The following is a 59,199-nucleotide window of genomic DNA, read 5'->3' on the forward strand; positions in this document are numbered from 1 at the left end:
TGAAAACTTATTTAAATTGAACCACTGTAGACAGAAATCCAACCTTGACTGCTGCAAATTTTAATAGCTTGTTGTACATACATACTCATCTAATCTACACAATTCAGTGCTCTTTTCTTGATAAATTCATGCTTGTTGTTGTAACAGCAGGAATACAATGTGATAAAAATTTAAATTTTATTGCATTTACATTTGTAGGTAGATTATTTTTGCAAAAAAATGTTGATTTCCAACACATTGTATTTCTACTGTTACAACAACAAGCACAGATAGATCATTAGATTGATTAGTAGATAGATCAGTTATTAACCTACAATAATATGTCATTGCTCTGCACCTTAAAAGTTGTTTATATGCAACGGAATATTATCCTGAATTATTCATTTATCCAAGAACAAAAGCTTATTGATCTTCTTCTGTTTATATCTTGATTCAAATTTCACAGAAAATGAAGGGCTGAACAATCTCAAACTTGCCCTCTGACCCCCTGAAAGAATCGTTAGGCACAGTGAAGTGTGAAAGAGGATAAACACATCATGTTGCCAACATGTTGCCTACGTTGTCATTATAATAAACCTTGCGTAAGCTTTGTTACTGAGTATAGATAAAGTGATCTTGTCACGTTGTGGATGAGCCACTTGTAGTGAGTGAAGTGTGAACAGTTCATTGTATCAGCCCCTCTTCAGTTTATTCAGGCTTCTGCTTCCGTGGCAAACTGTGTGTGTGTGTGTGTGTGTGTGTGTGTGTGTGTGTGTGTGTGTGTGTGTGTGTGTGTGTGTGTGTGTGTGTGAAAAGCAGGTAGGTGGAAACCTGGAAAAGTGTGAGCCGAAAGTGGAGGCTGCACAGAGTAAACGGGCCTTTCAGAAGCAGCTTTTGTGAAAACTGCATGCCTGTTGGGATTCTTGATCCCATAAGAAATTTATGAGTTTGTGTGCTTGCATCTGTGTGAGAGCCAGCAAGGAAGCTTGTGTCTTCTGTGTCTCATCATAAGCTCATTATTTTTCTTCTCTCCAACTGATCTGCGACCTGTCATCACCTCTCCCAGCAAGTGTGCGTGTCTGAGCGCAGTAGTACTTCTGTCACTTTGTGCTTCCAGGGTCGCAACAGCAGTCATAAAAAAAAACCCAGGGACCAGAGGCTGCAAGATTAGGTGAGCTTAAAGCCACGTGCCTCTGGCTATTAGATCTGTCACTGCCTCTTTCCTTAAGAGCACTGTGGCAATTAATTTGCTTGCAGTCATCACTATAACAACAACTCATTTTATCCTAGCCCACTTTCAGAGGTATCCAAATTTTAAAACCTCTTGCCTCAGGCTTGTGACAGGGAGCACGGAGAGTTGAAAAATGTGACAAGTTATGAAGTATTCCACTTGTCCGGGGTCATTTAGAGAAATGACGTAAAGGTGGTGGTCTAATCACGGAAACAGTAAAAGCTTTCTAGGACATCAAGTGGGGTCCCAGTATTTAAAAGGATTCTTTCAGAGAAAGAGCTGAATATGAATGCAGCTGTGGCCTGTAACATGCATGTGCTTTGATGAATCATCCTGTTAAGGAAATGAACATGATTTTAACCTCTGCCCCTTCAGATGAACTGCTACTTAGAGGAAGTGGAGGACTGATTGATTTTCCTTCACATGTGAGTGAGCTACATGTGCCTATAAATGCAGAAGATTAGCTGAACATGTGAATGCCTGTGTTATTGAATAGAGTCACTCAAAAATATTGAACATGCACCTGTAACACACTGATGCTCATACAGTGCACACTTAATGAACACACCCTTCACTTGTGTGTTTTATAAAATTTTACGAGATTTTGTTTTTTTATTTATGTCCATGTTTTTGTTTATAATGCTGTGTATGAGTTTTTTCAGCATCAAAAGGCCACATCACCATATAGATTACAATGCTGTGCAGTTAGGTTACTGCAAATGCCAGTCACGCATTATCACATGAAATATGAAGTGCCAGTCATACATGTGTTACCATGCATCGCTTATCTTTTATAATAGTATGTGAAGGTAAGACCTACACATGAAATCCATCACTGTCATATCGGTTCATCATGTACATTACGCTCTTGGTCTCCTCATACCTCTTATATAAAATCAGATCCTGCTATATCATGTACGTGTTGCCAAATAGAACACATGCACTTTTTGAAGGTCTTAATAAAGGTGGCAAACACAGCAGTCAGAGAAAAAGCAGACACTTTTGGTGAACAACTCGAATGAAAGTTTCAGATTTTTACATTAAAAGTAAGTTTATTATTTTTAATGCTCTATCTATCTATCTATCTATCTATCTATCTATCTATCTATCTATCTATCTATCTATCTATCTATCTATCTATCTATCTCTATCTGTCTGTCTGTCTGTCTGTCTATCTGTCTGTCTGTCTGTCTGTCTGTCTATCTGTCTATCTATCTGTCTATCTATCTATAGATGGTGATCTAATCTACAGATAGATAGATAGAGCACTGAAACCTCCGCAGTTTCATTAGGTCTTTGGCTGTCGTGTATAACACAGCGTTGCCCAGATGTATGTGATCCAGTGTCCTACTAAACGAGGGACCGTGCATAATCAGCTGTGAAACTGATGTCTAAGGCCTGAAGTCACAAAATTTTTTGAGAACTAGAGTTCACCAAAATATTTACTCTATAAAACTGGAGCTGTTTGGCAAACTGTGTGGACAATTTAGTCTTAGTCTTTTAGTCCGCAGTTTCCCTTCATACTTGTGTTTCACAGCGGGAGGCATTCTGCTGGAGCTGTGCTCTCTGAATATATGGTGGGGGTTGGGGGGCAAGTAATGGTACAAAAATTAGGCTATGGAAATAGCTTTTTTCCATTGCAATACATTGAGAAAAGCAGATGAGGCTCCTTAATGTGGTGATATCAGCACTGTATGCATCTGAAAGTATTCACTGGTGGGAGAAGTGAATAGAAAGCAGCATTCAGGTCAGCAGGAAAGAGAATAAAGCAGTGACTTACCTGCCTTCCAACTCCCTCAGTTGCACAGAAGCAGGGAATACTCTGAAAGATTATCCTCAACCTTAACACTGTTTCACCTGCTGATCTTGAGGAAGTCTTAGTAGTGGACTGGGTGGAACATTTCTGCATGAAATCTAAAGTAAACCGTACAAATACTTGCGTTTAGACATGCCACTTCGCTGGAACAACTACATGTATGAAAATAATTATGCACTTCTATACAAACTGACCTATTCTGACAGTAAAAGGTATATAAATAATCTGAATCTGGGTTTGGGCACCTTCTTGTTGCCTGTTTTTTTTTAGTTTTTTCCCCAACCCAGAAAGGCCTTGGCGGAGGGTTGCGCTCTCCGAGTGTTTTTTCTAGTTCGCAGCTTTTTCCACCAATGATTTCTCTTTCTCGGCTATTTAGTGGGAGAAGGCAAATAAACCAAGCCGGGTCGGGAAATTCTTCCAGCATTTTCTCAGCCAGTGAAGAAGTTTACGAAATATAAGAAATGAACGACTTCAATTTGGCCCGAACGTTTTGATTGGTCAGAGTTTTTACAGATTTATAGTAAACTGAGGGGTCTAACTATACATCTTATGGTTCATGATTACAAAATGTGTAGACTAGCATCAGTACAAGGAACCACTTCACTCAGAGTAAAAAAAATGTCTGAGCAAGATTACTGACCCCAGCTTTAACTAATGAAGCAAAAAAAAAAAACTCGTGCTGTTGAGACTCTACCTAGAATTCTTCCAGAAAGAGGGAGAAAGCTTGCTTTGCTTTATGTTAAATCTAGTACCTATTAGATTTTAAACAATTCCAATTCCGGGATTATAAATGAAAAATCAAATGCATTTTCAATACGTACAGTACCAGTAAAACATTTAGACACATTCTCCCATTAGATTGAATAGGAAAATGTGTCCAAACTTTCAACTGGTAGTGTACTTTAATTTTAAGTTTGCTATAAAAAAAAAAAAGACTTGTTGCACGACATAGTAAATTTTACTAAAGCTGTTGTAACGCACAAAACCTCACAAATATGTTCCAGATTTTCTCTGCAGCCATTTATTCACACATGAATGGAACGTGTGAGGTTCATTCTTCAGCTTGCAGGAAGCAGACATGATACGAAAAGTTTGCTGCCAAAGTCAAGGTCTTGTTTACAGCACACAGACAATATTAGACAAGGCTTCCTACTCATCAGCAATGATGACTGCTTTTGTGTTGATATATACACAAGCAAGTGGAAAGCAATATAGGCCAACTGAAAAGAGAAGCCCAACAGCTGTTATAAGCTTTCACACCGGCACATAGTAAATGTTCTGGAAGATTGCCAGCTATATTCACAGACCTACAGGGTCTTACTCATCATTTTTAAGAGTTATTACGGGTTGGGAGGTGGTTGGGTAATCTTCGCAAGAGGTCTGGATCATATTTTGCTCACATTTGAGCTCTCACATGCACGCACAGATGCTCACGCATGCCTTTTGTAACATGCTTAGAAAATTTCATGAAAATGAGATGACTTACTGCTAAAGGATTTTGAATAGGTTTGCCTATTTTAAATTACATGTAGTTATATAACATTTAATAAGTCAGAAAGATATATTTTTCATTGTTTTATTGTTTTCATTTTGAGACAGTACAATGCAGTACGTTTCACCCTGATTCCGATCTTTCTGCTCACCCTGAGGCTGAATATAGGTTAGCATCCATGAGAGTGCCTTTGATCTTCTTATCCGTTTCTGTATAAGTGTACATTATTTCCCAAAACTATCACGGGGTGTGTGTCAGAAGACTTTGATTTCAGAAAAGCCTAGATTTGAGCTGATAAATCCACCAACCATTTATTTTTCTCTCTTGTTCTCTTTTCAGAGCGAAGGATGGGGTCACAAGTTGCCCTGCCGGCCTGGTTCTTCATTCTAAGCTTCACTAGTGGTGTGTTGAGTCTCAACCCCGATGACCCCAATGTCTGCAGCCACTGGGAGAGGTGAGGCTTTATCTTTTTGTGTTTTCCCAGAACTGACGTTGTAAGATACTGAATCTGTTTCGGTCTATGTGCTTGTAACCATAGAGCTAGATCTTCCATACAAAGTCCATACAAAAGTATCGATCTCACACTACTTAAGTCACAGCTCAAGAGCTGAGAGCTGGGAGGAGCTGCAGCTTCAAATGAAATATGCAGGCAGATTGATCAGTGTACTCTCATCCTAATCTATCATGGGGCCCACGGTGCCTGAATAATTATTAGCTGTGCTGGGCAGTGTCACTTATGAGAAATAAGCAGGAATAATTTCTGTCTTCAATGCAAAGGGGTGGAACAAAATTTGTGAAGATGTATTATGTGGATTATTGCCTGACCAAGGTGAGGGTACTTAGGAATTGTGGTTCCATCTTATTGGCATCAGAATTAATTCCCGATGTGGGTCCCTTTATGGTTTTAAGGTCTCTCAGGATTCCCAGGCTCATCTGACTGCATGCATCATAAACATTCACTTTCTTTACAAACTTAAGTAATTATATTAGTTTTATTTGCCATGAGTCCAAGCATCCCTAAAGCATCATAGGAAGATATGTGCAGGGTAATTTTGCTTGAGACTCTTTAAGACTATTTCTTAAGCGGAAGTCTATCAGTATGAAACTAAAATTATATTCTCTGCCAATTTTTTTTACCAGTATATTATAGACATTACATCATGTAATTATGAAACACAGGTTTGCTAGTAGTTTTTGTTGTTGTAGGGAGTAAAAGTTGAGACACTTTTCATTTCCCTAAATTCAGTTTAATTAAGTCTAGTCATTTCTAACATAAGAAACATGTCCCTTCAAACAAGGACCAGATAAAATGACGTTATAATGTATTTAAGTAGAGCTCCGGGATTCTGTGTGCTACTGATGTGTTTACATATTTGTCTTTCAGCTATGCAGTGACTGTCCAGGAATCATATGCACACCCATTTGACCAGATCTATTACACCAGATGCACAGACATTCTCAACTGGTTTAAATGCACAAGACACAGGTGTGTTTGGAAGGATGTTCATTTTGTTTTAAATTATTATTATTATTATAATTATTTTATTTTCCCTTAACTATCACCAAAATTAGAGCCAAGTCTGTATAAGCAGCAATAAATTGCTTTGTTACAGAGTAAAGAATCAGTACACAGTAATAATCTGATATTGCAGATATCGCTAGTTTTTAATAATTATTTTAAAGTTTAGAGCTAACATATATTCATATATGCATACGTCCCAACGACTGATTTCTGTGTGGTGGATGGGATTCTACTGAATTATTATTCTTTGTCTTTACTGGTTTATAGAAATTTGCCACTACCATGAAAATATGAAGTTACTTTAGCTTTCTGTATTCTTCCTGCCCTTCAGAGAAGGTCTCGCTTTACATCACATGGCGTCTGTGTGTGTCTAATTTTCCAGGATCAGCTATAAGACGGCTTACCGGCGGGGAGTAAGGACCATGTATAGGCGCCGCTCACAGTGTTGCCCTGGTTACTTTGAGAGCGGAGACTTGTGTGTTCGTGAGTGTCTTTTTTTTTTTTTTCTTATACTTCTTTGTCCTGACAGAGATGACATTTCAGGTTATGTCTGCAGACCTTCTGAGAAAGAAAAGTAAATATTAGGACTGATCTTTGCTGTGGGTGGCTTGCATATAAAGCCCACTGGGCCAACCCCCCACGCACCCACCCACATTCTTTCAGATCCTGTATATAATGAACACTCAATAACTCTAAACCACCACCTTCCTGGTTTGTCTACCACTGTGAATTTAAGTTTAAAGTGATTTAGCATGATTTACTAAGAACGTATTAAATATGGTATACTATTTTATACCACAGCCTTCTCCTTGCTTTACTCTTCCAGCAAGTACAGTTTAATTGAAGTTGTATAACAATGACAAAAATTAACGAGCCAAGGAGGTACTGGTTAGACTGTGGAGTTATATCACCCAATATAAAACTGCACCAGAATTCAATAACCTGAAAAGAGCAGAAGCCTTGAAAATTACACTGTAGCAACATGCTGATAACAATCCTTCACTGTCATTTTTATAGCTTCATTAATGATCATCAACTTCTATTTCTGCTTCCTCACATCAAACTGAATATTTCTGCATGTTGGTCAAATAAAGACAGTACATATTTTAGTAGCCTCAGAGAGCTGCGATTTTGATATCCATGCCTTACCTTATATTTTATTCTCTTTAGATAAGTTTCGAATTGCACTTTAATACTATCTTACATCTTTTGCTGCAGAAGGAGATTTCTGAAACAATGACTGCTGCCATGTGGGCTTGCTCTTTGACCACAGCTGAGCTTGTCCTTGTCAGGGCTTTAATCGCCTCAGGGTAGCCCTTCCCCAGGAAGTCAGCCAGCACAGAGTACAAGCCAGTGTGATTATATGGTGGTCTTAAGGAGTGAGGTGCAGAAGACTGATCAATAATGTATTCATTAACCATTTAACTGACGGTGGAGGAATTTGCTTATTAATAGGCTTTTCAGGGTGCTAAACAGGTGAATCTCTAAGTTGGGGGGGTGCCTCTAGAATTAGCCCTCCTGGGTATATTGTAGGTTTTGCTTTCATATTATTAACCAGGCAGCATTTTAACTCGGCGCCTTTCAGGTTAGGCAGGGAGTCAGAGTTGATAGAGGCCAACAGGACAATGTTTGCTTTCTGCTGCCTTTGCAAACTGTTCTCTTTTAATCCTTGCACACTCACTACCAGGATTAAAAGATTTGTACTCCCCGAGCAGTTTTGCACGCGGTGACAAAAGGGGACATTATAGAGTAAATCGACCCAAAATTAACTCAAGTCCTCTCTTTCAAGACTCTTGTTGTTTATCGAATGTAAAATACTCCCTCTATTGTGTCGGCTGTTTCATTAGAAGAACAGAGACGCTTAAAGAATGTGTGAGTTTTAGTCCTGCCTGTTTTTTTTTTTTTCTTCCTTCTTTTATTATTTTGTCATATGGCACAACAATAACACTCACATTAGCTCCAATGAGAGGCGGCTAAATGAATCTGGGGATGTTGAGACTGCAAATGCACCAAAATTGTAACAGAAACCCACAAACGGAAATTGCCTCTGACACGAGATCAGTACATTATCTTCTTGCATAGTCTTCTCTGTTTGTTATTTTTGCTTCATTCCATCCTCAGTAATTGATTGTTTAATTTGCTCAAGGCTCTCCACGATGCGTTGAACTTTGATCTGCTTCTCTGTAATTAGTGCTTGAAGTTTCCAACCAGAGGTCTTTATTATTTCTTTGACCTTTGATCTAATGTAAGTCATTACCTTAATATGTTACTAGCCTATGAAGAGGGTGTGAGGAACTCATTTCCCTCCTAATAAGCATGATTATTATGGTTGTGCAAGAAGAAGTGAGAGGACCTTGCTAATGACAAGAGCTTGTAATATCTTCAGAGGCTGACAGGCTCTGCAGGGCGACTAGTCCCTGTTTTTATAAAGCATTAAGGCCAGATGACTCCTGCATGACATCTGCTTGTCCGGTGTTTGTCTGTAGAATTAGTTTGGTTTTGATTAAGTTTCCCATTTGCATTTTGATGATCTGAAAGATGATGAGATTTTTCTTCAGAAAGGGATCCTGTGGCTTTGATTTCTTTTTCATTTTGGCTTTGTTGCATTTTTTTTCAATGCTTCAAAGACATAGTTATAAAATAAGTCATCCATGTGTTCGACAGAGGCTTGCAGGAGAAGCTTTGCAGGAAGGTGTTTGATATGTTCTGGAGGTGTGGATTTATTTAAACAGCAGCAACATTAAGATTTACTACATAACATTGCCACAGCAAAAAACAGCAAGAAACTAAATTCTTGTGGTTGTCAGTAACTAGTGCCCAAAAAAACAAGGAAGCACTAAAAACAGCTGGTTTATGAGCATTTTTAAACGACTCTAGTTTAACTGGGCACAAACATAAAATTTTATATTATGGCGTGGCCATCACCAATTAGCTTCATTGTTCCTTGTTCTGATAACACCTCTGCATAATGAGTTAGATTAGCCTTTTATCTAGATGAAAGACTTAATTTTCCAACAGATTCCTTAGACATGAGTTAGGCAGAGTGATTCATGAATTTCAATTAAAAATGAAAGACCTACCTCCTACTTTATTATGCCTTCCCTTCAGTACACCGGTTCAGATCTCAGGAGAAGGGTGCGCTTTATCCTTTCTCCCATATTCAAAACTTCATTTCCATATTTCTTTTTTTTTCTCTAAAGGATGTGACACATTTGCATTTTCCTGTTCTCGCTGATCAGAATTTGCTGATTGAAACTAAACGAAATCAACTCATCATGGTGACATTGAATTCGTCTCCTCTTCACTTTGAATACTCTGCATGCTGTGGACTCATTGATTACAAGTAGTCGATCTCACTACCTTCGTCAGCATAAATGTGGGAGCTCTTCTTCTCTCTCCATTTGTTGGCTTACTGTAATTAGACAGTTTCCTGCCAAAGCACTGACGCGCAAAAATCTGCCCTGAATTATCTTTCAATCTCTGGTTGAGCATTTTTTTGCCGTGGGAGCATTTTGCGATTATCCATGGATGTGCTTGGGATTCACTCCCCCTTCTTCTCTCTCGCTGCATCTCTCTCGCTGGTGGTGGATCCTAATCAAAGCTTGATTGAGTGATAATCAATAGTAGCTCTGTTCAGGCCTGCAGCCAGCCCCTGCTGACCTCTCCGCCTGCAGGATGGGTGCCATGATGTTGCACACAGAGCTGCAATATTAACAGACCTTCTGTTGTTCATCATGTAGATGCTGTCCCCTGTACCAAGACACATAAAAAAGAAGCAAACAACGAAGGCAACACTTGGATGAAGTGTTAGATGAGGTCTGATCAGTTAAGAGGACAGACTGTCTGCTCCGCTGCCCTTGGATTGTGTATCATCCCTCCACAGGCCATGTTAGTGAACTGCTGATTCCCATCAGGCGGGATTTCTCTCTTGTTATATTTGCCTGTCTGCCTCCTTCCCCAGATAAAAGCCTGCTTGTCTTAACCCTGCTGGCCAGATGACCTTGGCTTCTATATATTTATTCATGCTAAGTACCTATTTTTGTGCTATTGTTGCTGCATGGTTTGACAAAAAAAAAAAAAAAAGAGGAAAAAATAGCCCTCTATCCAAGTTTCTTTTTTGTCCAGCTCAAAAAAAACCCCTTTCAGTTCTTGTGAATGCTCCACCAGGAATACTAATGTCAGTCCGATCAATTTGGTGTTGTGTTGCTCAATATGAATGATCAAGAAAACTGCACACTTAGTAAACACTTCAGTGTACCTGCAATATTGGAGCTTCACGATGTGGCAGAGCATTAGAGGTGATTTACAGCGTCTTCCGTCATGGCTCAGCCTGCTGATGACAGCTCATTGTGGAAAGTAAAGCTGTGTGATATACCAAGATGTTAACCAAAGCTCGAGTCTCTTAAGAAATCATTTAGCCCAGTGTCAAGTACTGGAGATGGATGTTTAATATGTCTGCCAAAGCTAAGATCTAGCCCCATGATGAAGATATTGAGTGTTCAATTCTATTGGCTGTCTTCTTTCAGCTGTTGTCTTGGTGGTTTTAATTGCATTTATTGGTGGTTTAATGATCTTTTACATCCCACTTTGTGTGTTTATGTGAGTATGTAACACGATTATTAATTGTAGTAATGTGGTGAATCTCTGTTTCAGCTCTGTGTTCAGAGGAATGTGTCCATGGTCGCTGTGTGTCTCCTGATACATGTCAGTGTGAGCCTGGATGGGGAGGACTGGACTGCTCCAGTGGTGAGTGTGCTTTACCTCTAAATCTACAATAAGTCATTTAGACTCATTTATTCCTAAATTGCTCTCAAAGCCAGCAGGTCCATAAGACTTTGCTGTCAATCTGTATTGCCTCAATGTCAGTCTATCTCAAAGCTGCTCAGCTTTGTATCCTCTCTTCTTAGCAAACACAGTCAATGGAACAGGTAAGTCACAATGAATTCATTTTCATTTGCTGGAAGTGGAAGTGATTTGCTTGATGAATCTAGCGGATGGATGGATGGTTGCATCCCCCTTGTGTCTACCAAACTCTCTGTTATGGTCTTAATCATGATTAGACTGGTGGTGTCCATGACTTGTTTAGTGAAATGATGGATCAGTGCCAAGCTGAAACAAACCATTGTGCTGGCCTCTCTGTTTACTGGGGTTGCCTTGGCTCCCATATCTGAATGGACCGGTGGAGTGGGCCACTTCTATCCTGCAATCAACTAAATGCCAGAGCCTTACCGAGGCCAGGCTGGAGCAAAGAATATGCTCCTTTTTGTGAAATTTATGTCTGGATAGAAATATGCATACAAGAGGCTGTTATTTTTCAGACCAGAGATAGCAATACCTGGGACCTAGTCTCCATTTTCCACATCAACATTTCTGACCTGTAATTCGTAACTTCAACAGCTCACCCTGTGTAGCATTCAACTGCTGTTGCAAGTTGCATATTCAGAAATGAGTAATAGCATCTAAAATCATATCAGTACTGTTACTGTATAGATCTATGAGTTTTCATTAGTAAGAGAGCCATTCACTGATTAGCAACTGTGTGTAAATCAGCTGCTGTTGCTGCAGCGCCGGCAAGTTGGAGGTAGACTCATCGGTGTAAATGACAAGCCTGAGCTGTTTGCTGTTGCTCCCTCCTACAGACTGGTGAGGGTCCAACAAGGAGAATAAGAGGTTCAGGGCCCTCGGGAACTCTTGTCCCGCTCTTAGTAAGTTAGGAGTGCAGCCATGTGTGCCTTTCAGCCTGCAGGTGCTTAGCTAATCCACCTTGTTAAAACAGACTTGATGATTGAGACAGAGGCATTATTCATAACTTTGGATTTCCATATCAGGCATGATTCCAGGCTTTTTCATTTATGAGCTTTCATCTGTAGAAATTAGGAATGCGTGCCAATTTTTAAATTAAATCTGCCCTCTTTTTCCTTCGTGTAAATGTTTCAGCATGTTTTTTTTTTTTTTTGTCTGTCACTGTAAATTTTACTTTTACCAGCACAGATATTGTGGTTTAGTTAAAGTTCGTCCACCATCAATGCTTCAGTGTATTTGTTGTTTATTTGATCACTTTTGTGTTTCATTCGAGGTGTTTGTGTTCACCTAGAAAGCCAGTTCTGTGGTGCACAAGCTGGAGAGAGGGCAGAATGAGCTGGTCACATGACAAAGGATGTGCGAATGTGATAAAAAGTGTGTCGCCCAAGCTTTGAGAAAAAGAGCTGCCGTGGGGTGCTCTGTGGACTAAAGCTGAAGTGACAGTCTTTCAGCCAGTGATCTGGAGCTGGATCAAAGGCTTGGGCCTAGTTTCTGGAGCAGCACCCACCAGGAAGCAGTTTTGTATGTGGGTCAGGTGGTTAAAATAAAGAGTCGTAGTGTTTGTAGCCAAGACAAGCAAAGGCGATCAGGTGGGTTAGAATCAGTAAAATGTGTTGGTAAAGGAAGACGAGCGATATCACCAGCTTTTCCGCCTGCTGGTGTCCACCTGCTGTAGCCAGAAGACATTTCCTCCTGTTTTTTCGGCCAGAAGCAACAATCCCACTGAGACCAGATTTACCTTGTGACCCTGCCTGGAGTTCTGATGCGTCTCAGCCTCATCTCAAGGACATACTGGTGGATAGATAAAACTGCAAAACAGGATATTGACCGATGTTTGCGTATACTGTCTCGTTCTACATCTGTTCATACAAATCTGGAGCATTCCGAGTAGAGGTTGTGTTCCCTCCAAAGAGCGATGAATGATTAATTGTTGCTGTTGGTTGGTACAATCACTTTTCCATCTCTGTGTTGTGTTTGCAGAAAGTAATCACAAACATGTTTTCTTCAATAATATGTCATGAATTCAGTATTTGTTTCAGTTTAGCAGTTAGGCCAGTAAAAGAGTGCACTGTACCTATTAGTGTTAGTTTTTGTCTGTTTTTCTTTTGTGCATACTGTTTTGTCAGTAGGGTATATCTTTATAAACATGTTTTTTCTATGACTACACTCTATGCTATCAACAGAAATTGCCCACTGAAAACTAAAAAAAAGGATAAAAAACATATATTGAACCTAATAAACTAAAGATGGCAGCAATTTTAGCAAAAGCAGTTCAGTTAAATGGAACTCCGCTTATAGGACTCAACGGCACGTCTTTAGCAATTTTTGTCAGCTGACACACAGTGCGAGATTTTGCTATGTGGGGATGTTATTGGACACAAATTTACTATGTGCTGGTGAAAAGGAAGCTGCACAAAATGAGACTAAAATTCAATTTTTGTATGATATTATGAGTTATATTGAATGAAAACTGCGTAAAGTTTTCTCGTGATCTTATGAGTTTTTAGGGTAAAAAAGTAGACTTTTTTTCTGTATTTGCACAGAAATAACTAAGTCCCATTTCTTTCATCTCAGTGTACCCCTCAGTACTTGCTGGTTTAATCCTTGTGATGAGGCTGTCGACAAGGTCACTATATACTGCAGTAATAACAACTTTCAAATAAAGACTGCGATAAAGATAGATGTTACATTCAGGAGGCATATTTAGCTATGACTACCATCACTTGAAAAAAATATTAGGTGTAATGAAGCATTGATTCCATGCGCCTCAGTTGGATAATGATATGTTCCCACTGCTCAGGGGAAGAAATGTTCACAGATATGAAGCTTTTAGTGTTTCTTCATTTTGCTTACATAGACTTTGCTTTCCACTGTTGTGGTGGAAACATTCGCCCACTTGTGAAAAGATTTTAAAAATCAATGCTACAAAGATAACTGGCACTAAAAAGCATGATCACGTCTCCCCCATGCTGGCTTCCCTGCACTGGCTGCTTGTCAGTTTCAGAATTCATTCGACTGTATTGATTTTTCAAGCGTTAAACAGACTGGCAACAACATATGGATCAGACATGTTAGAACTATACACTCCATCGAGGACACTGAGATCTGCAGAGCAGCTCATCCTTGTGGTTCTTAGATCCAGACACAAATCCAAAGGTGACCAAGCTCTTTCAGTGCTGGCATTCTAACTGTGCATTGAGCTCCACATGCATCTCAGACTGGCCTCCAAAACTGGAAACTTTTAAATCACACCTTGATGGCTTTAAGTATATAACTAAATAATTTGATGCATTTTGGCTTTAAAATTTCTTAGAGTGTGTCTTTGTCAATTTAAGTGTTTTTCATGTATTTCAGTCATATTATTACTTTTAGTGTATTTCAGTTTTATACTTTTTTTTAGTCTTTTAATTTCTTTTAGTGTATCGTCACATTTGATTGGTTTTAGTTCATTTTTGTCATGACTAAGGACCAATGGAGGACTCAAAGGCTGATACAAGGTGACAATAGTTTAATGACAAAGGAAAAAAAAAACAATCCAAGTGATGAAGGTCAATGTGGGCTCACTACCAGAGTTGTTGTTCAATGATGTGTTTACTAAATGAGTGGCTGCAACACACATAGCCAGCAATGAGGGACAGGTGTACAATCCTGTCAGGGGCAGCTGCAGAGAAGTGAAGCAGGAACATAGTGCAGGGGATACTGGGGAGGCAGTTTTAGTCTTTTTATTTATTTAGCTGTCTTTTATTCTTTTAATTACTTTTATTGTATTTTTGTAGTTTAATTTTGTTTGAATTTTTATAGTGTATTCTACCTCTTATTTCTTTTACAATATCCTAATCTTTTAATTTCTTTTAGTTTTTTTTAGTTTATAGATTATTTTTAGTCTTTTAAACATAGTTTGGTCTTCTACTTTACTGTTTATATTTGTTTTTCCAGATTTTGGCCTTTTCTATATGTGCTGCACATTGATAACCACATGCTTGTTATAATGTGATGTGTATGTAAGGTGGATGGATTGGATAAAAACCTGAAAAATCCAAGGATCAGTAGACCTTTGTTAACCACAAAACATCCTTTGATTTTCTTGGAAGAAATTTATCACACTTAACAGCCAAATCTAATGTGATTGGTCAGCCATGGTCCATAAGTTAACATATTCCTCCTTGGTCACTGTCGTGGCTGCTGTACACATGATTAAATGATAAATGTGGCCTATGAATGCTTTTTACGGACTGTTGCACCAGATGAGATGCTACATGCTTCTTACTTTATGCTAATTGAAAAGTAAATCTGTAATGTTATTCATTTTTTTAAAGATTTAAATAAATTATTTGTTTTATTGTTTTTTAAAAATATGTGGTTGTTATCCAGATTGTCTAGGTCTAATGAAAAGGGCAGATAATGACTGAAGTTTAATTACCTTATTTTCTGTTGGATGACATTCCCCAAAACCATCAAAGAAACGCATAAAAGGGTAACTAGACAGAAAAATGTTTGTGAAACTTAATTTTTGGCTTGAAAACCACCCTTGTGAGGACTTTCTCTAGTGAATGTCAACAGTGTTTACATATTATTCTCAGAGGCACATCTGAGGCAGATGGTTTCTCTCCAGTCCCACAGCAGCAGGACACTGACATAAGTTGCTGTCAGACCCAGAGCCTCAGTCACATTGAACCTGACAGAGACACATGCAGATTTACTGTCACTTGACACATCAGTCTAAATGTCACTTAACTTTGCACTCAGAACTTCTCTCTTCATTAAGCTTACAGAGTGAATGCACCGTGTGTGTGTGTGTGTGTGTGTGTGCGTGTGTGTAGGAGTTTGTGTGCCACTCAGCAGTGTTAAAAGGAAGTCATGCCTCCATATATAACAAAAAAAAAAAAAAAACAAAATTGGAAAAGTGAGACTTCATCTCCACATCAGCTTTTGAAAAAGAAGTCTACATCGATTGAATTCCTCATTATACAAGCATGTTAAGAGACACTTTGGGGAGAACTATGAATATTCTAACTGCATGAGTCTGAAGGGGCTTCTTGCTGCTTGTAACAGTCGATCCCAACTGCCTCATTCATTTTGGTAGATCAAAGCACCCAGGAAATGGTATTTCTCTCAGGGAACAGAAAATGGACCAATCTATTGTGGCTTATGCCTCTGTGCATCTGTGTGTGTGTGTGTGTGTGTGTGTGTGTGTGTATGTGTATGTGTGTATATCAGCGAGCCTGGTCTCTGCTGTACAGACAGGGTTTTGTTTTGTTGTAAAGTACTGAGTTCCTCAGGATTTTCGCACCCAGTTTATGCTTTCCAAAGTAAGTCGCAATGTTACTTACTCCAGCTTCACACATGTTGCACCAGCCTTCTCTCCGCGTATAAATAAAACATTGCATCAACGTCATATCAGCTGCTACAATTATCAGTTAAAGTATGGAGTTTTTCACTGACAGTAACAGAGCCTTGCTTTTTAGTTTGGGTCTTCACTTTCTTTAAATCTTATGTGATTGTGAATGAACCCTGCTTCATCACTCTGTATTGCATCAGCAGTTGGTGTCAGAAATGAATGCGAAAAAAGCCGATTAATGTTAAATTAACCTTAAAGATTTAAAACTTAAACTTACTCTTGATTCTTTTTCCTAATCCTCACCAGGCAATATTATTACGGCAGGTGAGACAGGGCACCAACTCAAAGAAAACCTTCTTTGACGAGATGGCAAATTCTCCAAAATTTGAGAACAAGTTGGATTTCACACTTCAAGAACAACCCTGCAGCCAGAAAAGCTGTTTTCCACTCTGGTCCACAATCAACAACTGCCTGACAGAAGCTCAAGAAAAGCTCAACTCAATTGAATGACCTAAAATCTACACTAAACTAAGCTTAACAACATATTTATTTTAAGGTAACAAGGACGGCATCAAAACAGAGTGTTGCACCCAATCTTGTTTTTGTTGTATCAGTCTATAAGTGTCACCAGTACATGCTCTTCCAGACTGACAAGTAACTATCCAGTGGTTATCAAACAATTGTATCAATGGAGCACAGTGTAGGTATTTATGATGCATTGTAGTTATTTGAACAAGACACACATTCAACAACAGGGATAAGGAAAACGGCAGATGAAGTTAATGTGCTCTGTCCTTGTTGCTTAGGAACTCCTCCATTATGAAACTACCCCTTTCTTCATCTTCTCTGAGTCTTCATTTACTCTCATTCATTTGTCTGTTTTGGTTTCAGTGCTTAAAATCTACCTGGTTAAACAACACAGTTTCCCAGTCAGGCTTTTTAAAAAAAAAAAAAAAAAAAAAAATCATGCTTTGTGTTACTAAAGTACATACTTTGACAACACTATCAGTTTGTTAGTGCATGCCATTTTTGTTGCATAGGAAGCATGTCACCATAGTAACTAGAGGTAATTTTCCGTAAAGTTCAACAGGACCAGCAAATATATACTGGTCCATATGAGTTGGAACATTGAGCACAACACCTTCGAATGGTCACAATAACAACATCAGTCGAGTGTCTTGTCTGACAAAATCAAAGAAGAAGAAATAAAGCTAGGCCTCATCTTTGGATGTAAAATTGAGGTGGCAGTGTAAGCCAGCGAGATGATTATTGGTCCCTGTCTAATATTTTTTTATATAGCCAGCTGGCATCCATAAATCTCAATAACAACAGCTCTTATAAAAGACAGTTTGCATTGCAAATGCCTTTCATATTGAAATACAGAGATATTAGCTGTATTAAAGCTTTGAACAAAATGAGAAACTACTCATAACCAGGTCCATAGAGAACACAAACTGCCACACAGATCTGCTGCAGAAGTTTAAAATAAAGTTTTCAGTGATTCGATCAAAATAAAGTGATTCAAAGAAAGAAATTAAACAGAGTTTCAATCGCTGTATGCATTAACTGAATTACTCTTCTTGTCCATATGTCCCCTATAAAAGACATTTACATGTTCCAGAACAAACTTTTTTTTTTAAAAATTCAATACCTGGCATATTAATTCACACTTTCACATATGTAAGATTAAAGCCAGTGGATAATTTCCACCTTTTGTCACTAAGTATGTACATTGATCTAAAAACAGTAACATACAAGTAAGAATTAAATAGTTTTTTGTTTTGTTTTTTTTTTTTTTAATGCACGGGTCCTTGTTAATCCACTGATGCCATGGTCCCACACAGCAAACATTTTAAAACAAATAGTTATTTTATTTTTTTTAAAAACTTGGTAAATATGCCTCAGTATAGGAACTATTTAATACTGGCCCCAATGTACTTTTCATGCTAAACAACCGTTGTCAAGAAAAATGCAATGGAATCAGATTTTATTTACATAAACTCAATTGTGCTTTTGCTTTTCCGTTTCTTCTAATTTGTTCTCCCCCTCTTCCCATTCATCACATGTTTCATTTGGGCCAAAAATGTTTAAAAATTCACCCCAAAATCCAAGTCTCTCTTTCACCTGTCAAAAGCCAACTGATCTGAACCAGCTGATCTGAACGTGTTACTATGGTGACCCCCGTAAGAGAGTGATGTAACAGTGATTTAACTTGCCAAACTACGTGTACATATAAACAAAAATAATTCGAGCCAGTTGGCGTTAGACTTCTCACACACCATGCTATAATGACGCAATATATGGACAGCATAATATAATTGCATTACATGACGTGTTCTAGTGTGTTTTAGTTAATAAAGTGGGTTAACAAGGGGAAAGCAACATCGTGCCGATCAATTTTATGTAGAATCTGGCTCATTAACTCTTTATTGGGTCCTCCCTGAAATACCTGGAAATTTAAAAATGTTAACCATAGAGACGTGTTTTTTTCTGTTGGAAGATATTACAAGACTTTAAAACTTGGTTACGTTTTTCTAAACTCATAACAATATTACATTAATAAGGGATCATCACGAAAATGGTTTTCTGATTTTCATGTTGAAATCCAATCCCAGCGATTGTGAAGTAACTGGGGAGAAGCCTGATCTTTGAGGATTAGTGAGAAGAACTTCATGTAGTTTTATGATTTTAATGTAGTGGCATGAAGAGGCATATTGTATGTCCTGTTATGTGACCAGACTACAGGGTTCACATCATGCGTCATGCCTCTGATCTTTCCCTTCATTTCTCATAGTGACTTATGAGTTGTGTAAATCACTGTCGAGACTTCATCTGACTGATATCGAGTCCATCAGATGAGTTGTGGAACACACACAGTGCCTGACAGCACAGTTTACTACACACGCATGCACACACACTAATTCTTGTGATTAACTATGTGTTGATAAATAAAAAAAAATTCTCACAATCAAAATCTCTCAAAGAGATTCTGTCTAAAAGCCATTCATCATCTGTCTCTATGACACTTTCTGTACATATAAGCCCCATTGGTCAAGTGTGCAGACTGACTTTGCTCAGCTCTGAAGATTTTTTTTGCACCATCCCATTAAGCAGGATTTATTATGCCCTGGGAGCTCACTGCACCATTACCTTTTGGAGAATGGCTAAAATATGAGTGTGCACGAGTATGTGTATGTGTGCACATGCATGTGTGATGTTTTTGCATGTAACCTGAGCACAAAAAGCTGCTGGATACTGCATATCTTGGTGATAGTTAAGATGGTACGACATGTAGACATGCTGGTCATTATCACTATGGTTCTTGTCATTAGTCTGTGGAAGAGAGTTATGAGCTCCTGGAACACACTACTGAGCTCTGAAAGCCTGCTTAGATGGCTTGATTTAATAAGGACATTAAAAAACCTTATCTCTTGTCCTTAAGAGAAGGTCAGTGTGTCTAAAATAGCTGAAATGCTATGATAACAGTTTAGAGAGATAAGGTATCACCTGAATACTAATGTAGAACAAAGCTGTTTTAGGCTCATTTCACAGTCTATAAGTCACACCTGAATTGTATTTATGAAGGTTTTTTTCTTTTTTTTTTCACTGATCCAGTAGATTTTTATTAATCATTTCTTGTGATGACCTTTTCACAGTTGAGTTTATAGGAGACATAATTCAACACAGTATCATGGCAGTTTGTGAAACTATTACAAAACATAACCCAATGCTATTTGATTTGTGTTCTTGCACAGAACTTTTTTTTTTCAACTTCATGGATCTATAAAAGGCTTCATACAGGAGAACAGTCTCATGGCATTTTGTAAAACAGTCAGGAAAGGCTGCAGAAAAAGTCAATATCAGTGGCTGAGGAGTGTCATGGTGAAGTAATTCCCATGACTGCCATCCAGGTGATTTGAGTTTGTGTTCTGTGGAAACCAGTACAGCTATTTTCACTTTTTCTTTGGTTAGCTTTAAACACCCATACCATCTGGCATTAGAAATTAGTTGGCTAGGGTTAGGAGAACGGGCTTGTCATAAAAAGCTCTCTCGGGCTTCTAGTTCTTGTTATAAATGTATTCTCTCTAGCCCACAGGGGTTCAAGTTCTGCCTCATCTGCAAGCCACAAACAAGCTGCAGGCATGCAAGAAATATATCTTCCAAATTTCTCCTCCCACATAAAGAAGAATTTTATGCCCAAATAGAAAGATTTTTTCTCCTAACTGTGTTACAATTTACTGTGTGACAGGACTGCATAATTGCACACACCCTCCTTTTTAAATTCTCAACAGTTGTGTTAATGTTATTGAAAAAAAGAGAAAGTTTTGTGTGACAGATATTTTCCTTTTAATCTTTAATGTTATCATCATAAATGTGCAAGAAAATGGTCAACTGTTTTTGATCATACACCGCCTTTTTAACCTTGAATTGGCTCTGTGAAGTGCTTTACACAGACTCACCGTATATACCACTTCTTCTTGTTCTATATGTACAGTGCCTTTTTTCTGTCATACACACACTTACACACACATCAGAAACAGCTTGGGGTTTAGTGTCTTGCTCACGGCCACTTTGACTTATGAAGGGGTTGGAGATTCACCTTCTAGCAGCGTAGCCATGGCCACCTCTATAAAATCCTAAATTTGTGAGGCATAGCACTATTTTGTCTTGTTTTATACTTTATTTCTCCTGCAACCCTTCTCCGAGTGTTTCTACATGTCTCAGTAATTATTAAATAACTCCTCAGACAGAAGCTGTCATCCAGACTGCAACCCTCCGATTCTGCAAGTCTCAAGAAGCATTTCATTTGCAAAATATTAATAAAATACATCCTTCCAACTTTTAGGAATTTAAACTACTGACATCTTTTCCAGAATACTACCTTCAGATTACTGGGTTCTTTTAGGGATCACCACAGCTGTGCGGGTGCTGCGTTGCAGTGCCCTTGGTTTGCTTTGGGAGAGGGAGCATATTAGCAGTCTTTCTCAGATCCTCTGGTGCACCTGCAATCTCCTGATGTTTAACCCCGGACTTCATTGGAGTGTTGCAGTGATTACAGGCCGTCCTCAGGGACATCGATTGTCCTGCTCCTCCCAGGCAAGCCCCACACAATGCTGACGAATGAACTCGTGGCCCTGCCAAGTCCAATTAACTGTCAGTGCCGCATCGACGAGTTCCTCCGTTTGTTGAGAGTGAAGAAAAACAAACTTTTAATCAAATTTGCCTCCAGGCCCTGGGGTATTTGGGGTTGTATTTTGCATTCTGCTGTGTTCTTCCTCGCCTGCAGTTGTGCCGTCCTCTCAGAAGGTTATATTGCATGTTGTTTGTGTGAAATAGTCTGTTTCTTTTACCCTACTTTAATGACAACTTCATGTTTCCTGAGTCTGTAACTGATGAAAAGCAAGGTTATCAAGCGTACACACCTTCTAAGCAGAATGACAAAATTCTCCAAAGTCATGTAAAAAAAAACAAAAATATATTATTCCACTTTGACATAGATTTGTAAAATACTGTTTTGATCTGTGCAAAATACTCACAGTGTCAAGTATGTTCAGTTCAGAGTTTGCTGCATTTTGTCATGGGAAATGCCTTCTCAGTGGTGCCTGAGTGCATGTCAGTAAAGGGAATGTCCACAAGCCCCTTTGACTAGTTTATCAATACAAGCTCAGGCTTCAATTTGAAGAATAGTTGGTGCATTAACTTCCACACAAATACCCTCTGCTAATTCTACCAAGGTCAAGATAAACAACTCTTCTCTTCTCTGATTAGGGTAATGCAGACATTAAAAGCACTGAAATTCAATTAAATTGGTGGCTTTTACACAGAGGGGAAAAAAGAAAGAGACAAAACACATAGAGACGATAGCTAGGCTGTAGTAAGTGGAACAAAGAGATGTAGCCTGGGATCTAAACATTAAAAAAAGGGCATCTGGGTGATAAGGATCAAAGCTAATTTTAGTGGAAATATAATCATTACCAGACTCAAGCATTCATTCATGAGGATTTAGTCTGTGTCCTGCAGAAACTGATTCCAGATTAATTGAAAAGCTGAAATAGAGCAGCAAAAATAAATAAATAAATAAAAAGTTGGTGCCAGTGAAATCGCCACATAGCACCGATCAGTTCACACCTCGTTTACTCATCTAAAAATAGGTGTGAGCAGAAAAGAACTTCATGCTCTTCATTAAAACCTTTTAATTGACTTGAGATGGATAAGCGACAGAAAATGCTGACTCACTGGTTTGGGCATTCACATCTTCAAAGAGGTGAGTTACCCCCCAGCAAAAAGATTTGTAAAGAAACTCGACACCATGTGATTCTTTTAGCCAATCTCTTTAAACATTGGCTTTTACCATGTAATGATTCTGTATCTGACTTCCATTTGAGTCACAGGCATACTGTAGAATGAATGACAAAATTGCCCTCTGCAACAGAACAAAAAGGGGGTTAAGGTCCATGGATCAATATCAGCGGCCCTTCCACTGACTCTGAAATAATGTTCTGAAAGGGTTTTTTTTTCCCTTTTGTTTGTCCTGTTTAATCAAGTATGACCGATGATTAAATCTCACTAATTTTAAATAATTTAAGCTCTGCTCCCTGTCTGAAAGATAATACCATGCAGGCTGATGTGAAGCATTTTGGCCTCATTCTGACCAAACTCATTCCATATTTTTGATTCATGTCTTAGTTTCCTCTAAAACTACAGCATGTCTCCCTCTTTCGCTCACTTGCTCACACACAATGCTCCATAAGTTCCTGTTGTATACTTTTCACTCTACTTTGACTTTGAGAATCGGAGAGAATAATTCATGTTCCCTGTGAGTTTCAGAGCCTGGATAATAATGCTGCTTTCAGAGCCAGCAGTTCATTTGAGATGAACTCTCAGTTTTCTTTCTTTTTTTTTCTTTTCCCTTTCTTTTTCTTTCTTTCTTGAGAAATCTCCAAACATTTCATATTATCCCAGAGAGGTGATGGAGAAAAGAGGGGGAAAGTCTTGTTCTACAGCTTTTCCCTGTTAATAAAAGGCCATAGAAGATGTTTTCCTGTTTCTGTCCTGTCACAGGCAATGCTGGATGTTTTCAGAACACATTTCACTCAAACATTTCTTGGCAATCTTCAGAGTTAATCATTCCTTTGAAAGGACCAGAGGCAACAAAGTAGCTGCACAGCATGCCATTATGTTCTTTTTCTTATAGGCTTTATTGTGTCTGATAAAAACTGAATTCCTAGAATAATTTTCTTTGGTTTTCTTTATCCACAGAAAATTAGTCTGATGTATATCGCTCATCTCAGGCTGTTTTTGTGTTTTGTTTTTTTGTGCATGTCTTACAGTTTGTGTCCTCTCTGGTCTGGACCTGTGAACCCCCCTGCTTTGTTTACAACCATATTGTTCCATATTGCTCCACTTAATCCTCAAGCTGCTGTTTTGTTTTTTTTTACTTTCTCTACAGTGAGCACTAATAGTAAAACTTCCAATACTTCTATCATTAAGTTTCTTTTTGAAGCCACATGTTGGACCAATTTACCATTTGTATGTTTCTGAAATGTATTGAAAAACTTCTAAACTTGTCTTCAATATATTAAAAAAGAAACCCTCGCTAGATAACTTCATTTTGCCTGAATCAATAATTGTGTCCAGTTACTTTATGTGTCTAAAGTTTTAATTTTACTTTGTGAAAAGTGCTTTGTTCAATTATAGTTTTTGGTGATTTCCTTGAGAATGGGGTAATTTGGAGAAACTGGATGGACAAGTAAACTGAGGCCTTTGCAAGCTTCATAACTTTTCTTGTACAATAACTGTCAGTTTCTTGGCATTACTGGTGGTCAGGCAGGTAGAAACACACCCCAAGATTAATGGCTTCATGATGAGCATTTGCATAATGAGAGATCATTAAAAAGCAATTATCCTTGTGTTTCCTTGTGCGTATGTGTTACTACATTGTCGGGAATAATTTTATAGGCAGATTGATTGACTTTTGTCAAACTGAATTGTGTTTAGTGTTGACATTGAGTTCCATGTCCATATGCTGCGATGTGTCAGATATATTCCTGGTTTTTTATCTAAACATGCAAAAAGCATTGTGTGCTGCCCCACAGAAGAAAATGTCAAAGATATAAACAAGAAAAATAGCTTTCAATCATTTTTATTCATGGGACCATATCAGTCAGGTTTTAATGCTTTGACTCCTCTTTCTCTAATTTCTATGCACATCTTGCTTGATGTAATTAATATAATAATAAATCAGGCATGCACAACATTTTATTTCTAAGCATTTTTTTTAACACTTTGAAGAGTTTTTTTACCTGCTGGGTAAAAGGCAAAACAATGTCAGCCCAGATGCATGTATGCAAGTGTAGCTTTCACATAGTTACCCCTTAACTATGTATTTGTTTGTTGTAGCCCAGGATAAATATTTTTATACGGCACAAATTGAAGAATTTATGCCGTATTTTGTTTCAGATGTTGAAGTTATGATAGCTAAAAGCAAGTCAAAATATATTTTTAATTATGTATAGTAACAATCATTATTATATTTCAGATCCTTAGCAAATTATTTCTTTTAACAGAACATTGCATTTTTCATATTTTTTTCATGCTTTGAGCTTTTTAATAGTTGAAACCACTCTATTAAAGGTCAGGAAGTCTAATGTTGTCAATGAGTCTATATTTCTTTCAGTTTAGAGATAGGTCTTTATTCCCCACACTGAAGTGGAGATGGCTAAGACATCCTATATTGATGCACCGATCAGCATGTGCAACATTTAACTCAAAATATTGTCATATTAGGAGTTTTTGGGTTTTTTTTCCCTTTTTTTAAGGAACATTTGCGTTATGAGCAAATCATACTCACCAACAGTGGAAAGTCAAACTATTTTTCAGAACCTCCTCTTTCACTTAAATGCAGTACCAGTCAGAGTTTGGACACACTTTTCCATTAACTCTAATGGGAAAATATATCCAACCATTTGTTTATGTTTAAGATTAAAGGACTGCAAGTTAATATTTCACCAAAATCATGTACCAGTTTAGTGTTTTTGGCAGCATATTTTAGAGAATATGTTACTTGTGGTTGTGAAAGCAGCTGCATGTCAGTGACTGAGCCTTAACACGAAGTGATTTTACTACTCAAAGGCAACCAGGAAACGGGTTTTGTCATAGTGTGTTGTGTTGACATATAACAATGACACCATGTTAAGTAGCGTTGATGATGGAGACGATTTCTTGGTAAAAAAAAAAAAATTTAAAAATCCATTTTAGTTCACACTGTATAGTTATGCATTTTTACCACTTTTTTTTGTTAAACCTAAACAGGAATTGAGAAAAGTTATTTTAGTCAAGTGTCGTCCTGCCATCTCAGTAATATCTCAGAACGGCCCGTTTTGCTGCATCTGACCACTGCTCCTTGGTGTTTAGCCGCTCCTGAAAGTAAGAAATATTCTCTATGCAAGCTTTGTGGCTTGTAAAAAAAAAAAAAAAGCATTGGCAGCGACATCAACTCTGATGTGGAAACTGATGTTTTTCCCTATGCTGCTTGTAGATGTGGTTTCTTACAGGACAGAATTATGAATCATGTTTAAGTCAGAAGAATTATGGAAAATTAAAACCAAGTTAAATGTGCTTTAAAATGGATGCTGTTTTATTGTTAAAGAATTATCATTTATTTTTCAGGTTGCAGCTGAATTATGCTGAAAGATTAAACTCCAAGCAGTTTTATTTAAAGCCTGTAGGAAATTCATTTCTTTGTACTGATAAGATTTCATTTTGCTAACACTGTGTTTATGTTTGAGCAAAGATACAAGTTGGAATTGGTGTTAGTCTATAAAACTAATTTAAAACAATTCCATGTTCAAGTGCACATGTACATATGTTGAAGGAAATGTCTGGGAGGGGGCTATTTTGTGCATGTGATGTAGTTTTTTGAGAGGACTTCTGTTTCTGCCTCCTATCCTTTAGTATCATAACAACCTGGCTTAATCTTACATTAAGAAACAAAGCAATTTTTAATTCAACTGATCATTTAGTTGAGCAAACTTAATAAGCACCGATCTTGTTAACCTAGTAATTGTTTGAAATAATTTTCAAGCTAAACACTCTAAATCTTTTTCCTTTACTTTGCCTTGTCATTTAAATTTAAATGGTTATTTATTATTTAAGTAGTTTTTTATGCAAAACAAGCAGAAATTAAGATTTGGTCAGTATCTGTCAACCGAGTATTTTATTTTCTGGTGTTTTGACAAAGACTATCTAGAGAATCAATCAGTAATGAAATTTACAACTATCACAAAACAAAAGCACAGTTTTGCAGTTTTACTTTAGTGTTAGGTGCTTGTGATTTTTTTTCAGGCTTTTAGGAAGAACCACAGGTTAATAAAAATTCTGTGTTTGAAGTGGATTTAATAATGAATAAAACAATTGTAGATCAGAATTGATTTAAACAAGCCATTGAGAGTGCTGGGTGTTGATGATTTTTTGCATAATGGTCGGTTGTTTCAGACACACTGTGAAATTAAAACCCTTCTGTTGTGCAACACTGAATGTGTGACATAGTAGGGCTTGCCCTTACAGCTGCACGCTGTGGGATGTTACGTTGTTTCTATAGTGTGGCATGCTGTGTTAGTGGTTTTTATGGTGTTACTTGGCAATACACCCCTAGGACCTGCGCTAAAACTGCTATTTTCACAGCATCGCAGCATCATAGAAGGATAATTGATGTCGCGCAGCTTTGAAAAAGCTTGCACTCTATGATCCTAAGACCTGAAATCACACATGCCTGGCATTGCCACATGTGAAGCTAGCTCACTCAGTGTCATGTGACACACCTTTCACACACGAAACTGTTTAGTGTTTCAGAACAGGGTTGAATAGTGTCTTTGCTGCAGGATGATCACTGAAATCATCCGTTAGCCTCAGCGCAGGACTCAATGTCATGTACACAAATTTAAATCCTGCAACTTTCTCTTGTTTAGTGCCCCATTTTTTTCGACCACTTCTGCAAATTAAGCCAGGCACAAATCTGTAATAGTCCTCTTTCCACAGCACTGCATGTGAAGTGAAAGATATTGCTGGTGAAAGATAACAATTTCATTTTTCTGATGTCGAAAGAACTTCAGAGGCTCTAAGATGGGCTTCCATGCAGTCATGTGTTATCTCGTCTTGACTTGGTATTTCACTTCTTTTGTGACATGCACAGCTCCTCTACATGCAATGCAATCTACTTGGGAGTATTTTATAGGATTTGCACTTATTCACATCTTTATAACCGCACCTTCTGAGCAGAAACAAATGGATCTATGGCTTAGATTTTTCTCAGAGTAAGCGAATGTCCTTCCTCTAAATGCAGTTTAGTAAAAAATTGGGTTAGGGCTTCCCCATTTACTTGTAATAGTGGAAGATTGTCTATTTTCACTGAGTAGGAAAGCCAATTTAAGACAATCATTCAGAGGAAAGTCTTTGATTTAAAAGCAAGGTTGTTTGTTTTATTTTTTTGCTGAGAGAAGCATTTGCAGAATGCATTATGTATTATTTGTACACGTTTCTCTGCGTATGATTATTGTTTTGTTGTCGCAATTTACAAAGTGTTAAAGTCTTGTTTTTATATATTAGTAAATTATTAACTTTCTTTGAAATGTATAAAGCAGCTGGGTCTCATATGAATGCTCATCAGTCTCTATTCTGACTGCACCCCTTCACATTGACTGCTGTTGCCCCATGGCAGATTCGACTTCATCCTAATTAGAATTAATAATTGAAAATAGGAAATCAATATGTGCAAATTAGGAAGGGCTACACTCGGTTTTATCGGGGTGACATTGTTTTTGAATGGTCAAGTCAATGCCAGTGACTGTTTTGAGTTATGTCTGAGATGCAGTACAGTTACAGTTTAATGCATACTTCATCTACTCTATGTAGTTGTGTTGTATGAACACCCACCTCTGCTTTGATTGCTTTTTATTGCTTATGTCCTGTGGCACAGACAGCAGAGGGTTTGTTTTGTGTGGGACAGGGTGAAGGGTAAATTATTAATTTGAAGGAGCAGTGGGCTGTGTAACAGTTTGCTGATCCAAAAGGTTTCATGAGCCATGTCTGGTTCTGTTGAGCAAGTGACTGGTTTGCTGCACTGAGGCAAAGCCTCTCTCTTAGCCTGCTTGCACAACTGCTCAACTTTATTAGAAAAAAGGGGGCTGCCCTTTTAAGTAGCTTCACTTTTAAGTGCTTGTTTAGAATAAAGTGTGAGATGATCTGGCCTTGTATGTCTTCGTCAACCGATGGACCTGTTAACCCTGTTAGTCCTGCGCTTTGAGGAGGAGCTGCTGGCCCCTGCTGCACCTGCATCGATCCAGGTTCACATCCTGAGTAGGACTCAGACAAATTATCAGATCCTGCTTTGGATAAACAACTAAGCCAGACTTTTTAATCAGTAATGCATAGTCTCTAAAAGAATCAACTTATTCAGTCATTAGTTTTGCTGCTCCACGGAGGCAACAGTCAGATCTTGTTACTGCTTATCCACGTGCAAGGTGGTATCAGGAGTGAGCATATGGTGCATTATAGGAAAGATAACTGTTCTTAGAGTCACTGTGTTGTGTTGTTAGTTTGGTCCTCTGCTGCACATCCCCTGGGGAAATATGAACACACAGGGCCTCAGCTAAGATGAATTAGGGCAGGACAAAAGACACGCCCAACAGCAGAAGCTGGAGCATGTTGTTATTCCAATTCAGCAGAATGGCCCACATTAATTTTGGCAGCTTCTTCAGTATGTTTAGAATCCCATTTGTCAAGCTCCCGTGGATGTATCTTCAAGTTTTTACTTGTGTCTTGGTTTTTTGAGCGCTAATAAATAACTGCTGAAGAGATGTCAGCAGAACAGGGACAGGACAGTAGCGCTGGTCTTGTGGCATATTGGCAGCTTTTACAGCCTCGGTTTTAACAATGGCTGGAGACATTTATCATTCAGTGCAAATTTCTCACTTAACACACAATCATCACTTTCCCTCTAGACCCTGTCTGCTTTTCACTCTATTAGTCTGCGTCATTAAGTCAGGGAAGCTGCAGTGAATAGCTTAATGTGAGTCTTTTATTCAATAACTCGTGTTACAAATAGCAGAATTGTGGATCTTCTCATGTCACCCAAATTGTAGAGAAAGTGTTTCATTGTTCTTCCTTCAAAAAAAAAAAAAAAAAAGGTAATATTTTAATATCCACAAAAGCAGGTCTCTTTATGTCATTTTATTTTGTGGCCAGAAAGGACGTATAATTTAAAAATTCATGATTTTCATTGTCAAGGAGAAAAAAAAGACAGAACAAAGCTAGTGGTAAAAGTATGAATCAGACAATACTGAACCTGCAGCTTCTTATGAAGCAATGCAGGAGATTCATCAAGAAAAGTGAGTGATGCAGATTTGCTTTACTAGCTCTGCTGAAAGTCAGCATGGAGTGAAATGCTCTTAGCAGCCAGAGCATTGTGCCTTCATGTCTTTAGCTAAGTTATCCCTTAAGTGTCTACAGTTTGCTTTATGTGACAATGAGTGACTCTGGCCGTGGGGAGCGAAGTAGGGCTGTGTGCCAAATATTCTAATTTCAATAATGTGGTTTATCCACTTAGAGATGGGGAAATGGCACATAGCCGTCTGCACCAGCAGCCTCAAGTGACCAGCATTTATACGAGACGTGATTGGACTGTAATTGAAGTTTGCAATTGTTCTTTATTCAGTGGAATAAATTAAAAATAAAACTAAAGAATCGGGAAGACATTCTCTGTTTAAAGAGCTTGACTCACACCCCCATTTTGAATTTAGCTTTGAGAAGCTTATGGGTGCTTTCTGTGGCACACACTTCTCCTTATAGAGAACAGTGACAAACTTTTTGCTGTTGAGGCCAAGTTCAGGAGAATGCCTGGATAAAGTCAGCTGCTGAAAGCTGGCTGGTTTTAATCCTGTTGCAGCCAGCCTCTGATTATGCAGACTCTTGAACACACTTCAAAGTACAGCAACCACCATGATGGCTCTCTCAGTCTGTTCTTTGGACTTCACATTCAGAAGTTTACTACCTGCCTGTACATCTAATCGTGATCTGTTTTGTTCCACCCGAGAGGATTTAGCCGAGCATCTTGGGACTGAACCTTTCTCTGTGCGTGTGAGGTTATCCACATTCCAACTGTCATGCATTATGAGCACTGAGAGTTTAGGCTTGCAGGTGCATGTGTCCTTTAGTTAGGCACACTGACCCAGACCACACCAGTTAATGGGATGGATTGTAACTTCTCTAGGAACAGACTTGTGTGGGATTTGTTGACCACACACCACAATCCACAGGGGTCCTCATCACTGCACACAATTTAGTTGTACCCTCTAGAAACTCAAGCCTTTATGCCACATGTTACTTTCTTGTGCTGTTTCTCTCTGTTTTTGCCTGCAGCTCATTGTGAACTCTGACTCCTTAATCACAGTTAAATGCTGTCAGAGCTGGAAAGTGAGAGACTATTCGGTAAAGTTTGGGAACCTTTGTCTAGCAGAGAGGCAGCAAGATAATGGGCTTTGCCCTCAATGTGCTGAGGCTTCTAACAGCAAGCTAAAGAAGGTTTAAAACTTCCTAAGGCAACATTAGTTAGGATCCTCAGTGACAAAAAATGTCTGCAAATTAAGCACTTGATAGATTTTACTTTATTTCTTTTTGCCTTTGCAGTGCAAGTATTTTTTTGTTCTTTTTTACTGACATCCTGTTTTGAATTATACTTATCCGAGAATGAAATTCTCTTACTTCTAATGTGGTCCAGGTTTAAGTTAAAACCAGAGGTGATGATGCCTCTAGTTATGTGGATGCGGTCTATTTTCTGATGTGCTGAGTGGGCTCTGATGAGTGCTGAAAGACTGCTAAACCAAGTTGCAGCTAAACTGCTCATCCATTACTGCAGCCCGCCTGCACACCTCAGATTTAATGTGCCAGGGTCGTTTGCGTGGCAGCAGCTCAGCCTTCAGGGAACTCATTCATGGCAGACTGGAGGCCAGCAGCAGATTAGATCAAATCAGTGTGAGCCTTGTAATGCGGCCTCTAGTCTGTCCAACTGCAGAAGTAATACTGCACTAGCCCAGTGTTTAGAGACCCCCTTCAGAGCAGACCTGTCTGTATCAGCCAAGGGCTGATCATCTTCCTGCTGTGTGCCTGGAAAAACAGGCTTCAGTGCCGACCACAAAAGAGGCTTCATTAAGCTCCTACACTGGCTGATCACAGCTCTGGCAAACCGAGCATACAACAAGGGTGTAGTGTCTTTACATTTTTCGAACTGAATCTGCAATGATGTGAGAATCAATAGAGGAATATTCGTTGTTCTTGCTACGACGAGAGTCTGATCTCAAACTGTTCTTTGTGATGCTGCTGCTCATGTTACTGATGGATAGACATCAAGACTACAACAATCACTTAAATTGCCTCTCTGCTCAGAAGACCAATTACCCTGGTGAGAGTCAAGACTAGCTGCTATCCCATCTCAGAACTGATTGTTCGTCACATACAAGACAGTTGTTCATTTAACCTTGAAAATTAGCTGTTTGCTTGCAGTTATAGATTTTATTGAGTTTTGTAAACAGAGCAATTCCTTGACATATGAGGTTTTACATCTTCCCCCTAAGGTATCACTTAGCAATCTTATTTTATCAAAGTTAACCAATTAACAGCTGTAAGGACTATTTTTGCTGGTCATCTCTGCTTAACGATGGTAGCTTCACATGATTTGAGCATTCATAACAGAGCACAGTCATGACTTTATCCTGGTTTTTGTGTTATTACTCATAAGATCAGTCAGTCAGCATATTTAGCAAGGTTACAAATACATAACATTTATTTTTCCTGCTGACAACTCAGACTGAGAAACACTTCCTGCTGTTTTTTGTTTTTTTTCCTGATTGTTATTCATACACAATTTTATTTAATTGCAGCAAAGGAAGCATCTAAAATTTTATTTAAACACCAAAAACATGCCCAGGTACATTTTCTGTTTACACTGAATGAGTTTTCTCTGCCAGTCAGCTGGAGCCTTTCTGGTCCAAACACAGTTGGTGTTGTGAGTGTGAGTTCTGAACTGGTCTTGTGAAGGTCTGCAACCTGGAAGGGTAAAAGCATGAGGGGATAAGTCGGATAACGAGTTACACATTTGGTAATACGAACAATAGCATAAGTAAGATGAAAACAATGTCAGATGACATTAGCTGATGGTATTAATACCTTTCAAACTGGATATTACTGACGTTACTGTAGTGATGTGGAGGTTTAATCTACAACTAGTTTAAAATTTGAGAAATTGAAGATTTTATTGCAACAAAATATTTTAAATGATTTTGTTTATATTAAAATTGCAACCATTGGATTTGGGTCGAGCTTTATTATATTTGCCCATGTTACTTGTGCCTCTGATTTTTGCTTTCATGTTTCTCTAACCATACTGTATATGACCCTTACAAGGATTGAAGAAAGTTAAGGATATTAAGTGATGTGGCTGCTCTGGTTTCATTATTGTTGGAAAAACTGAATGAAAAAACCCAGCATGCACTATTTCATCATGCAATACCCTACATTCTGGCCTCTTTATGTTTGTGGCTTTCAGCTGTAGGCTAATTTATTATTAAAATGAAATAAAAAGTTTGAAAATAAGAAAGAAAGTGGTCATATTTTCTTTACAACAAAACATTTACACAAATGTTTTGTTGTAAAACAAAAAACTGTATATTATATATTTTATAAGTTGCATTTAGATCTAGTACAGCAGTAATGGAATCAACTTCAAAACCATCGTAATGTTTCAGGTAATGAAGGCGCTGCAACTTTAATGGCACCAATAAATTGTCTGCCCCTTGGCTACAGCGAAACCATTTTAACTTTAGTTTCATTAGCTGGTTTTCATTCACTTTGCAAACAATTTGTCAACAATGAAAACAAGATGCCAGGTTTTAACCTTATAGATAAAATTGTCTATACATATTAGAACTGTGAAATACTGTCTTTCATCTTACGAAGCATCAAGGCTATAGTTGAAAAAAAGAGGTAATTAGTTGGAAGGAGTAATTCCCATTACATTTATTATTAATGATTAACTATTACATGTGTTACAGAGATTGTTTATGAATAATTTATTTACTTTACTTGCTTTTACACAACTATTAGGACTTCAGATGTTTTCCAGGGTAAATAGTATCTTGGTGTTTGTTATTCTGGCCCGTTTGATGTCTTGTGTCTGTGTGCCCGCAGGCTGTGAGAGTGACTTCTGGGGCCCTCACTGCAGTAATCGGTGCCAGTGCCGAAATGCAGCAAAGTGTAACCCCATCACAGGTGCCTGCGTCTGCACTGATGGGTACCAGGGGTGGCGTTGTGAGGAGCCCTGCGAACATGGTTTCTATGGCAAGGTTTGCCAGTTACCCTGCCAGTGTCTCAATGGTGCCACCTGCAACCATGAGACAGGAGAGTGCATCTGCGCACCAGGGTATACAGGAGCTTTGTGAGTACCCCCAGCATGTTTACTCCTTTGATATTTTCACAGAAAAAAAAAAAAGTTGTATACTGAAACATTTTACTCTTAACTTGTGTGGCAGCTGTGGAGAGCGCTGCCCCTCTGGTAGTCATGGACCCCAGTGTGAGCAGCGGTGCCCCTGTCAAAATGGAGGAACATGCCATCACATCACAGGAGACTGCTCGTGCCCTGCCGGGTGGACGGTAGGTCACACAAGCACTATGAATGTAATGAAGAAAAAATGCCTCAGAGAGAAAAAATATTAAATGTCATTGCTGTTTGAGCTAAAAAAAAAAAAAAAGAAACATTAGGCTTTTTCTATAGAGCTGGTGTTTAAAATGGTGTACAGGAAAGAATGTTTCTTTTCTTGAAATATTCATTGTGAGTTGACAGTATTTCTTGAGTGAACAGTTCACTACTATTAGAGTAGTATGCATACAAAGGAAAAGAAAACCTGCGTGTTAACAGTGTACAAACGCCAGTGACCTTGCATAGTGTAGTCTCTATACTCTGGTATTAAGGTTGGTGATGAGTGATGTGTGTCATATACAATTTTGAGTTATTCATTTAAATTTATTTCCTTTTTTAAAGGGTTCAGTTTGTGCCCAGCCCTGTCCTCTTGGCAAGTATGGTATTAACTGCAGCAAAGATTGCTCATGTCGCAATGGCGGACTATGCGACCACGTCACGGGACAGTGCCAGTGTGCAGCTGGCTTCAGTGGACGCAGGTAAGCTGCAGATGCCTTTGCCGTAAAATTGTAATGCACACAAGTATTTTGGGTTTTTTTTCAAAATTTTCTCTCCTGATTTAAAAATAGGTCAGTGGGATGATTTATTGATATTTGTATTTAATGCAAAAGGATGGTTTTATGCAGACAGTTGTGCAATAAACAGCCACTCATTGACCTATTCTCTTTGTGGAGTTCTAAATGAGGCACAAACCTGACTGCTCTTGTAAAATATAAGGGAAATACTGAAATCTTCACACACAAAAGAGAAATAAGCATCTATAAACACCCATTACTCAATCTGAAGGTAGAGTAGACACTTTTAATAGGGGTGTTTATGTGAAATTAATCTTGTACTATGTGCTGGCCAGCAAGGCTTCATGTCTTCAGCTTTCATCCACATCCACTCCCAGCCAGTCCATTGATCTCGCAGGGCCTACATGCTGTTTGGGTTCTCCTCATTAATTATAAGTAATGGACTTATATTAAGGTCTCATTGAAATCCACAGATCTTTTGAGTTTCTTTTGCCTGCTGGAGCAGCCCAAAGCAACCTACGTTTATAAGTTCAGCTAAAGCAATTGTCTCTTTGATGGAAACACTTCCTTTCCAAGACCTTTCCTTTACTTTATTATTTTACAAAATTGCCCTCATTCATTTTGGCAGTGGTGGGTGAATTAACCTGCCAGGAATAATCTAAGATTGCATCAACCCCACCTTCTCCTGTCTAATATAATAATACAGCTGCCCTCTGTTACAACTAAAGCTAAGGTAATTTAAACATGAAACATAACTTAAATATTCAAATGTAATGAGAATATGTATTCTAATACTAGTTGAAATAGCTTCATCCAACTCCAGAGACTGATATTACACCAATATTTTACAGTAAAGTCGGTATTTTTAAGTGTAGCCAAAATCAGTTTTCAGTCTACTTCTGTGATTCATGCAGAGAAACTCCTCAGTAATGATTATTTCTGTCGTTAAGGACAATTACAAATTCTTGTCCAGCCTCTGTAGGAATATTTAAGCCTTGTGCAAGCTCTGCTCTTCCCTGTAAAGTCCTCAGGAAATTTGAACATGTTGGTCTTTACCTTTTAAAGTAAATTTCATCATTTAACTCTGGAAATCTTAATAATGTTTGTGGTGCCAGCTGCAGTTAGAGTTTTAAGGAAAAGCCGCTGCAATTTTTTATTTTATTATTATTATTATTATTGTTATTATTATTATCATTATTATTATTGTTATCATGATTATTATTATTACATAAACAGTGACATTTTATAGATAGCTATTATTTATCTGTTTACTAATTCAATTTGTGTGGTGGTAAGGACTTAAATCCCAGGTTTATACAGTTTTAATTCTACTAACAAATGACTAAGAGATGAATGATTTAGAAGGTAAAAGGTGTTGTCATTGGTTCATTTCTACTAGATGTCAAGAAGACTGTCCTGTAGGCACCTACGGTCCGCAGTGTAACCACAGGTGTGAGTGCCAAAATGGTGCCAAGTGTCATCACATCACTGGAGCTTGTCTGTGTGAAACCGGGTTTAAAGGCCCAAATTGTCAAGAAAGATTCTGTCCTTCAGGTCTCTATGGCTTCATCTGTGACAAGTACTGCCCCTGTAATACCACCAACACTGTGAGGTAAGTGAGACATCCGTTCAAGGCCACACATGCTTTCAATCCAGCCGAGCCCCAAAGCAAAGCCCCTCTCTAACTCAATATGAATAAAGAATCCTGTGACTCAATTTAGTCTGAACTTAGCTTTAAGCCAGCGCTCATTCTGAAGTCAGGACACCTCCTGGCCATGTCATCCAGTTAGCTTTTAATCGCGACCTTTGCTTCATTCATAATTTCTCAGCTGCATTCATAGTTAATGCAGTGTTAATGCTCTGATTCCGGCAGGAGTTAGGCGATGGCCATAGAAATCATTCCAGAGTGAAGGAGAAAAGGGACATCTCATCTATCTGAAGCATAGCGTAGACATTTGGATGGATGAATTGCTGTTAGCAATGGCTTAACACTTTGATCCTGTTCAAGAATGAAGTGTTGATAGTTTCAGCGCTGAAACTTCATCTTTCTCTCACTTTCTTCCTGTTGCTGACCCATATTTCTCTCTCATTATGTTGTAGCTGCCATCCACTTTCTGGTGAATGCACCTGCTCTGCAGGATGGACAGGACTTTACTGTAATGAGACCTGCTCGGCTGGATACTATGGAGAGGGATGCGTGCTATCTTGCAGCTGTGCCAACGGAGCTGATTGTGATCCTGTCACAGGTGCCTGTATCTGTGCCCCTGGCTTCATGGTGAGTATTTCAATTTGACCTTTTCTTAAGATGTATCTCTGTTCTGAGACTGACAGGACAGGATGGCAGTACAGTTACGCTACACCAGGCTTGTCCAAACCCAGCCTTTGAGGGCCACTGCCCTACAGATTTTAGATGTTTCACCTGGCTCAAATTCTTGAGTCATAAATAGGCTTTTGGAGAACTTGAGGACAAGTTGTTGGGTAATTCCATTTCATTTTAAAAAGTAAAGTTAAAGTTTGGACAAATCTAAAACCTGCAAGGCAGTGGCCTTCACCGTCACACAAACCAACAGATCCCACAGCTGCTTCATGAAAAGTTGTAAAACTAGAATGAACATATAAGGAAATAAATGCTTGGCATGCTTGAAACACTTAAAATAATCTACAAGAATAAAAAGGAAGTCACACGGTTGAGGGCCTGGTTTTAAACTTCCAATTCTTTGTCATGAGATTTGCCAACAGACAGTGGCAGACAGACACTTTAAAAACCAAGCATCCTAGTAAAGAACAGGTTCAAGGGGACTAATCAAGTTTAATCTACGAAGCATGCAGGCATGATAATGATGAGGTCACAATTTACTTTTTAATCTGATAAATAACATTAGGGATGAATTCACTGCTGCCATAATGTCTTATGTGTCCTTTGCTGTAATATGAAGTCAACTTAACCACATGTATATGGTATATAAACATGTTGCAGGAGGTGATTGCATGAGAAATAATATTTTGTGTGAACAGTTGCTTTTGACTTGGATGTTACATTTTTTCATAAGTAGTTGTACTCTTTTCATGATTATCAAACCAGATGTTGAATTAAGCAGTTAGCTTTCCCCAACAATTATAAACTATCAATAACTGTCTGCATTAACAGAAGTTTAAAAGTCTAGGCATTAGAGTTAGGAAACGAGCTTTTGTAGTTACTTTTTGTGTAACGCATCGCTGTCATGTGAAGTAAACTGGGACTCATGAGTATAAAACTTCATACTCTGCCTGTGGGTTTTTTTTTAATTTAATCCCTTACCATGTATTTTTAACTCCTCATAGCAGCTGTAGCATAAGAGAAGCTAAACTTTGGTTTACAAACAAGTTCAACAGTTATTAGTTAGCCCATTAATAGCAACAAAGCTAAGTTTGCATATATCTTGCATCCAGTTTTATCTCTGCGCTCCTTACTGAGTAAAAGACAGTTCAGTGTTTACTCTTATCCTCTCGACTTATTATGAAAAAAAGTGTCTTTCTAATCTTTACTCATTATTGTGAAAGGATCTTGCTATCTAGTTGTTGGCATGTGATGCAATGCTGTGAGACGAAGTGATATCTTGCCAGGCTGGATGCCATGTAGTTTCTCAGCTCTCTGGGGTGCTATGGAATCATGAATGTAATTTAGGGGTGTCAGTGTTTGATCAAGATGAGTCAAATGCACATAGTTTCAAGATTCCCACACTTTTTTAGTGCTACATTTAAACACATGACAATAGCCCCAAAATGTCCAGAACTTTGTGTTAAAATGACACACGTCTGTATTAACTGAATATATATTTGATTACAACCTCAGCTTATGAACATCCAAATGGTTTAATTTATATCTAATTAAATGCTGTTTTTTTGTTTTGTTTTTTTTAAAATCAAAATCGTAAACATTTTCATTCTTGTTGAATGCAATAATCGTTACATTTATGAGTTTGAGTATTTCTTACAAAATGCTTTAAAGTATTTTATCTCTCTTCAATATGAATCTTAGTTGTGAAGGTTGTACGTGTAATTTATATATTTAATTAATATATTTCACGTTATCTGTGACTGTAAAATGTATGGCATTGTGGTTGTAATGTTTTGGCAATGGTCCCAGTATCACTTTAGGAGCTCTTTGGACTCAGTCAAGAACAAGGTGAGACATTTTATTATTGCGTTATTATACATGTGCTCTGTTTTACTATTTCTTCACTATAATTAATTTTATGTCACAAACCATGTAAGTAATCAACATTAGCTATGTTTATTTTACACAACAGTTATTATTGTAGGGTTATATTGACAAGAAAAGAACAAGCCTATATCTGCATTCCTACACCAGGTGGAAGAAAATATTATCTTTGACCAATTCTGTTTAAGCTGTTTTTTGTGCAGCCATTATGTCCCCTTTTACAACTGTCAAATTAGTTAGGTAACTTGAACCAGGTTCCCCACTGTATTTCTTTTTCTTGCAATCTGAAGTCACAGAGCAACGGAGACCAAGTGGGTACAAGTCTGCCAATATTACATTTCAGTGGAAATTGCTTGTGTCTTACAGCAGGCCACTGTGGTGAATTGAGCTACTGAGCCGGGCTACAGACTGTGTCTTAATTTGCTCCACCTGTTCTCTTTGGCGGCTGCTGGGAAAGGCTGCCAGATCTATTAAACAGACCTAGAGGGCAAAAGCTGGATAGAAAAGAAGGCAGTCAGATGGGAACAGACACAGCTCATATGGAGGATTGGTGTGTTTGCGAGTGGGGAGGGAGAAGTGTTGTTTTGTTTTGTTTTTTTTGTACTTTTTACAAAGCTGCTGCTGTGCAGAACAACACAGACATGTTAGCAATTCAGAGATGGGTGGGTGCTACCTGTTTGAGCCACATGCATAGTGGGCTACATGATTATTATCAAGTAGAGCTGTTAGAATGTGGCTGATGATTGTGTTGAGGCCATGATTGAAAGTGAAGTCCCTTCCTCAGGGAAGCACCGATAAGACTAAGTCTCCTCACTGCATCTTTGTTCTGGAGTCCCATCGGGGGGCAAACCAAGCAAAGTGTTGGAAGAGACTGAGTGCACCTGCACGCTTGATTTAGCTCTAGTAATTGGACATGCTCTTTTTGACTGGGACAAAGTGATTACATGTTACCTACTCAGGCATTGTCCCTTTGCAATATGTAGCTTCTGCACACAGTAACGTACAGTCTCTACATGGTCTTTTGACAGTTCTGTGTCTGCAAAATTAATGAATGAGAAATAGAATACAATATGCAATCTGAAGTGGTGCAGACAAATCACAAAACCCTCTCTTAGGGTTTTTTCTTGGCGCATCAAAAGGTTCATAGGTTCCTTTTTTTCCAATACTGCATGAAATTTAAACTGCACTCGTTCCATTCATCCAGCAGTTAGATGAACTGCTAAGGAGTGAGACTGATTGGTAATTAGTGGTGCCATTTGCATCTTGTCTCAATGGGTAAAAGTCTAATCAATATGTTTCAGCTTGTGGCTTTCTGGAGGGGGGGAGGCAACACACTCCAATTACATTAAGCAACTAATAGATATGAATTTAGTGCTTTAGCCAAGGACAACCTGGCTGCCCCAGAGGGGCTCAGGTATGGTTGCCGCCTATTGGCTGTGTTATGTAAGGTCTTGCTGCTCTTGTGCGATGGACTGACAGCCCGTGTATTAATAATGATTCTCCTCATTCAGACTTCTGTCCTTCTCTGCTCTGAAGGAATATGAATCAGATAACTAATGAGAGGGCTGCCTTTCCACTCTGGAGAGCAATCCAAGTGCTGCTGTCTGTGCTAGGAAGGTGAAGCCAAGTGGAATTCGACACAGCCATGGATACAGCAAAATCTATGTGGTCATATGTGGCTGCATGAAGTTTTATCCATGAGCCCAGTCACCAATAAATTGTCTGTCCTCTGAAGAATGACCGAACCCTCCCTGCCCACCCCCGTCTGTCCAACCCCCTCTTCCCCCCCGGCTAGTCAAACTTCTATCCACACTTAACAACTGTAACTGAACTGCTATTGTTAGCAGTCTTGAAGCTGTCATTTTCAACAGAACAAAGGTTATTGCAGCCGATTGATAAAAATTTCATTCACAGACAGGCGCTTTTATGTGGTGTACGGGGAGGAGAGATGTTTTAAGATGTGTGTTCTGCCCCTGGCGTCCACTGGCACATCTCCTCCTGCCTCCTGTTTAAACTGAGTTCAAAATGATAATGAGAGGAGTGAGCAGCCAGCAGTCCCCCAGCACTCTGGTGAGCAAAGCAAGATCCACCCAGGACTCCTATGGGCCTCTAATTGGAACTCTAAATCATTGTGTCACCTGTCACTCAAGGTAGGGTTTGAAAGGGAGGGTGTGGGAAACCGAACACTGACTCTGATATCCAGCTGAGGGTGGGACGAAACCAGTGGAGGTTGTCTGTGCTCAGCCTTTAAAGCAGAGAAATCCTAATGACAGTCGGTTGCAGAGGACATAGGAAGAGTACTCCATGTCCTTTACTGGATACTTCACTCTAATGCAATGGCAAGGGACTAAAAGGCATGGCTGCCGATCTCTTGGTGCTCTCATTAATAGCAGAGTGAGTGCTGCCAGCTGTCAGGGATGCCTAGGAGATTCTGCTCTCCCCTGTGGAATTTATTTGCTTGGTTTTACCCTTTTTTGTTAGTTTGGCTGTGGCCAAATCCTCATGTATTGTCATCCCTGCCACTGCTAACTCGCACCGTTGATCTAATGAGGGTGTAGACACTGGTGCTTCTTTCGATACACATCATGTCTTCGACATGAGCTGTATAATAAGTGCTTCAAATTCACAACACCTTTTGCAAAGGAAATGCAAAACAAAGAAAGGAGACAAACATAACATACATAGGACAGTCTTGTCTTTGCATTTCTTAAATAAGGAAGGTAGGGATAATTTCTGATTAGAATAAAAACCGATGCTACAGCAGCCTGAATGCTAACTGCTTTAGAAGCAGTTATTGTTGACTTGTCAGCTTGTCACTTCCAGTGTTGGTCACCAACTTGTCCACACCCCTTTTTTTGGCAATGAGATGTGTTTTCTCATAAATGTGATTCTAAAAATCCTGCAAGAATCATGCAACCAAAAGAAAAGAAGAGATATGGCTCCAGATAGAAACCCAGTCACTTTGCATAAAATACATGAATAAAATTTTACATTTTTTACATTTTAATTTCAAAAGAATTGTTCTTTTGAGACATAACACAGTGTAAGGTGAGCACAGATAGAACACACATTTTTGATTCATTGTTCTAATCTTCTGACAAATGTAACAATCTGAAATGCAAATAAACATCCAGGAATCAGGCATCACCATAAGGACATTTCTTCTAACTCACTGATTCCAAACAGCAGCTTTCAACTTCATATAAGCTGCTGTTGTCTCAGTTTATTTTAGTAAATTCAACAGTGTCAGAATTGGACAGTTCTTGCAGAATACAAGTTAATATATACCCTGCATCTTCTGCAAGTTGTTTCACAAGGCAGCGACCACAGCTAAAGTAATTGAAGTATATTGAGAACAGAAATGGTTGTATTAATGAAGTGAAGATGTGTAGACTGAGGGCAGATTTGGTCACTGCTTGGTTGCAGGAGGATGGATGAGGACCTCTGGGCTTGGAGTGTTGCCAGTTTCTCCTAGGTAGAGAGGAGAATCTCTTTAAACAGAGAGATCTTGAGAGAAATTCAGATCGACTGAAACAGGTCTGCAAAAAGCATGGCTGGGAGTGGGTGCTGTCAGAATATATAGAGTACATAATTGGGTGCTAGGAAGCAATAGCTTGAAGTGATAAAGTGTGGCCTTTTTCCTTGGACTCCACTTACAATTTAAAGTTAGTTTGCTCCCTTTCTGTGTGCAGATACAGTGTAAGTGATCTAACAGTAAGCTATTAAACAATGTTGTGAAATCTCTCTATTTTTGGCTGTAACCTTTATTCCTAACTAAGGTAAGCCCAATTTAGCATTCACTACAATATCTTTGTCTGACAACTTTGCATTGTTTCCTTCTCAGGGTGAGGATTGTGCTATAGTATGTCCACCTGGTCTATATGGACCAAACTGCATGTTTACCTGCTCCTGCCACAATCATGCATCCTGCTCACCGATCGATGGTTCCTGCATCTGCAGGGAAGGTAAGAATAATTGACTCATGCTGAGAGATCAAAGCAACCTCTTTATGTTAGAGGGGCCCTGCACTGAGTATACAGAACAATGTTTGATCTGAGATGTAGAATTTTCACAAGAATTAACATTTTTTAACAATACAACCTGTACATATGGTTTAACCTTCTGTATGTTTTGTATCAGAACTGCCAGCTGGTCTTCGCCCTTCATTTATTGTATGTCCCCTTTTTAGTTCAGTAAATAAGTTGCTTTTTCCAGTCTTAGATAGCATGTTTCTCTTATATTTTCAAATGGGCCATCAACTCTTCATTAAATGTGACCCATTCATTTCAGATATGTTGGGACAGTTAAATTAGATAAATATATAGGACAGAAACACTGACATAAGCTATTTATATTGCTTGTGAAGGGGCAGTAAGGTGACAATCATAAATGCATCATTGTTGATGATACTTATCTGGCTTACACATTAGATTTATAATCCTGGGCTATGATATTATATCACTTACATCTAACATAAAAATTATGTTTTACTTTTTCAAACTATGAAATCAGCATGTAAACAAGTAAATTATTTAATATTTGGTGTTGTATTATAAATAATTGGAAATCCTGATTAGTCATATTCACAATGAGGCATATCTTGTAAGAGTCATGTTTCTGCTGAATCAGCAACACAGCTAAATGTTTTGCCAGCGCTCCCAAATACTGACTTAATTTTCTGCAGTACTGGGTTAGTAGTCACTCGTGTTTTGAGCTGTTTTGTGATTGAATGATTGCACTCTATAGTAAGGAGGGAAATGTTACAAAAATTGCCCATTTTTACTCTTTATTCACATTACGCTGTCTATGACCTCAGTAATGCGTGGAAGATCCATACATAGCCATGACAACTTGATTCCTCCTGTTGATACTGGTCACCAGATTTGCTACATTTAACTGTGGGATGGCTTTCCATTCACACAGTAGTTGTTGAAGGTCAACCAGTGTGGTTGCTTTGAACACACTGAGCATGTATAACAAGGTGACAAAGTAAACACTGAATATACTAGTGGAGAAATACAGTGAAAACATTGGTTCTCACACAATAATTCTTCATTTGAAGTTATACTTAGATGACAAGAGAATAAGTTCTATTTATAGTTAAAAATGACCAAACATATAAACAAGATGGTTGCACCTCCTGGAAAGTATACTGTATAGGACCCATAAAGTTGTTGTATACTGTCCCATGGTTCCTCTGATTGCAAGGAAAAAGATATATGATATTTAAGAAAGCAAAACACAACAAACTAAAAAACAAAAACTCTTGAAAGAATGTTATCCTACTTGTTAAAATGAAGGTCCTCAGTAAAATATACCTTTTGAGTTTTTGATCTCAATTTCAAGCTGCAAATTGTCGATGCACAGAGTACATTTTGCACATTATTGGTCCATTTAGAGTGCAATGGATGCCACATTAAAGGCTTTTGGGCAGAAGTACCTTGTGATTGATAACTGCTGCTGTTCTGGCACACAGTGTCTGCAGTTCACATCCACAATTCTTAGTTAGATCCACATTTTTCATTGTGCTTGCTTTTAAGATATTAAAATGATGATGTGCAAACTTCCGAGTCTCATAATTTGCTCAGCCTGTTTGTGTTTTATTTATTTTTCATTAGGAGCAGTTGTTGAATTGACATGTGACTTTTTTGTGTAAGCATCTTGCAATACAATTACTTTCTATGCTTAAAACTCTACTATCTTATAAAATCACAATATGCTTAAATTTGACATTACGGTAATCTTTCGCACCGGATTTACCAAAATTGTAAATGACTAGTTTTCAAAGTTTCCTGTTTAAACTGTAACCCTGTAACATATTAGCACATTAAAACCATTTAAAAGAGGGTAAAAGGGTCTGGAGGGTGGTGCTACACCATAAGTCTTCATGGGTAGAGGCAACTGTTACCAGGTACCTTTTTTTAACACCTAGGTCAGACAACTCCACTTTCTTCCCCCTTTACTTGCACAACTATAATGGCTGCAAACATTAGTCATCTATTCCTTGTTTATTTCAAGTATTTTCTCCCCTAAATACAGATTTATCTTGAGGGCTTAATTCCTAATAGACATGTTTTAAACACAACATTGTATAAAACATTCATGCTCAGAGGATTTGTTCTTTTTGTCTCATCACATACCACAGCTTTGTGAATGAAAACTACATTTAATAAAGTTAACTGATGTGTCTCTGCTCTCCGCTACCCAAGGCTGGCAGGGTGCGGACTGCTCCATCCTTTGTTCCAGTGGCACGTGGGGTCTAGGCTGTAATCATACTTGCTTGTGTGCCAGTGGAGCTGCATGTGACCCAGTAGATGGCACCTGTTCCTGTTCACCTGGGTGGAGGGGAGAGCACTGTGACGAGTCCTGCCCCGTAAGTCTTTTCTAAAAAGGGATGTGCAGCAAAAGCCCTGTGGGTCTTGAGTATTTTGGATCATCCTGGAACCTGTTGTGGCTGCATGTGTTGCTTTTTAAGCTGTAGTTTCTGTTACTTCCAGGATGGGACCTATGGGTTGGAGTGTCGTGAACGCTGTGACTGCCACCACGCCGATGGTTGTGATCCCGTGACTGGCTACTGTCGCTGCTATCCTGGATGGACAGGTTTGTTACTCCATCAGTAATCAGAGAAGGCTTCTTTCTGGAGCGGAAATAGTCTCAGAGTTTAGAACTGTATACATTTGTTTTCCTCATCAGCCATAAATCAAATCTATGAGATGCTAGTCAGGCACACTAATTTATCAAAACAGGAAAATATGCATAGGCATTGATGTTTTGTGTTATACAGTATGTTTACAGAATTCTAAGCTGTGTTTCTTTAATTAAATGTTTAGTTTGTTTTTCGACTGAGCTGGTGGGGTAGTGGAATGGGAACTGAGCTCTGAATTAATTTTCTTGGCTGGTAAAGTGGCTGCTGGTATGCAGTCATGCTTAATGGTTTTGCACAATGACTGAACTAAATCATCAGATAAATGTTTGAAGACTGAATCAAATGACTGGCCCAGAATTTTTTTAAATTTTTTAATTCTTGGCTGTGATATTTTTATTTTTTCATTCTGTTCATTAAGCGAAGTTGGTTTATTTGAAGTCTTACTGAATCTATTGCCACATTTAATCATCAGCGGATTCACTCTTTCGTTCTCATCACGGGTCCTCCATATGAACTTTGATTCTCCATTAATCTGAATACTTACATAGACATATATGTCAGTTCTTGTCATTTAAATCCTTTGCTGACATAAAATGAGGTGGTGGTGTGAATGTCACAGGAAGGGCAAGGATCTTTATGCTCAAAAATGAAACGTCATATCTGAATATCAAATATCGGCGGCCAGCAGAGGACCAGCACTCTGAGCCCATGTAGAGAGGTGCAGTCTGGGAGGGAAAAGATTCAGGAGGAAAGGTCAAGTCTATGAGCTCTCACCAGCCCACTCCACTCAGCCTCTTGAGCTTAAGGCATTTATTCTGGGAAACAATGTAGGTTTTATTAGCTCCAAGAACAGAGCCGGCAAAAACGGGCCTATCATGCTCTGAATCCTGCACAGGTCGGGACCATCTGTCAGCCTTAATTGAGTCACCAGGGTGCAGGTCTGGGGGCAGTGTGCAGCCCAGTGGGTCGCACAAACACACACATGCATACTTGAATCGTGAAGGAGAAGACTGTATGGGAATCATCGTGGGACAAAGTCAGGGATGGAATAAAGTGGCTATTTACAGAAAGTCTAGTGCTGTTTTCTACTGTCATATGAACACTGACTCAACTTGGTTTAGGCTATGGCCTCCCACCTGTCAACTTTCTATTGATGTTATAGTTTGCATGGATTATGAAGAAGCTTAGTTTTAGGAGTGTATACATGCAAGTGGCTAAGCTGTCTTGACCTACACAGATATTGCTGAGTTGTTGTAAGCCTGACATCAGCCAACAAAATTTTAAAGAGTTCTTTAACAAGACGTGATGTTAGGGCTTCACGCTGCTCCACGTTAAAAAGGGCTTCGCCTTTCACTTCAAGAAACCCTAGTCCATGTCATAAAGCAGGTAATGTGAGTGTGTGCTTATATGGACTAAGAGCAAAAGCTAAAAAAGGGAAAGAGAGGTTTGCTTTTCTATGCTCCCTTTGTACAAATTGGATACTGGAACCTCTGGCACTTTGCAGCAAAGAGCCTCCTTTGAAGGCACTTCAATTCAGGCTTTTCTTGCTCCTACTTTTTCTCTCTCACAAGACATCCACAGCCTCTCTGTTTGTCACCATTAGACTGAGAAATGTGATACTCTGTCTGCATTCATTTTCTACAGTAAAGGCAGTCACAGGTTTTTTTTTTTTTCTGGCTGGCCTAGCAGAACCTCAAACACCCTCACATGCCTTGCCCTCCTTTTGATGTCCATGGCCTCGCTCCCGACTAAATCACACCACATCAGTACCAACATTTCCTCTCCTTTCCTCTTCTTTCCTCCTCCTTGCCTGCTCTAAGGTGCTGTGGTTAGTGTGTAACATTAGTCCCTAGAGTTTAGTCTGGGTTTAATTCAAAGGTACTGCACTAACGTTGCTTTAATGGCTACACCTTTCTCAGATATTCTCATTCAAAGGAAATTTCAAATGAGTCTTCAAATGTGGATGTGCTCAGGAGGTTGCAGAGTTTACATGCACGCATGTAAGAGTGTGACAAAGTGTGTACATGTGCAGCGGCATTGATATACAGTACATTACATTTCATAAAGCTCCTTGTCTGTATGTAGTCGACTATGAGCGACTTTTCTCCTTTCATCCCACTTTTCTGAAAGGCTGAGAAAAAACGTACTGCTCTGATGGATGTGCTAATGCATTCATGTGCACAGTGAGAACCCTGTGTGGATGCAGTGTTTTTCAATTGTTGGCTGGAGCTGCACCAAACACACTGTGACACTTTCAGACTGTGCTCTTGTAGCCTGAGTACCTCCCCCTCAGCTCTGTACACAACCCCAGCTTTACTGAAAGAGAATGGGAGACTAGCTCAGGCTCTCTGGAGGCCCAACCCTGTTAATCAACACAGTGCACTGGCAAGGAGCCTCAGTCAGATCAAATATAAAATACATTTGGAAAGGAGAAATGAAGTGTAAAAAGATGGTGTGAGCTAGAAAAGCTATAAAAAGACAAAAAAAACAAACATTTCAAGTACTTTATTCAAAACTAAAACCAGTTGAGGATTCATGCCAGTTGAATAAACCTGCAGAGATAAGTTAAGAGCAGGCATCGTGAATATTACCCGGTTTTGGTGTATTTTTTACAGATGGCACCCTCTTTGGAGCATTTGAGCATACCAGTATTCTGCCTTCTTAGTGTGCAGTCACTGAATATTTGTTTTGCTAATGTGCCTGCAGGAATCCACTGTGATAATGTGTGCCTACAAGGCTTCTGGGGACCCAACTGTTCCGTCAGCTGTTCCTGTCAGAACGGAGGGTCCTGCTCTCCCGAGGATGGCACATGTGTGTGTGCACCTGGATACAGAGGGACCTCGTGCAAAAGAAGTAAGCCTGCAGAAAGAACCGTCTGACTCTGAGCTCAGCGCAGTAACAAACTCTATCACAGCACTGACCTTGTTTTGATCTTTGAAGAATTGTTAAAGCCTCTGCCAACTGAGGAGAGGCACTCAGCTGTCGGTCATAATGGTTTGAGTGTAAATCCTTCATCACAGCTATCACTTAATCACCCCTACGGCATCCCCCAGACACACACAGACACACACACACATAAACACACTCCACATCCTCCTACACTGTCCTTAACAACCAGCTCACAGTGGGAGACTTGCAGTCCTCGCCTGAGGCTCATCAGTGGGCATGCTCGCTGGGAGCGCCAGCTCTGGTTTCTGAAAGGAGTCTGTCTGAAGCCGCTCTCAAGTGAGGGGTTCACTGATTAGGAGCAAAATTCAGTCACAAACCTGTAAACATCAATTTGAGTGGAATATAAGAGAGAAACTTGAACAAGCTGTATATGTGTGTGCGTGTTTGCTTGGGTGAAATGATTACTCCAACAAATTCAATATTTGCACAGGTAATTTACTCGTCAGGTTAAAACCTCATAACAGCAGTTTTTGTGTGTATATGTGTGTGTGTGCTTTGTTTTGTGTTTTATTTTTCTCTCTCTTTTTTCAGTGAACATTTAATTGAGGGATTAAATGCCTCTCCAGAGGGTGATAAAAATGTATCCCACCTGGTGCTTCAAATAAAATCTGAACCCACTGGGTAGAGTTCATTTTCAATGGTTGCCATAGTCGCGACATTTGTCATTTTTTAAAAAGTATCCATTAAATAAAACAAAAAATAAAAAAATGTTCTCATGAGAATAGTGATATTGGAGGAAAAATCTTCCTAAATGACAATAGATATGTTTGACTATTTAGTATCAATTGCAGCTTCTTATCATAACAGTCCTGTTGATAATCTTGTTTGTAAAAAAAAAAAAAAAAAAAAAAAAAAAAAAAAAAAAACCTTTATACCAGTCTCTGCTGGTTTACTTTTTTCTTTTTCTATTTTTTTTTTAAATAAAATCTGCATTATTAACACACAGTCATGTATTTCCTGACATAATCAGAATATAAAGCTACACTTAAGATTTGACATTAAACAGACTTTCACAGTTTTCTTAACTCTTTTACTATTCCGTCAGTGGCTGCAGATAAAATGGCAGTGATTACAATAATGACTGACTTTTCTGCTCTCACCCTCCCTTTGCTGTCTCTCCTTGTCTCTTCTGCTATATTTCCTCTGGCCTTGATTTTTCGCTACTCCCTTGATCACTCTTGTCATTGTGTGTCTCATAATTATATACCTCTTGTTCCATCCAACATTGGTGACTGATTCCCTCTTCTCCCCCGTCACGCTTTGCTTCACTGGTTTTAGTCTGCTCTCCTGGGTTCTATGGGCAACGCTGCAGCCAGTCCTGTCCGCAGTGCGTGCACAGCACCGGGCCGTGCCATCATGTTACTGGCCATTGTGAGTGCCTGTCTGGCTTCTCAGGCCCTTTGTGCAACCAAGGCAAGTAGCCTTTCTTTTATCCTTTTGACTTTCTCTTTCTGTTTCACTTACTGCCAAATCTTTTCACCATAAAGTTCTACTTTTTGCTGTTATAGGAAACAAATCAAACATATTGATGCTTATACCCAATAACATATTAAGGGTTCATTTCCATGCACTGACCCCAATTGGATTAGCAAATGGCCTGCAGTTGACCCCCTCACACCCCACTGGTATCTTTGATGTCAAACCATAAATAATTACCAGTATTAGTTTTTTCCATGCAAAAAAATGGAAATAATTACTAAATATATTAGCTTCAACAGAAACTTTAAAACTGCTGAGACCTACTTTTTGAGACAAAGAATGCATTGCGTAACATTTCTGTCCCTCTGCCTAATTCAGAGAGCTGCATGTGATTTGCTTTTCATAAATGTACAAAGGCAAAGAGGCAACTCGTGCACATCTGCTCCTCTTGTTAATTCTAATTTCAAGGAAACCTGTCTTTTGTTTATTGCTTGTAGATGATTTAATTACATAAAACACCTTGTTGTGTTGAAACATCTGAAATGATTCTACTTTCTTGATGCTCCTTGCTTCAGCAAAAACATGTTGGATTTCGATGTTACACTTAAAAAAGTCACGAGTAATTTCATCACACCAAAGGCTTTCTGAGCCATTTTGTTTTAAATTAGTTTTGCTGTATCTCAAGTGTTAATAACAAGAAGATTTAAAGGAAACGTATAAAGAGTTTAAAATCTAAGCTGTATTTAAATAATTTGTGTCAACACATTTAATAGTTTTAGTGTATAGGCGTGTTTTCGTTTTCCTCTCCCTGTTGTCTCGCTTTAGAACTAAATATTCAGAGCTTAAAACCAGCTAATTTGTGTGACCAAAGTTGCTATATTTGGATTGTTAGCAGCACTTCTTTGACCATAAAATGCAGCAAAAATCTGCATTAAACAAGAATCCTACATTCAAGCTTGCTGTAGATTTTTACTTCTTATAATTTACCATTTTTTTTCAAATAAATTACAGAAAAGGCTATGGGGATTTTTGAATTCTCTTTCATGGCTTTGAGCAGTGTCTTATAAATAAAAGTTTAATAGCTCAGCTGAAGGAAACGAGAAAAGTAAAGATGAGAGCCAGTCCTAATTTGTCATGGATATAATTACTGTTGAGCAGGCGTTCGGCGGCGAGGGACGAAGGTGGCCGACAACAAGCACATTCTCCTCTTGTTGAGCCCCATCGGCGTCCTCACTTGTCCTCCGTCCAGCACACAAAGTCCCAGCCTAATGAAGCTCTCCTTGCGAGTTGAGGCTTGAATCCCCCGAAGCAGCATGGGGGAGCCAACCTCAAGGCTTAATGACAACCTGCTTGAAGGAGCTTGAAAGTGCTCTCATGAAGAGGGAAAAGCAGCTGAAATGAAATCATTAAAATCACCGCACATGAAAATGAGTCCGACCCATCCTTTTCACAGTGAGCCACCTTATCAGATAATTCCAATACTGGGCTTTTCTGTTTATATGAGACCTTTAATCTATCTGCTACAGCTGCAGCTTCTGGACGACGGTTGGATACACCTTGGTACAAATATCCTGTTGTCTTCCCAAAAAACACAATGGTGGTTTCACTGGAAATGATATCTTTTATGGAAGAGTGTCGGAGTGCATTGAAATATTAATTTCATAAAATATGTATACAGTGGTCTGTGTACATGGTCTATTTTAATTCTGTGGTGCATCATTCATTCCACTCCAGTGGGTGGAAATAGGGCAAATGTGCCACAGGAGGCAGCAATTGACTCCTCTTGTTGTCTAAACAGATCAATTCCCTTCATGTCCACTCATATAGAACAATATATCATCCATTAAAGGAAATGTTCCACCTGTCAGTTTGTTTGTGTAAATGTGTCTTGTAATGCGCCCAAGTTTGATGTCATAGTGTTAATGGTTTTTACTGGTTAATGGTTGTAGTAAACAGGTTTGATTTGGAAAGTGATTTGTTTCTTTGTTTTGTTTTCTCTGCTGTTTTGCAGTCTGCCAAAATGGTAGGTATGGGAGGGCCTGTGCTGAAATCTGCCTCTGCACCAACAATGGCACCTGCAACCCCATTGATGGCTCCTGCCAATGTTTCCCAGGCTGGATAGGAGAGGATTGCTCTCAGGGTATGGCTTCACTCGTTCATTCTTAATTTTCTGGGTTTCCCATAATTCACCCACTCATTGTCTGTTTCCAACCCCTATTTTATCTCTCACAATTACCTTTATACACATTAGTAATTTTCATGACCCTACGCATACACAAGAACTGCCCTCGGCCCCAGATGATGTAAAACACATAGCTTGCTTAAATGGTTATTGTAATACATTATGCTCTTTGATTTAGTGCACCGTAGGCCAAAGATCATTAACACAACTTCGAGCCGCCACGCCATGGGAAATTGATGAGTATTTTGTGTGTGTGCATGTTCAGTGCTTAGAGTAAAAATAACATCCGAAGCAATGGATAATCCTCAACAGATATTCAACCTGACACACATGTCTGCTCATATAATGCAAGATGCAGGAGGGTGGAGGGTAATGATCACTCTGGATTTTCTGCTGGGAGTTGTCAAAATATTCCATGTAATGTTTTGTATGATTATGTGGAGAACTGACTTTCCCTCAAACAAGTGTTCAGTGCTTAACATGTGCATGTCTTGGGGTAAGTATAAGAGAGTTTGTGTGACCATGAGCCTGACTGTGTCTCTGGCGTCTGCAGCCTGTCCCTCTGGGCACTGGGGCCCTGATTGTCTCAACTCGTGTAACTGTCACAACGGAGCCCAGTGCAGTGCCTATGACGGGGAATGCAGGTGCAGCCCTGGCTGGACCGGTCTCTACTGCACACAACGTGAGTTTCACCCGCCCACTTAATGGACACACAGTGGCATCTACTGGCCATCTAGCAGAACTGCAGTAAATGAAAACAAAAGAACTTTTTGTTAGACTCTTGTTAAACTGGATGACCTCATTTGAAATGTTGTTTTATTCATTTATTTATTTATTTATTTATTCATTATTTATTTCCTTTTACTCTTAGGAAAGTAACATCACACTGAAGCTAATGGTCACTTCATCATTTTGCTCATTATATATTCCAGTCATTAAATCGGCAATAGTGCAGATCATCAACATCATACCAGTAATTCAAATTCCATTATTGATTACCCCAAGGGTTTACTCAGTACTGTGTTTTTGTTTCAAGCTTCTGCTATTGTGCATGAAAATGTCATTTGTTTCATCTGTTTTCTCTTTTTTTTTTTGTCACGTAGAGTCTTGCCATTGTCCTTTTCTTTTTTCTCCTCTGGCTTATGTTAACAACATAACTAGATTTTCTGCTGAAGCAGGAAATCTTTCATTTCCATTCATTCACATAGTCCCTTATTGAGTATGCAGCAGAGACATTGAGTTGTATTGATTTTCTTGTTCCCATGCGATATGACCTTGACTCTTTATGTTGTCCTCCCTTCTCCTCCTTTTCTCCACCCGTCCCATCCCGACATTTTTATACATTTCTGTCCCAGGCTGTCCTTCAGGGTTCTACGGCAGGGACTGCGCTGAAGTCTGTCGCTGCCAGAACGGCGCAGACTGCGACCACATCACTGGCCAGTGTGCTTGCCGAACAGGTTTCATCGGGACGAGCTGTGAGCAGAGTTGAGTAGATCCAACATATTTTTACCCTGAGTAAAATTACCCTGTGTGTGTTCTCTAAACACTTTGGCTCATGGTCAGTAAGTGGTTTAATTGTGATGGATTTAGTAATGCGCCTCTCTAATATGCAGAGTGTCCTGCTGGTACATTTGGATATGGTTGCCAGCAGCTGTGTGAGTGCCTGAACAATGCTACCTGCGACTATGTGACTGGAACCTGCTACTGCAGCTCGGGATATAAAGGCATCCGCTGTGATCAAGGTGAGAGGTGACGGAGCTGGTTGAAAATGTGTGGCACATTGTCACTCAAACACAGATGTTTACACACTGTTTAAATGACCCACTCTCTTTGTTTTCTGTGTAGCAGCTCTGATGATGGAGGAGCTCAACCCATACACTAAGATTAGCCCAGCACGAGGCTCAGAGCGCCAGTCTGCCGGGGCTGTCATGGGAATCATCTTTCTCCTCCTCATCATCATGGCCATGCTTAGTCTGTTTGTGTGGTACAGACAGAGGCAGAGAGACAAGGGTCATGAGATCCAGCCCAGTGTTTCCTACACACAGGCAACACATATTAGCAATACTGACTACTCTCTTTCTGGTAAGATATTTCAGAGTCTACGATGCTATGGCGATATAATTCTCCGTATTGATCATAGACCTTGCACATTGTCAAAACAATTCAAAACAATTAAATGTTATTGTACTTGCTTCCATTTACTGTAACATGTGACACATCTTTTAAACCTCTCAACTTGTAAACCTCTCAGAGTGTGGCAGCACTGTAGCGATGAGGACCAGTGGTTCTGAGATCTCTCAAAGTCAGAACAGCAGCAGCGGTGGCCAGTGCTTCTCCAACCCCAGTTATCACACTGTGGCTCAGTGTAATGTTGTTTCAACCATTTCCAGTAACCTGGATGGCACCCTGACACTCAAAGTACGGCCATTCAGCAAATGTGTTCACACAGTATTTCACTTCTTAAAAACACACACAGGAACGGCAACCAATTATATTCTTCTTTTCACAGTCAAGCACCCTGAAAAGCAGAAATGGCTCTGAATGGAGAGCCTACAGCAACCTCAATGACATAGGTCAGTTAAACTCTCTTTCTTTTTTTTTTAGCCAAATCATGTCACATGACGTGCAGGTTGAATCTGGTCTTGTGAACAAAAATGGGCAAAACTGCAGATTCAAGGGCATAGACATGTGCGTGCAGACCTTTTATTGGAACAAGGCTGCTGTGAATGAAGATGAACCAGGGGTCTCTTGTTAAGCATAACCTTTGCTCTGGTTTTGATGATATGCGGGTGGGACAGAGACAGGACTGGTGCGAAGATGAACAGGGGTCACTATGAGCTCATTATTCCTCCTTTTCTTCCCCCAGTGGAAATGATGTCTTACACTGGGTCAAAATCTGCAGTCTTAGAGGAAGAATTGCAGAAAATTAAGTCTGTGCATTTCTAATTAACATACTGACATTTCATAAATGGTATTTTACATTCTAAACTGCATCTGTAAGCAAATTCAAAGATTTATTTGTCTATATGTGTGTGTGACAGCTGTAACTTATCCAGTTGGCAACCATTCAGTGGGAAATACGTGCACTGGAGTGCATGCAAACAAATGATTAAAAATGCAGAAAACGGAGTTGCCATAAGTTATATCAACGCATCTTTCATTTGTATGATATAATTTTTGAAAGGTACTCTACATTAATAATCATGCAAGAGGGGGTATCTGAGCTACAACTCTGTGTATCACTGTGGCCTTCTTCATAAATATGGCCTTGAATAATGGGATGTTAAAATATGTCCTAAAGTTTATCTTAAAAAAGTAAGAGAAGTACCTCGACCTTTGATCACAATACTTAGTGTGACTAGTTGTCCAACAATAATGATGAAGTATTTTCAGCAGTTGTTGAGGAGTACCACACATAATTGTGAATTAATGTAAGTCAAATCTTATGTATAAAAGTTATTTTACACATGGAAATGGATGAATTTCCTCACATGCACTGCTGGCTTTGTGTCCTTCAACAACTCTGTTGAAAAAAGGGCAATACTTTGACTTTGCCATTTTCAATAATTAACTTCAGTCTTGTTTGGCAGAATGACTCATGTCCTTGGAACATTGTCCTGTCGCTTGAAACAATGTCTCTTGAGTTTCACATCATAGAAAGAATATTTTCCTTCATAGGTTACGGGTGCACTTCAAACCACCAGGCATGCCAGATGCAACAGAACTATCACCACCATATCTAGCATATCAGAGATGGTCTTTGTGTTCCAAAGATGTGTTTTCTTGCTCTAAACATAACAATACTAATTTAAACCAGCTGGACTCATGAACAACTACATTAACTTATGTGAGACAGGGCAGTTATTTGAAGGTTTTTCCGGGTTTGTCCATAAAGCTGTTTGATCTATGAATATTTTAGAATAGTTTTACATTTCTGTACGATCTGTCTGACTGTGGATTGGTAAATTCAAAGTGACTGAAAGACAACTTGATGACCTTTTCTAGCCTGATAAGCATCAACAACTTTTCTTGGGCCCTCTGAAGTCTTCTTTGTTCTGCGACAATACACTTTTTCAAACACGTGTTTGAAGCTCAGACTCTGATAAAAGTTATTTAAATTAAATAAAAGATCATTTTCTCTGTAAATGAATAACAACGTGTAGGATATTTCATGTTTAAACCTGATAGTGTTTCAGGCCATATACATGCAGATTTTAAGGGTTCATATACTTTGACCAACCACTGTGTATTAAATATGATACTTTGTGATGGTGCAAACTGGAGGAATTACTGTTCAGAAAGAATCATGCAGATTATAGATTGTTTTTTTCTTTTTTAGCCAAACACCCTGCAAAAACATAACTGCCTGTAATTCATTCTTGGTCATGCTTTACATAACATTGTATTTCTCAATCTTTTCATTTCACATTTTTGTTCCAGCATGCAGCAGATTGATTCTTATTATTATTATAATTATATCATGAAAAGTGATCAGCTAAGTTAGCCATAACACCAGCCTTGTCTTCCCTCCATATTTTGTGTTGTTTGGCAAATTTCCCATCATCCCCTCATTGATGTAAACTTGTAAGCCTTGAGGGATAGGAAGCAGATGAAACTTCCATTACAGCTAAGCCATCACTTTGCTCATATTCCTCTAAATATAACATACACATTAGCTGTCAACGTTAACACTTTCAGGGAATTTATGAGATGTTTGCCTTTTTGTGTTGCTTCAGATGTTCAGCAGGGTGAGGCACAGACGCAAAGAGGCTCAAGAAAAGGTAAATTAAGTAACCACAGGAAAAGATTCTTTGTGTGTGTGTGTGTGTGTTTGTGGTGTTATTTTGCATATGTAATCCTGTTCTGCTTCACCAACGCCATAATTATAAAATCCTTTCATGCATAAAAGCTCATGTACCAGTTTTCCCACTTGGGTTTTTTCCACTTCTAATACTCCCATATTTATGACCCAGAATCTCACATCCATATATTGTCTATGATTAATGTGGAAACTGAACTTTGGACAAGATCATGGTGGTCTGAGGTTTTATTCTAACAGTAATTGCTGTCAATGGCTCAGTGCCCGATACGTCACTTTGTCTCCCACACTGCGTAGTTGGTGGTGAATGTGAGAGACCCAGGGGTGTGAAGAGGTTCGCTGTGGTCTCTAATGAGCCCTCTTATCAGATTGATGAGACTGTTATGGATGAGATGAGCCTTCCATTCGCTCCCCTTTGTACTTTGATTACTATATACCACCATTACTCACCCATCAGAGACAAAGGAAGTCCAACTTCTTCAGAATGACAACGAGCTTCATTGCCATTCTCCTTTCCTCGCTCTGATATCTGTTTAGATTCCAGTATTAATGCCTCTATTATATGTCTGTGACAATCGTCTTTGTTGACACTGAATATGTCCTTGTCTTGCGGCTACTGCAGATTACATCAAGAGCCCAATGTGTAGCAACAGCTCCTGCTCTCTGAATAGTGATAATCCATACGCCACCATTAGAGACCCACCAGGGCTTGCTTGCAAACACACAGAGAGCAGCTATGTGGAGATGAAATCCCCCTCCCACCGTGAAGTGCCCTTTGGAGGCACCGCCACCCTCCTGGGCACTGTGAGCAGGAATGTCTATGATGTTGGTGAGTGCATTGTTGCTCTGGTGTGGGGATCTCCGCAGGGTCCTCCAGCTTATGGCCTCTCTGATAATACCCCACGCTGTGTTCCTGTACAAACTTTTTAAGCTTCCCCAAGAGGAAATGTGACCTGGGTCTTTGTTGCATGAAGTTATTTCTTCTCTTTTTTTTTCCTGAGCTTGTGCATGCCTTGTCTTCAGCCTAGCTAACTTACCTCCTACTTTTCTCCCTTGTTTCTTCCCTAAACTATCACAGAACCAACTGTGAGCGTCCTGCAGGGACCCAATGGAATGGCCACTGGCTTCTCCCAGAGCCCCTACAGCCTTCCTTGCAGCAGCCACATCCCAACCCACTACGACATTCTACCTATGCGTCACAGCCCCACACACACACCCCCACCGCCCCCAGAAAGCCCCAGCTCCTTGCTCTAAGAGTTCACAACCTCCACTTCACATCAACGGTGTGCCAACAGCTGAAATAAAAAAACAACTTTCAGCCATTGGCCTTTGCTTTGTCTCTGTGTGCGTTTGATCATGATACTGAGATTTTGAAATGGAGAGACAGCTGCAGCTCCTCTGGATGGTCTCTTTGGCTCCCTCACACTTGCACTCTTTCCGTTGCCTAGTAGGAGAGAGGGGAAGAAAGAGTGTCCCACACCAGCGACCATTCACCCATTTTATTTTCTTAAATAACTGATCACTCAAACTGCTGCCTGGCCTGTTTATGGACCTCCTGAAGTGGAACGTTATTGTTCCAAACACTGCTAAGGGCAGTATACATGAACTGAGTGGACACTTTATTTACAGAGAAAGAGCTATCCTCATGCTCATTTTTATCCATGATATAGGTTTATTATTCAAGAGCAGTCAAGTGTTTATAATATCCCCTAAACAGGAGCGATTGTCTGCACAGGAAGGAGGGAATTGCAGCCTCGACTATGTCAAGGTGGGTTCATGATGTACAAACAATGTATGAATATTCATTGCATTCAGGAACACATCACGGTTCTGCCTACATGAAGATCTTCGGCACTTCTACTCTGCAGCGGACAAATGATTGTGCAAAAGGAGGAAATGTCAGAGAAAGCATGGATAGATAGAAAGCTAATATAATCCACTGTTCACTGTTATTTAGTAATGATCTCACAGTTAAAACTATTGTAAGCTAAGTTTTATTGTAAATGAGGACATGTATTCAGGTCATCGGTGTTCATGCATTTATTACATTACTGAGAGTCACAGACACAGAATAAGCCTAAAGTTTGGATTTTTTTTCCCCAACACAGATGAAGTGCTCCAATAATGTGTTGTTTTCTATGTGAAAACATTTTTTCATGCAAATGTCTTTGTTTATATTTTTAGAATATTGGATGTTAAGATTTGATTGCTTTGAACTTTTATGTTTTGTATTTATAAAGGTTTTTGCTTTACATATTTATTTATATTACTGATGATGTTTCTTTTTTTTTTTATAAGTGTGACTAGAATAAAAAAAAAAAAAAAAAGATGAGCATGATCAGATAATGGATACCCACTGATGTAGATAAAACACAGTTTATCTTCTTGTGAGATTAGCAGTGTCAGTTTGTGAGCTGTTTTTGAAGTCACTGGAAATGTTCTCTCTCTTTCTCTCTCTGTTAAATTGTAGAATAAAATTAATATTTCATTTGACCAATTAAGTCCCACAAATATGCTGTGCAGCATTCAAAGGTAACCATA

General features: G+C 39.0%; 1 protein-coding gene across 1 annotated transcript; it reads left to right on the plus strand.

The window, feature by feature from the left end:
- Positions 1–4,922: 4,922 nt before the first annotated feature.
- megf11 (multiple EGF-like-domains 11) lies at positions 4,923–57,912 on the plus strand (the record flags this gene model as incomplete). The annotated part of the gene is made up of 24 exons (XM_079253917.1): positions 4,923–4,972; positions 5,903–6,004; positions 6,423–6,523; positions 10,694–10,786; positions 33,420–33,666; positions 33,761–33,881; positions 34,270–34,406; positions 35,842–36,054; positions 36,543–36,717; positions 42,488–42,608; positions 44,853–45,016; positions 45,141–45,243; positions 47,996–48,142; positions 49,517–49,651; positions 51,669–51,797; positions 52,393–52,521; positions 53,195–53,323; positions 53,453–53,581; positions 53,685–53,921; positions 54,091–54,257; positions 54,349–54,412; positions 56,576–56,620; positions 57,281–57,487; positions 57,737–57,912. Exons 3-24 carry the CDS (start codon positions 6,463–6,465, stop codon positions 57,910–57,912), a joined length of 3,129 nt encoding a protein of 1,042 aa, XP_079110043.1. The 5' UTR covers positions 4,923–4,972; positions 5,903–6,004; positions 6,423–6,462.
- Between the last annotated feature and the right edge of the window lie 1,287 nt (positions 57,913–59,199).

This window comes from Telmatherina bonti, assembly GCF_933228915.1.
Source record: "Telmatherina bonti genome assembly, chromosome: 2".
Classification (NCBI taxonomy): Eukaryota; Metazoa; Chordata; class Actinopteri; order Atheriniformes; family Telmatherinidae; genus Telmatherina; species Telmatherina bonti.